The sequence below is a fragment of the Nipponia nippon genome, unplaced genomic scaffold (genome assembly GCF_047370975.1).
Source record: "Nipponia nippon isolate SJK-2023a ecotype South Korea unplaced genomic scaffold, ASM4737097v1 scaffold_5, whole genome shotgun sequence".
NCBI lineage: Eukaryota > Metazoa > Chordata > Aves > Pelecaniformes > Threskiornithidae > Nipponia > Nipponia nippon.
Window position 1 is genome coordinate 34,806,929 of NW_028262369.1, and position 72,089 is coordinate 34,879,017.

Consider the following 72,089-nt stretch of genomic DNA (forward strand, 5'->3'; position numbering starts at 1 on the left):
AAGAGCTAGCGACAGGGACTACACAATGGCAGACAGATGCCTGGGTGAACATGGACTGGAAGTGGACAGGGATGCAGACAAAACCTTTCAGATCTTACACGTGTCTGGTTTCTGCACAGACCTAGCCAAATACTGCCAGATTTTGAATTTTCATTGACAATTTTTATCTTAAACTTTATTTGTGAATAAATAAAGGAAAAGGAACCCTGCAAATTTTGGAAGAAGTTTCTTGGGATTTCTGAGTAATTCTTAAAATAACTAAAAACCTGAGAAATTAGAAACTTTCACCATTTCTCAACTGACCAGCTTCTAAGATCATCCAGATTCCACTGGGAACTTTTGTAGTATGACAGCATTCTCTTGTTGCTTTGGCACAGTTCATTAGTCCTCACAACCAACTTAAAGCAGCAATGTCAGTTTTCTATTTTCTTTTGTCTTTATAAAGACTTACTTAGAGAAGTAAGAAATGACCAGTCAAACACAAAATTCACTCACAGAGGAAATGAGAGAAAGGCATATTAACAGCATGATGGTTAATGCCTCATTTCTTTGGGAAAAGATGGCAATTCTGCTAGAACCTGATTTCTGTCACTAAAACAAAACTGGAAAAAAGCAACTTTGAGGCAAACTCTGTTTCAAAACCCCTTAAAATTCTTTATTAAGTGATCTTTAAAGTCTTTTTCTTCCTACATAAATCCTAATTTGTACACTAATATCTGCACAACCTTATGTATGTAAATGAAAGAAGTTAGTCATATATGTTTGAAATGGAAAGTTACCAGTAAAACCGTAAGACTAAACACAAATAAATAAAAAGTTGGGAGTCAAAAGCATTTTCTGCAAGGACACACCATTATAGGATAAGAATTTCAAACTGAGATAGAGGGGAAAAATCCTCTGAAATACGTTTATCAGTGAATGACCCTGATCAGCTGTGTTCCATCTGAGGAAGATCATTACTGTAGACGTCAGGGTAGTGCAGCAGACAGGTTAAAAATGGGTTTCAGATTATTGACACTTACTTTTTTATTAAAGTTTATTTACAGCTGGGGATAAGAGAACATAGGCCCAGAATTATGGAACTTTTTAAAACTCCAGAGATTATATCTTTGAAAACCTTTGCAAAATTCATAAAGTTTGTATTTCTTGCATTAGTCCTATCTGAATGGATGTCTTTCAAATGCAATGCTCTAATTCTTTCAAGTTTTTATATTTTAATGTATTTGCATTTATGATATGTTTTCTGTTGAATTTCTATCAAAGCCTGAGCCTTTCTTGAGCAACGCATGTGCTTAAAAGCTTTGCTAAATAGGGAGAGGATTAAATAAGTGTAATGATTTAAGTTCTCTGTCTAGTCAGGGTTTAAAGAACATACCTAGCATATAGCTGCCTGCCCAAAGGATAGACTGTATTGGAATTACACTTTTAAACTTACAGCTCACCTGCAACTATTTTCTGTTCTTTTATAAATCTGAGATTTTCACAGAACAGACATTGATGATTGATGCCTAAAGATGTGCATACAATTAAAATGCACCCTTGTATTCTTGAAGGGACATATTCTTCTCTAATCAATTGGAAAAGATAAAAGAAATTTGAAAAGGTCCCACTCCTTAAAAGTGAAGCTTGCTTTAGGATAGAAAGTGGAGTATATTTACGCATAGACTGAGCTCTAAGAAATGGAAAAGAACATTGGTGATGGTTGGCTACTTGCAATACCAAATTAAAAAAGAAAGTTCTAAATACTGATTTCTAGTGGATTTTCTCTGCCAGCTGCAGCTGAGATTTATGTCCCAAACTTTTCTTTTTCATTAATAAAAATTCAATGGAAGAGAAGTCCAGGTGCAGACACATTTCTGTTCTGAAGAGCTGATGTGAGAATATATATATATTTTGATGGTTTCTGAAAGCTATTTAGAGCTAATGATGGAAATAAAAGATCATTCAAAATAAGAGGTAGTAATTCAATACTGCTATCATAGTAATTCATTTACATCCCTGCCCTCATCCTGAGCTGTTCTGTTGAGCCTCCTTTTAAAATAGTTAATGCTATTTTGTAACTTGCATACACTTTTGTCTAAAGATATGAAAGTATGAAGTAAGCAAGCAAGTTGTGGTCCACTGGGGCTTGGAATGCTGAAGGGAACAACTTTTTGAAACAATCTTCAATCATTTACAAATGTGGAAAGAAGCTATCATGTCTGTCAAAAAATGTTTTAATATGGACAGGCAAGAAGATGTAGAGATGTGGATATGGACCATATTTCAGTTATGAGTTTTCAGAACCCTGTTCCTATCTAGGGTTCCTAGACAAGACAGATAACTTCTTTACACTTCTATGTCATTTTAATAAAAAGTGTAGATTCTCCATTCAAAGCACACATGTAACTGCAAGAACTTATAATGACATTTGCAAATGCTGAAAGAATAAATAACTAACTCCATAACTACTAAGACAACTCATTACTGAGTTCTAGCTTCTGTGCTCCTTCTTTTGGAAGGCAGTTCCAGAAACATATTATTCTAATAGTTTAGAACTGTCTCTTCCAGCTAAATACATTTACAGTCATCACCGTTTTTTCCTAGTGACAACATTGTCCTTTAGCTTACAATATCACTGCTCAATATTTACTCCTGCAATGTGTTTTTAGACAGCAATCATATGTGCTCACAGACTTCCGTTGTTTTGCTCAGCTAAACAATTCAGACTCTTTAAATATCTTCCTGCAAAACAGGCTCCCCAGTCTTTTGATCATCCTAGCAGCCTTGCTCTGTACTTTTTCACATTTAAGGTGACTTTTCTTGGACCTTGGTGCTGCTACAGAGTGAGGTGTTCAGATTATGTCTCCCCAGGTTCTAATGCTATGGCAACAATAGCTCAATAGCTGTGGAAACTCTGAGCTCCACCAATTAGAGTTTCCCGAAGCTCGTTGATGTAAGACCATCAGTGGAGATATTACAGAGGGCAGAGAATAGAAGGTAGAGAAAGAAAAATTCTAATATATTTATAATGTTAAAGTTTTATCACTAGCTTTACATACAAGAAGCCTCAATAGCAATAGTTCAGCATCATTGCTTGAGTCATACCTGAGTGGGGCTTATGATTTTACTTTTAGAATTTGAAGAAACAAAGTCCAAAACATTTTGTTTCAAAGTATGTGGCAGGGCCTACATGCTATTTTTCATTTTTGTCCCAGCTCAGTGGGACCTAATTATTGTTGGTCTTGAGACTGTAGTCTAACAAATATAATTTTGAAATTCAAAAATTCAGATTTAATATCAGATCAACTTTGTAGTCTTCTATTGTAGTGAAAGAAATATTCAACCTGTGAATTTAAAAAAAGAATCTATGTGGGAAGAAAAAAAAAAAGAACAAAAAATTCTGACACTCATTTCGGTGGATTTACCTTCTCAGGAAGAAATTATATTTGTTCTGTTATGGACAGAAAGATACAGTAGTAGTGTAGATCAGGCCCATACACAGTGATCCAGAATCTGATAAAACATATCTACCTGCAGCAGATAAGTACTTTTAAAGAAATACAGTATACAATATATGGCATGATAAGTAAACTTAGAAATTACCTTTTGATACTGAATCCATAATTAAATCAATGGTTAAAGAAGGACATATTGCAGCTCTTGGATCACAGCAATATTAATAATTTCTTTTTCTGAAAAAATACAATATTCTGTTCACAAATGCTGGAATACACTGGCATATTATCTAATGATCTGTCTTTTAAGATGAGCCTCTGTCAATGCAGTACATTAAATGATGCAGCTGAGACCAGGACATTTTTTTGCACAGAGCTGAAGGGAATACTCTTGATCCATTTCAAGTATTATTTGACACATTTCAGAATCATAGAAGAGGCAGTCAAGTTCTGAACTTTCTCAGCTCATGCCTCCTATCAAATGAGAACAGGGAACTATATTTGTTTTTCTTGCATATTTTTTGTAACCCACCAACTGTTCAGCTTATCTGGTAGGGCACACAAATCAATATTTTGCATGATGATAACATATTCACTGTGTTCTGTGGATATTATCTTCTTGCTCCTTTTAAAAAAAAACCCTTCAATTTCAGCATGTTTTTGACCTAAGCAGACTCCTTTTATTAATTTCATCGATTTTCATGTGGTTTTTTTTAAAGCTTTTCAATTGCAGAGTCTCTTTTGGAGAGCACTGTTTGTTTATTCACTTGGTAAACTAGGTGGTGAGCATAGATACTGTGGCAATAAGAGCCAGGAACACTTTGCTAGTGTACTGGCTCAGCAGTGCACAGAAATTACATTTGAGCTGCTGAGGGGCAGAACTTGAGCTTGCATAAATTTTCATAGCTCCATTGATATCAATGTTACAATAACATCTGAGGCTTTCCCCTTAAGCCTGAGATTAATTCAGTGATGCCATCATCTAAAATTACTATTATTATTATATTTAAAAATTGTTTTTCTCAATTGTTCTACTGCCTGAAATTTATTGATCATTTTCTATCTATATCACGTCATGCATCTAGCATTATTTCCTACACTGTAGCTCTTCCTTGTCTTCTTACTGCTCCCAGTGTTTCAGCTTACTTAGAAGTATACACAGAACCAAGAGCATTGTATACCTATATTCCACATTGTTTATCATCATTTCTGACTCTTTTTCCTTATTTTCTAGTTTTACTTGGCTGCTAATCACAAGGTTAGGTGTATTGTGGATCCTCAAGTTGCATATTACTAAATAACAGGGGCAGGTCAGGATGAGGGAAGAACAAAGGAATTCTTTTGGATCTGACAAAGCCATTAAGGGATCTTTTGTGAGGGGTCCTTCTGTTGCTGAGTGTATTCCTCTTCCACAGCTATCATTCAGTCTTGTGAATCATGCAGATGCCCATGACCAGAAGACATGGGACTCTGACATCTAACAGATTTCACTAAACAGCCTGGAAGACTTCTTTGTTATTCAAACCACGAGGTGAAAGACTAGCAGCAAACCACCTGCCCACCAGTCACAGACACCTTCAAGTGACAATGGGCTGGAGTCAAAGGCTGCAGATACTGAGTGGCCCATGTGAATTCAGGAGAGTGCTTTCACGAGTTAATAACTGCCCAAACCAAGCCCTCTAAAAGCTACATGCCATTTCAAGGATTTCTGAAAGATATTCCATTTTAGACACTTAAAATGGATTTCAGATATTAAAAACAGGTTTGCAACTCACCAGAATGGAATGCATTGAATCAAACAAGTTGAAATTAAAAATGCAAACAGCTTTCTCAGTGTTTTCTCACCAAAATTTCAAAAATAATAACATATTTGAATAGATTCGTTTGGAAGAACAATGGTAACGGAAAGGCTAATTATTTTTAACTAATAGTGTTCTTAATTGTTGTTTTACCTTCCTTTGAAGGGTAGCATATTATGCTCATATCGATGAATACAGACTGAATGAAGTGTTTAGAGTAGAATTCAATCAATCGTAATAAATTACTCAAAGACTTAGCAATTGGCTTTTTTACATATTCTTTTAAGCATCAAACCACTCCACATGAAAATACATGTCTAGAAATACTAGAAATAAGTGTCTGATCCTGAAAATAAGTAGGCATGCAAATAAGTAACTATACTTATGTGAACTGAGGTTATTAGAATTAGTCACAAGTATGATTATTCTCGTACATGTATGGAGGAGCAACTGGGTGGTGGCTGAAATAGACATCACTATTGCATGATTCAGGGAAAAATATCTATCACTTCGTCTAACTATGTGATCAGACAAGCCTATAATTTCCCATTGAAAAAAATCAGTGATGTGGATTCAAGTGTTGTTTTAGTGCAACATTTTTATCTGCACTGTGCTCACTGATACTGAACAGATGTAGTTGTAAAAGCACTCATTTCTTTTAGAAACCTCAACCCAAACACCAGTGCCTGCTATATTGGTACAATTCTTCATTAAGAACTGACAATAGATTGATTAAAGCAAACTTAAATGAGTGCAATTTGCTGTGGATACTCCCAAAATTATTGGATTATAAGAGTATCTTCAAAAACTGTGTATTTCTCACAAAGATAAAGAATTTATAATACAATCTATAAAAATGACATCTTCACTGAAATATATATAGCAATTGTAATAATTGCTTCAGATTAATGCAATACCTGGAGGTTAGCTACCAACAAAGATAATCGAGGTTGGCATATATCAGGTCAGCAGTTCTTCCACTTTTATCAGGCAAAAATGCCCACTTGCCTTGATCATTACCTTATAATTATATTTTAAATTTAGAGAATGTTGCCATGGTTAATTGTCGTATTTAATCATCAAACCCCTATGTTTTAATATTTAAAAAGCCAAAATTATAATATGTACCAGCAAAACCAGTTTAAAAATCAAAAACAAAGATGAGGTTTTGCTTTCATTAACTGAAATCAGCTAAGCTCTTTTATCCCTTTCTTCCCACCGCAATAAAAGACAACCTGACTCCCCTTTGAAACCAGCACAGTGTGATCTGAAGAATGAAAAAATGTTGATTGACTGGCACTGCATGCAATAATTGTAAATGAGCATAATCTTTTCAGGTAAAAATGGAACAGTGCACTATTGATATATGTATGAACGTGGTCCCTCCCCACTGCCTAGGGCAGGCAGCAGAGTGGAGATGGTCTGTAACGATGGCCTGGCAAATATGACAGAATCATTTTTTTCACAGAGTTTTCAGCTAATCTGTAATGTCAGACTCACACTGCTACGTCTTCTGCAGCTCTAGTAGACCTGCTGCTGCTTCTGCAGCTATGGGGCTTGTCCCCAGTGCTTTGGTCCTGGAGTCCTGGGGGATGCAGTTCTCGTGGGGCACACAGCACCACATTGGGACATGCTGGGCTCCAGCCCCAGCCGCCAGCCAGTTCTCTGATGGTGCCTATGGCAGAGTATGTCATTGCAGGCATCGCTGAGAGATGCTGCTGCAGCTGCTGTGTTTTGGTAGCAGTACAAATTCTAGATTTAACAGTCCTGGCCACTTTCATGTTTCCTCCCATATTAATATTACAGAAAAATAATCGGAAGGCAGACACAGGCAAGATCCCCCACATGGATTGCATGGCTGTGCCTGTGGCTCCAGCAGCTGCAGCAGCTAATGTCCCAGCTTTTATGTGTATCTTAAAACCTGGAGAGAGGGCTGCAGATTTAGCTTTTTCTATCTGTGTTTCAATAGCTCTGTATTTTTAGGTCTCACTCTTGCTAGCTTGAAAAAAGAGAGAAGACTTCAGGAGTCTTGTATTTTGGAAAGGTGATGATGGTTATTTTTTCTGTTTGAAATCCCTTTGCTATAGGTCATTTCCTCAAAATCCTAGATGTAAAACTCATCTTTACCCATAGGGTCAAACGAAAAAAGAGCTGAGGAACAGGAATGGCTGTTCTATTTACCCATTCAGTCACTGAAATTATTGCATGTGACATAATCCTTTAGGTCTATGGAATATCAGACATTTCTTTCACAGAGGTTCACTATTGTGCTGTAGAAACAATAGTTTTCTTTACTATAAAAAAATGTTGCCTGGCTTGAACCAAAATACATATTCTTTTTAATCTTCAGTGAAGCAAGCTTAAAAACTGCTTGAATAAATCAGTCTTTTAACACAGTATTTAATTTGAAAATAAACATAAAAATAGACACAATGAAAGTACTTTTTCAATAATGTTTTGAATTTGAAAAATGAAATGTTTCATGTAGAAAATAAAAACCACTTTGTTAATTCTTGCATTTTTAAATTCTTTTCATAGCTGAAAGGTTTTGAAATCAACTTGGATTTGCAAAACCCTTCCTTAGCTCAAAAGTTTCAGGTGGAATTTTTTGCTCAGCTCCGTCAATTTTTGCTTGTAACAGTAGAAAATTGACTGGCACAGCCCCAAGCCTTTTGTTTTCATTCTCTTTTTGCCAATTAAAATTCCTGGTTTTGATTTTATGTTTTTGCACGTTAATGTTAGGTTTCCAGAATAATTTAAGCATTTTCTAAATAACATATTACCTTACTCGTTGCTACTTATGTTCTTGCACATTGTATTTTGTCCTCTTTCCAGTTTCCCACTTCTGTTAGGCATATGTGCTCTTTCACTCCTGTTTAGCTGTTGAAAGTCCTGTGGCAGTATAGCTGATTTATAATAATGTAACTATAAAAAATTAGTATTTGAAAATATGGATACAGAGAGATATGTCTTGGAGGGAAATAACACAACAGGTTAGTTAGATAGATGTTAGAAAGAGGCATGATACATAAGTCTTATGCTGAAGTAAGGGGCTTCTAGTTTCAGCCGCATCTAACTCTGTCACTTAGGTATGAACCAGGAGCCAAAACAGAGATAACATTTCTTGCAAGAAAAACATGATTTCATGGCAGGGAAAATGTTTGTTCTGCTAAACTCTGTAAAGCTTATTATATAACAGGGAAATTGCATTTCAGCAGTCTCAATCAATGCTATTCTCTTGAAGGGCCTCCAGTCTTACCCCCGGCAAAGATTTCATTGCAATTAATCTATTTAAACAGAGCCATTGAGAGTTTTCTTTGTCATAGGACTTCAGGAACAGGCCTTAAGGCAGCTCTCTGAGAGCCAAAGGATAATAATTTCACTACACAGCAGCATATTTCAATTATAGTATAATTAAACCAAATGTTGAAGCCATATCTGAGAATTGGTGCAATGGAAACATGAATCAGAAGGTCCTCAAATATTTCAAATTGCAGATTGAAAGTTAGGGTAGAATTTTGGGCTCAAGTCTGCACTACAATATGTAAAGCTGCATTGGTTGCTGATTGAATCTGTATGTGGAGCAACTGCCTGAAGAGATCTCTGCCTTACTTTTGTGAAACACTGAGTGGTTAACAAATCTCATCAAATTTCTAATGATTTCTCGAAGCAGCAAGTGAGCAGTACACCACTAATGCATATAGAACCTATGAGCTACCATATTTCATCTTCCTGCAGCAGAGCCTGCTAATAGACATGACGAGAACAGAAATAGCCTCAAAGATCCACCAGTGCAATTTTTTCCACAGGGCTGGCAAAGTTTGTACGGTCAGAGCTCTTGCGTATTTGTCAATTACCTTAACGAGCATGCTCGTACATTTTCTAACTGAAATATAATTCAATATCAAGCTATAAAAATGGCATTAAACATATACCAACTTAGCTAAGATTACTTTCTTAATAACGCAGTCATATTCTGATTTTCTTCACTTACAATTATTAACATAATGTTGATGACCTATCTAAATGATTACATCTGACACAAAGCTACAGTTCTTATAATTATTCAGAAATCCAAAGCAAAAATGAAACCAAAAATCCCTCCAGTCAAAGACTTGGATTGATTTTTTAATTTTCAATTTTTTTTAGATTTCTGAAACAATGTCCTATACCATAAAAAAATATTCTGGGCACTACATCACCAAATCTAGTTTTAAAAGATAATTCAATTAATATATAAGCATAATTGAACATTCTATTCATTTACAGAAATATTTAATGGAGTTAGAATCAATGAACTTCTAATAGTAAGTAGAAATAAATTATTGCATCCTTACTGTCAAAGCAATTTCAGGTTTTGTATTCATCCCCTGTTAAGCCTTTTAGCTTATTTCAGTTTTTAAGTCACACACAGTAGAGCTTTAGGGGCCTGCGTCTCTGTGATTTATAATACAAAGGAACAATTATTTCTGCAGGTAAAATTGTGCTTTTTGAAAAAGGTAAGATAAACAGATGTGCCTAAAGCATCCTTAGAAAATCATGGAGAAATAGCTAAATGTATTACAAATAGCAATAATAAAAAAATACAGCCATCAACTGTCTAAAGTACTCTGTGTACATTTGTGGGTCTACCTATATGATTCAAGTGGCTATAAAAAATCTGAGAACAGAAAGCCAAAACCTTTTGGATAATCCCTTAAGCCCCCAAACAATAAACAGGAACAGGTTCTGACATGTGATTTATCAAGCTGTGAAGTTTCTATTCTTATGAACAAAAACCTAGTAAAACAAAAATAAATGAATAATGTGAGCACAGTCTTGGGAAAAGTTAAATTTCTAAAAAAAAAAAAGTTTTAGCATCCTTTCTTCAAGCCCAAAAATCAAGGCATTTGCAATAGACCAACAGATAAAAAGATGTTTTAAATGCACGCAGCTGAATATAGGAAAAAATCTTTAGTTATATTCCTTGAATTTTCAAGAACTTCTGGAAGAAGTTTTCTTGTTTGACCTGACATTTTCTTTGGCAAAAGTTTTACAAGCATTAATATCTACTTGTTTATATGCATCAGAAAAAATGCCTGTAGCATTCCAGAGTGTGAACACTATATTAACTACATTCTAAACACCCTGAAATACCAGAGGATTGGAAAGAAAGAGGTTGCTAGCACTTCTCAGAAGATTATTTTTCTACAGTCTATGTGAGTCTTCACCATGCTGAGTATCACCTTGATGGTATTTATGCTATTCCTTGCTAAAAAGCAAAACCAAAATAAACCCCACAGGAATATTTGTCCTATATTATTAACTGTTATATACTCAATTAGAATGAAACATAGTATAGCCCAACTTCCAAGTTCTTTTTTACAAAAGCTTTCAAGGATGATTCTCTCCACCTGAATAAATACACTTCATAGTTCACAGGAATTTGGGTCTCATACAGAGTTCCTAATGTCTTTCACTTAGTGTGTGTGTGGAAAGAATTGTTTGTTCATTTGTTTATTTGCTTGTTGTGTGCATCCAGACCCTGAAGGTCATGTAAAGAATGCAATATTTGCACCTGTGCTTCAGATTTAGAGTAATTTCTCCTCCCATTTCTAATTTTCACACTAAAATTATTCAAGTTAGGTTCCGTGTAAGAAAAATATGCAATTCGGTTTTCTCTCAGAAAAAAGTGCTCTAATAACGTCTGGTTTCTTCAAAAGAAAACCTAAGGTGTGCAGTTTTAATGATGGTTAATACGTCAGAAGTAATCACTTTTCTGTTGCTTTTGCACGTTCTAAGTTATATTCCACTTTTTGACTCAAAATGGAAAGGAAAAGGCCTTGTCTAATAGCTCTAAAGGAAGGTTTTCTTTTACGTTCTTAAGTGTCAGTGGCATATTATAACAGATTTTACTGATGAAGGTTCCTGTCATAGAATTTTTTTGACTGATTATCATCATGTGACATGCCACCCCTCTGAGCTAATTTTCAAAAGATGTGTTTTGGTCTTCTGCTGAGTTTGCCCCAGTGGTGCTGAAAGTCACTTTCTTAGATTTTCTCTTTATGAAAAGTGGGTTTGTTCTGGTTGTGACCTTTGTGTTAAGGCCATATTTATTTAACTCTTTTTTATCCCCCCATTTGAAGTCAGTTGTGTTGTGGTCAGACGATCTTCCAGACACAGCCAAAGGACTCCTCTCACAGTCTGCAATGACAAGTCTTCTGAGAATTGTGCATTTCTCTGCACAATTAGGGCTTCAAATAGTTTGTGTCACATCAAGCCAAGGCCTGTGACAGCTGCCATTCAGGAATATGCTTTCTGACAAAGAGAGATGTATAACCTCACAGATCATGCAGTCTTTATTATTTGTATTTAATTATCCTCCAGTGGGAAATAATAACTGCAGTTTTCCTCATGCTTTATTTTGGTGCAAGGTTGAAGCTTTTCATCACATGTACATTTCTAGCTTCCTTAAAGCAGGTTGTTTTTTTTTTTCCTGCTTGATCCCAGTCTTTGCAGCCTCAGGGTAAACTCTGCACTCTTCCATTATTAATTTAGACAGTTACAATTTCCTAGCAAAATAATTAGTCAACATGTGGCAAACTTTTGTAATAAACTAGATATAAAATGAATAATTAAGGTTCTTGTTAAATCAATAACATTGATCTAGACTTCTCTTGAAATCAAATTGTAAGAGAGCAATTTCTTCTGACTTCTGAATTCTGCGTCTGAGAATGGAAGACTGACATTTGATTTTTATTTGTCAGATATTGAACTTTAAATAGTTGTATTTTCTGTCATTTAAATTTTATGGAAACTTGAGCATTGAAACAAATCTACATATTTAATTCTCTGTATTTTCTGGTGAAGATATAAAAAGCAAAGGTGAGGCAGTGAGTTGAGAAGGAGCAGATTTTGTGGATGCACTGTCAGAAAACAGCTTCCAGTTCTCTGATGTTGGCCTCAGATCACCGACATACCCAACCTCATGTCTTTGTCACCTTTTTAGACTTGAAGTTCTCAGGGTTGTGTTTAAGACAACAAACTAAGTCACTGAAATATAACCTGCTGTTTTCCAGTTGCAGTTGCAGCTGCTGACACGTTCTTGGCACTATTGCTGCTCTCTTGTTGAAGAATTGTTCCCAAGAGGAAATGACATTTAATTGTAGGCTAGGGTTACCTGAGCCTGGTTTGATACATTTGATCTGCCTGCTAACTGAATACATTCTTTTATAACTTTTTGAAGGATTTAATGACAACAGGAGTTTGTTCATTAGCATGAAAATTGCAGTTTTGTCTTTGAAAAATCAAGGCATTCTTTGACATTCACTAATATCGGTCTGCCTTATCTTCTAGCAGAGCAAGTTCATATACCTGTAAGAGTTCCTCTTGGGGACGTTATTTTTCCATGCCAGAACAATGGTAACTGATCAATGGCGCATATGCAGTTAAAGAGCATACCTAAAATGAACTAAAAGTTACATCACCCTTGTAGCAAATAAAACTCGTCTTCTATTGCCAGTGGAATTTGTCAGGCACCCACTGCAAGGTCACAGATGCTGTCATCTCACTAGGGACCTTGGTGAAAGAAATACAATTGTAACATGAAAATCTGTCATTAAATCTTAGCTATGTTTTTAAATAAGTTGACTGAAATGGAAAATAGAATATAGTCTTTTAATAATCCAAAATAATAGAAAACCCTTCAGATGTTATATGGTATATGTAACATAACTCTTAATCATTTTGTGTATTAGGCACAGAAAGTCTCTCTTTTCCAGGCTACTTTGTCTTCTGCTGTCAGTACCAAGTGTCACTAATGCCTGCATTTACCAGTGGAAGCATCACCCAGAGCATATAGACTTACTAAAGGGCCAAACGCCAGCTTAATTCTCCAACCACCTGCTTGCCTGGGACTGGCATAGGAAATGTGGCCAAACCTGCACTCTGCCCTGAGATTACTGAATACCATAATGGCTGTTTGGCACAATTAGTAGCCAGAGTAATTTAGAAAAGTATTCAGACTTCTCTATCTGCTGCCAAGAATCTGGCACAGCATGTATCTGGAGTAGGACTGGAAGTGTGAAGGTAACACACAGCTGACTTTGAAGCCTACCGTCAAGTTGCATTGTGTGCATGTCAGCAGCTGGTAATCAGACCCTGTGTCAACCTTATAGACTCAACACAGAAACAAATATTCCTCTTCTGCAGATGGTTATGGTTAGAAAGAAATTAATCCTATTCAAAGACTTAATTACTTAAATACTATATTCTTCATTTTATCTGTAAAAGTTAGAGCTCTTCTGTACCATACATTTAGAGAAATTAACCTGAATAGAAAAACTAACCTCAGAGCATATATGCTACAATATCGCTTTGAATTTTGAGGTCTGGTTGTAGAGTAAGAGTTCGTAGTAAATGTTTTAAGAAAAAAATGGAAACCATATGTTTTTCTTTGGACAGTTTATAATTTTATGTACTAAGATGTGAGAAATATTTCTCCCTTAAAATCAATGGCAACACCATCTTTATGAGCTGAGGATCCAGCTACCATAACCTTCCCTAAATTTGTAGCTCTGGTTACACAACCTTTTTTCCACTGCTCCCTGGAGTATAGACCTCCTCCTTGATTCACAAACTGTACGTTTAATATTCATGTTCTAAGAGGAGCAGTTCCACCTCCAACATTGTAATGCCCTAGAATGAAGACTTAAGCATTTCACTTGTATTTGTATCTCCAAATGTAGTGCCTGAATGGGAACTCTTCTCAAAAGCTAAGTAAAAATAAAGTTCTTAATGCATTCCAGCCTCGGCAGATGATGGACACTATTCAACTCTGTGTTAGGAGGAGAGCTCATGTCAATAGTTTCCTGATTTGGAATCTTGGCTAGTAACAGTATTCATTTTTAATTGGAAACAAAATCAGTTGGCTGGTTTTCTGAAAGAAATTACTGAAGAAAAATACAAGACTCTTCCTCTAACAAGACCCTAACTGAAAGCACCATTTCTACCTTTTCATATACAAATTGGTAGGAGGTGATTCACTAGTCAAGAATTTAAAACCTGAATAACACCATCCTGTTCTGCCACCAGTCTGGGCTTTTATGGTATTAGTGCAAATGCTTATTTGTGAATGGGATGCTTAGTATTGTGGTATTCTTACAAAGGAAATGTTTTACGAGTTGTAGGATATATAGTACTTTCCCTAATTAGTTATATACTATTTCCCTAGTTTGCTGTTATTATTTTATACACATATATGTCTCATGCGTAAGAATGAGAATTGAGATTCACTGCTACCAGGGTGTGTGTGTATATATACACATATGTATATCTCTGTATATATATTTATGTATACATATATACATATATACACATGTTGAAAACTGCCTAAGTAATACACAGAATTCAGCTGAGATATTATAGCAATTCTCAGTGGAATATGTCTCCAGTAACAATCACTTTGACAGTTTACAGGTCAGTACAAATCAAAGATATGGAGGTTAAGAACAGGAAATAGGACTGATAGTTGTTCAAGGAGCATCTTAAGGTGATGAAACTGGTTTATATGGTAGCATACAACAATATTAATGGTGCCATTACATTGTCCTATTAAAGGCATAAAAGCAGAGTAGCCACTGTAAAGCAGAATAATATCATCTGGCTTTTTACTCAAAGGATTTGCTCAACAATTAGTATAAAAATATACTTGAAAAAGATATCTCTGTCCTATGCGTGCGACAAAAAATTTAGATACTTTACTCATCCAGCACCATCCCTATGAACATGTCAAATGCTTGGCAACATAAACTATTTTAAGTATCCCCATTTCCTAGAGAGTATGAAATTTCTTTATTTTGCAGAATAGGAAACTGAGGCATGAGTGAAGACAGATGTCTTTAAGTTTGATCAAAATGAAGCACTTATTTTGGTAATCAAACACCTGCTTCATTTTAGTAGGCTTTTTAATGCACTGACCATCAGCTTTTCTGACAAAATTTGTAATGCAGAGATGTATAAAAAATAATATTTTCCTTCTTTATGATTTTAAAGAATAGACAATCAGTGAATATATATATGTATGTAAAAGATATATATATATGTATAAAGATATACTTTTTTAAAAAGGGCCTTGTGATTGTTTGTGAATCAGGTATTATTTTGAGGCTGACAGTTCACTAAGATTTAAAAAGGGATTAAGTATTAATTCAAATAATGAAAAATTATATCGCATAATGCACTAGATATGTAACATAGCACTCACATTCTAGGACATCAGATTAACTGCATGAGACTAGGGACAGTTTCCCTGTTGTGCTGTGGTATTTCATTATGTGATTTTGTTCACTTTTCTCTAAAAGTGTAAAGATAACTGAGGAAAAGAATTGCATGGGGATATTTTGTTTAAAACATTATTTCAGTCTTATCATTCTAAACTGGACAGTTGTATTCTGTCATTATGTTATTTCACTTTGCCTGTGTCTTTAAAGTATCTGCATTCCAAGAACATGTTTCCCAAGAGTGTATATAGACATACATTCCCAATTTTTGAAGAAAAATCTTTTGACTTTTTTTCAGTTTCAAAACAATGATGTGGGTGTGCTTTTCAGACAATGTGGCCAGCAGGACGATAGGTCCATATAAGAATAATTAAATTAAAGCTGTGAAATTTGTATTGAGAGCTTCGCTTTCTCAAACAGCATTTTATCTAGATTTGGAAACATTGTAACACATATACACAAAAGGAGCTAGTCAGAGTTGGAAATGTATAGATATTATTAATGCATTATTATAATTTCAATAACATTTTTATCACTTTCAGTGGCAACATCATCATATATCAAGTACAGAAGCAAAAGCAAGGGTATCAATCTCATTCAAAATTCATGCCTTGAATACAGTACATAGATCAGGATGTAAATTTACCTCTCATAATACGTAATGAAATAGCAAATGCATCAGCAGAAGAATAGACGAACATTGAGTAGAAAGAAGTCTTTATATATTAGTAAACCATTGTTTATTATTTGCTCAATGGTTCATAACCATATTCGTGACTTGAGTGTCTCTCTTGAAAGAAGGTACGGGGGACAGGGGGGAAGAAGGTAGAAGGAGAGTGGCTTGTTTCTCTTTCCTTTTTCTGTCTTTCTGAGTCTCCTCTTTTGTTTTCTTTGATTCACTTCCCTACCACAATCCATTAGTCAACCACTTCATAATGTGAGTTCATAAGAGGTTCATAACCCAGTGGATAATGCAGTACATATTGCTAAAATGTGGTTTTTGCTATCCTTTTACAAGAAAATTCACCCAGTCTGTCACTGGTTAATGTTTCACTGCTGCAATATCTTTATTTCCAGTGTTGATGAATGCAACCATGACCATTCATCAGCAACCAGAAGACTGTTACTTTATTTACTCAACTATTTACTTATTCTCTTTGTTCCTTTTTTCCATTCTCCCACATATGAGCTAGTTCACTTTCTCAGTTGTTACTGACTGTCTGCATTGTATCTATTCTCATGTGGCAACTTACTCTGTGATCATCAGTCCACATTTTCAGATGAGATTTCTTGGTATTGAAATAATATAATCTCCCTATGATCAGACCAGATACCACCTATTTACAAACAAGCACCTTTATTGCTTTTCCCATGCAACCATTTATATTTAGATATAATACATTTGAAATATTTGCAATATTAATGCATAATTTTCCCTCTTTTTTTTTTTTTTTTTTGTATTGTTGCTTACTGAAAACTTATAACCGTGCAACTATTTGGTAAGGCCATCACCTGCCTCGCTGTTTTCTTTTCTAACCTTTTTTGTCTCTTCCATCCAATAGTGTTACCCCTGTTCGTAAGAAATATTACAATAATAATTGCAATAAACACATAGTGGTAACTATGTAGTATGTTAATGTAATTATCTGCCATAGATCAAAATTACTACCTGCCACAACATCTCTCCCAGAGAAGACCACTGCTCACCACACCAGGACTGCTGCTAATGACCTTTCCTCTCCCTTTTGCTGCAAGGAGGGTAAAAGACAATTTTGTGACATTTGGCTAAACATCTGAATAATGAAGTAGCATGAGGTGAAAAACTTCATTCATTTTAAAAGTGAAACAATGCTTGTGAAGCATGGCTAGTTTGGATACTTAGAGTCTATGGAGAATCAAATAAACACAATTGATATGCTCCTCAATTAAATTGTGGCAGGTGGAAGTTTCTCACAATACTACTTGCACTGTTAGCTTCAGATTTGAAGCTTGCAGATAAATTACTCTAAACTTTACACACCAGAGAAAATGCGAATGTTAACTAGACTTAATAGAGACCTAACTGTTTAACTAGCCATGTTTTCAAGACAAGGGAGAAACTCAGGGGATGGCAAACGTAAGAGAAGAACAGGAGATCTGTACAGATGTTTGAAATGTGTGCTGCTGTGTCTGCTTTCCAGTGAGCCTTTCAGCTCTGTCCACTACAGAGCAGCTGTTATGCACACTGTGACCCACATTGTGATCCTATTTGTCTACACCTCGGCCCTTAGTCCTTCTGGCTGGTACCAGGCTACATACCATTCCTTGGAAGGATGCTGGAGTGTGTGGTCACTGCTGGGGCAGCCAGGGTCCAGGGCACGTTGTGGAGAGCCACCTTCTTACTTTCAGGACATGACTAGTGTGTCTGCACTGGAACCAGTACTTTGGGTCACAGCACACAACACTGCTGCCCCACAATGTGCACATAGCTCTCAGTCGCTCAGACTGCTGGTGACGCAAAATCTCTATACCAAAGACATTAATTTAAATCATTTTCTGTGAGTGAATAATTTTAACTTGGAGCCAGATAGTACTGATGTTTGCAAGATGGCTTTATTAGATGCTATTTATTTCTGCATTGGAGGGAATAATGTGGATTGAAGTCACAAAAAAATTACGAAACCTAATTTATGGATTGCTCCAACTGGAATCCACATTTCTTCCAGGCAGACAGACTTTTTTGTTGTTGTTGTTATTAGCTTAATGAGGAGCATAGTCTCATTTCATTTCCTTTGGAACTCACTTCTTACAGCTCACTCTGTTTTCATAATGCTGGGTCTCATCCAGCTGGATTTGGGCCCATTCAGGCATCATATTGCTCAACTAGTTTTATGGCAGTCTCTAGTTTTATGGGTCTCATAGTTAAAAGTGCCACCTCTTCTTTAGACATTATAATTTATTATATTTAACTTGTTAAAGTGGCTTCTAAATGTGCCATCATTCATGCTCTTAAAAATACAGCAACTGAAAACACCACTAATGTATACCTACCCATATGCACACTCACATGTTCAGTATTCATATTTTGACTAGTGTGCTTTGCAGTATTCTGAAAGTTTATTCAGCTGCATGAAGCTGGGTAGAGGGTGTTCACTATAAAATTGCCTTTGCCTTTATTGATGCTTAATCCAAAATTCTTCTACCAGAATCCTTCTTGACTCTTTCTTGCTACCAGATCCTTATCACTAGGAAAAAAAATCTCCTAGCTACACTGATATAAACCTTAACTGAAGGTGTAACTTGATGCAAAATTTGGCCTTCAGTATTAATTCTTTTTCTTGGCTCTGAATACCTAGTTGCTCCCAGGTCTCTCATCTGATTCCCAATTATTTCTCTTTCATACACATTTTCTCTCTTCTTCCAGGGCTTTCTCTTTTCTAGGCTGTCTCCTCTAAACACTATTTTCTAATTCTTGACTATTGTCCCCATCATCATGACTTGTCCCCATCAGACCTGACTGAACAGCATTCTGCACAACCGTGATTTAAGAGAACAAAGCACCAAGGACTGTAATTACTGGTGTTCTCAGCATATTGAGATCTGTACTGGCAGCCTCTGAAACAGTTAACCCACTACATACATGCTGTACAATTTAAGCAAGTTAGATCACAGGCAGAGTCCGTCAAACAACTAATTTGCATAATTAATTTGAATAACCAGGATATTTGATTAAATATGAAATGTACACAGAAGTATTTTCCTTTAAAAAAATAAAGATTAAGACATTCTCTACAATGTCAAGGAGAGTTTCACATCAGGGACAGAGGTACATCAGCAAAATTTGCAGACATTTACAAAGAAGCACAGTTATTGACACTAAAGCTATAAGAATATATCTCAAGTAAAACTGTATGTGATATAAATGACACGTATCAGCACAAATGAAAGAAACTTTTTAATTGGTGCATAGGTGTGAGCATAAAACACTTAAAGATTGTGAGGAAATCTATGCTGATATGCTGCTGGTTTTGCTTGAATTGTTTAACTTCAATTGTACAGAATCTGGATCAGGGCAAATAGTAGTAATAATTTTAAAAGAATATATTTTATTAAAATTATATCTAAAGGACATAAGAAGAACATATCAGTAAAACAAAAATGTATAGAAATGATAGTCGTTACTCCGAATTTTTATTGCCTAAATGGTGTCAAGATGTGATCCATAAGTGAATGACAAGGATAGAAATAAAAGAGGATAAAAGAATAGGAGATAAGGCTGTAATTTACTGAGGCTATATATTAATTGATTGAGAAGGGTACTTTTGAGATTTCAGGTCCAGATTTTGATATTAAAATAACCCTCTGAGATATACATCACCAGCACCTCCATATTCAGATTATGCTGGGAAGGAAAACCAGCAAACCAGGCCAGAAAGCAGCTGCAGTGGGATTCCCACTTGAACATCATCCTAGGCAATGGAGGAACCTGTTGGGCACCCATTTCTCAATATAGATACAGCCCAAATGGATTCAATGTTGTCTGTATTATCCCGTTTCTGTCAATATTTTTCAATTCCTGTGACATTATCCCATCCAAATTAACTGGAATAAATGTTTTCAAGCAAAAACCTCATGGAGACATTATGAAGTATTCTAATAAAATATCCACACAAAATATATTTACTGAGCTTCTTTCAACTATTTAGCATGGATACTTTATTAAATATCAACAGTCTGCTTAGTGCTGGAAGCATATAACACTGTGAGATGATCCTCTACGTCAAGAATCTTGAGATAACAGTGCCCCAGTATTTGCTTATTTATATACTAATAATGTCTAGGGATTGTCAAAACAGCATCTCAATTACAGAGAAAAGTACATATATCACTTCGTAGAAGGGGGAAATCTACAAAAAGTAATTTATAATCTTGGAATTTAAGTAATATACACAGAACAGATAAAGTTAACCTAACCTGCAGCAAGATTGTAATTCTTTATTCTGTTTGCCTCCTTTCCATCAGATCTTGATTGTCAGTAAAAGTATAACATTTAACAGCTGCTTCATCACCAGTTCATGAGAATGCCTGATCAGCTCCCCCTGCCAAATATGAGAAAATTAACTTAATCTGCCTGAGCACTCAATGAACAATATTTCCTGTGGGCAAGAAATAAATCAAAAAAATAGGTTAATCCAAGCAGTGCTGTATTGTCACACCTATTTTCAGCTAGCTGATCTGTATAGATGTCAGTCTATTTTAGGCTGATGATGGAAAGGAGCCCTTACTGGCATCATAGGTAACCTCAATTCTTTGACCCTCCTTTGCTACTAGGTTCATCTGTATAAGCCACTACTATCAACCCCTTAATAACTTCAGTTCTGTAACAGGAAAACAATTGTATACAGGATTTGCACACAGTCATTGTTAGAGAAGAAAGATTTTCCAAACAGTCTTGTCCCCCCTGAATTTCTGCACCAGGAGATACTAAAGACCTAGCATGTCAACGAACAGCTGAGCTCTTCAGGCATGCATTTCCTTTTATAAGTGCCATACGTCCCTCCAGTTCCTAACACAACTATATTTTTAAAAGATAGGCCCAGATATTGTATGCATGCAATGTAAACTGAACATATTTAAGTCTGATATCTTCTTTCAACTCTACAAAATACAGATTGTGAGCTCTTATCTGGCTTTCAAAGAGGAATCAGCTTTTTAAGGTTATGCATGCAAAAGGCTTGTTCACCATGTATGAAAAGGTTGCTACTTTCTGTTCAGTTCAGTCAGACCTTTCCAGCTAGTGAGTACTGACAGTTAAAAAGTATAACGTAGCTAGCAAAATTATATGGCTAGAAAAGTACAATATCTAACACTCTAAAAGCTCATATATTCTAACTTCATGTATATATGACTTGCAGTATAGTTAACATTTTAATATTGATTCTCTATTAGCTCTGTAGATACTTTCTGCTGGTTCCTCTAGAAGTGTGTTCTGAACTAATTCAGGGATGCAGCTATATCGACGACTCCCTGGTTGAGAACTCTCTGACTGAAGGTGTGTGTAACCAAGACAATTCTGAAAGAGTATCTTTATTTACAGAAATGCTTTGTTTGCCTGATCAGACTTTGTAAGTGCTTATGGTAATCTTTTAGAAGTTTTAATAGGGAATAGTATACTTTTTACAAACATTTGGAATAATCCTGACATTTTGTGTAAGCTCACTGTTGGGCATGCTTCAGAATATTTCTACAGCTCACATCTAGTGGGAGGTTCTTGTTGCATTTACTGTGTAATACACCTGAAAGTCATATGGAACCATGCAGACATTACAAAAGCTTTACACATTTGTAGAGAAACATCACTTTTGTGGTAGTGGCAATAGTTTGTTTAGGACTTTGTAATAATGAATTTTTAGCTTTAAACTTGGGTGGCTATGAGCACTCTTACATTTGCTGAAAGAGAAAAATTGAAAGAATGACAAAATGTTCTGTATTCTTATCATATGCTTATTTTTTTCCTTTAAAAAAGTCATTTTTTTTTAGAACTGAGATTACTGTAAGGGACAACAGGGGCAGAGATTAGGTTATTGACTGCAATCCTATGGACTGGATATCTACAGGGCAACTTACAGAAATGTGAAATGATTAAAGGCAAAGTTGGAAATGAAATAATGCTTAATGAAACTGTTCTGGAGAACAAGTGAAATACTACTCGGGTGTTTATGCTTTCACTCCTGGCTTGGCGTTTGCCATCTTACAGTTACAAAATGGAATAGCTCCCAGGATTTCTGGGAAGGCAGGAACAGACAGGCCCTCAAGAAGGCTGGAGTAAACTTGTTACCTCTACCTGCCAAAGTGTACATGCAGGAGAATGACTAGTATTACAGAATAATGCAAATGATGAGATTGGACAAGGAAACGTACAGACAACCAGACCTGTTAGGCCAATTTTCTGTCCTGAGGTTATTGAACAAACATAAGAGACTTCTGTTTTAGTAAGTGGACCTAGAGGGACTAGTCTGCCAGCAACTGGATCTCAGATAACCAGGTGGTTCCTTTCTCCCCCCCTGCACTTGCCACATCAGTAAAAGTACTTACCTGCCTGTGCTTGGGTCAAATAAGATAACTAACTTGTTTGAAAAGGAGATCTATTAAAGTACCAGAATGAAACTGGAATATTACATACACCTGCAAAGACTCGAATTTACTGTTGTATTGAAATACTAATTTATACACAGTACTTGGATGCCACTTTCACATGCTATACTTCCAATGCATCTTGCACTACTCTGTTGATGCTTGAACAGTGGGATCCCAATAAATAATGATCAGATGGATATCAAGAAAATGGATTTTTCTTATATTTATTAGCATACTGAAACTAAATAGACTATAAATATTTTAATGAGGATATTTTATGCAAGTTTGGCTTTCAATAAATTTTAGATTTTTTATTTCTATTTTGCCTTTTATCGACACACAAAGAAATTCATTTGATTCTTGAACAATAAATTTATGAAACTTGGTATTTATATGCATATTTCAGTGTTGGCTGAGATTGTCAGAAGTAACAGCTAATCTTCTTTATGTAGCAGGGTGCTGAGTAGGCTTAAAAGTCCTTTGCTTCCAGAATGCAATGTAATTATAAGACGTGATTACAACTGATTATAATCAATCAGCATAGTCTTAAGTGTAATTTATGTTGCTGCAGCTGTGGTTAGATTAAATCATCATATAAAATACAATTTCTCCAAGATATGTAAAATTATTTGAACAAACCCAAATACAGTAAACTCATAATGCCGTAAATATAGAGTAAGTGATGCCAGTTACATAACAGTTTAGGCCTGTGTGTACCATAAAATAAGTTTTCCCTCACAGAGGCTACTTCTGATTCAAGACACAAAATTGTCCTTTGTTGTAGTGACAGGCCAATCTTTCTGCCCTTCTGAACTCTTCCTTACACCGTCTGTCACATATAATGTGACACTACCAGCACCAGAACTACCATAGGCAGTAAGAGCTCTTTTGAAACAATAATAGAAACTAGGTATGGGGGTTTACGGCACAACATGTTTTAGTAGGATAAGACCCATGCTAGCTGTCAAAAACTGCTGAGTTCTCACTGCAAATCTGCTAAATGGCTTTGTTCAGTTTCTTACCCTCCATCTGTAAGTCCACATAGTAGCCGAGAAGCATAACTGCAGGCGTGTGTCAGCCAGCTTTGCTCGAGCTAGTCTGGACAGCCCCAACAGTGACCCAGGGCTGAGCAGGAGTCAGGGCTTGCTGCAAAGGGCTGCCTGCTCCCCAGGGCCAGCCAGGACAACTTGCCATGGCTCTGATTTTCTCCATAACCAAGCAGCTTTTCACTATCTGTATTTCAGTTGTATTTCTGATCTTGGTGAAGGGTTAACCTCACTTTTGCAGTCTGCAAAGCAGCAGTAACAATACTTACTGCCTTTGTTAGGGACATGTGTTGAGGGCTAATGGAACGGTTTCTCAGTTCTTTGTTTTTTCTGCATAATTTCAGGTCAAAGAAAATCTCACCAAAGGATATCTTGTCTGGCAGTCTGAGATTAGAAAAACTACAGCAGGAAAAATACCATTTCTAAACCGATCAGAATATATACACACAAAAAAAAAGAAACTCATTTACTGTTCTTTTAAAAGATACCACTTTAGCTTTTGGCTTTAATGTCAGGGGAAGGTAATTAACTGTTTCCTCCCAAAAATGATAGAGTATGAAATTTACAATAACTTATATAACTGGTGCTCAGAATAAAGTTCTTTGGTATTAACTCCTAAGATTCTGAATTCTTGCTTAGAAGACCCTTTGTTCAGTTTACTGAGAATCAAATAAAAATGTTATTTTGTGTGTATAACACGAAATATGATTCAGATCTGCCTAAACTAAAGTATAGTTCCCCCAAAGTTTTCTCAATTAAAAGGAAAACGCATCTGTTCCCATTAGAAAAACAAAACAAAACAAAACAAAACCAAAAACCCTGTGGCTTCTAGTAGGAGAACATTTTATTGCTCTTTCCTCCAGAACTAATGTCATGACATCAGTACAAAATTTAAAAATAGCACCCCTACAGCAGTAAGTTAGTTAAGATGACAGAATCTAACCAGTTTGTAACATTCAGGATTTTTATATTTTGAGTATGAACTTCAAATTTCCCTAGCAATTAACTTTTTTAAAAAATTAATATTCTTGAAATTATTATACATCATTAGGATTCTGTACCTTAATTTTTCATGCTTAATGAAGGCATATTGAAAAGAGTGTTTACAAAAATGTGTGTTTAATAATCTGGAAACTGAGCCTATTTAATTCATATATTTGTTAACAGAACAGAGAGGCTGTGAACGATAAAAATGTATAAAATAGTATAAAATAGTATAAAAATGTATTATTTATATATAGACAATTTTTTTAAACCAGTGACATAGTTCATCAGCTGATAGTACATATCCTCTGTATTTCTATCAATGCTCTCTCTGTATCCATAAGCTGTTCATTGACATCCTTAGTTTATGGGCTTGATCCTCACAATGAATTCCTGTGCCACTTAATAATTTTGTTTTGAACCTTACTGATTGCTTTAATTCTTTGTTATTCCATTTCAGTGCATACATAATACTTTTTAGAGCAGTATCTGAGAATGACCAGTAGTGTATCAAGGAGCATAAAAAATATATTTGACATATTTATTATTAAAATCATAAATATTGTAGAAAAACAGATACAAAATTAGAAGGTAGGTCCCTAACCTACGACCACTTTCAAAAGAACAAAATTTTATCATAACATATACAGTCCATCAAAACACATCAAAAGCCAAAGAACTGAGGATGTTAGCTGCCATTGAAGGAATTAATCTTTCAATGTGTTTAAATATGAGTGGTCTGTACCCAAATAGTATTTTTCATTCAGATGAAGTATTATTCTAAATTCCACAAATTTCATGATCACCAGCCCCCGGTATGATTATATTTTAAAGTAGTTCTAATCTAAATATTTTTTAACTTGCCATTTTCAAACCCAAATGCCTAACTATGTTTATTTTTAATTTAACTACACTATACCAAATATGGCATAATTTCAACATTTAAATTTGAGTGTTCTTCAAATTTCCAGTTATAAAAGTTGTTTTTCTTATGCAGTAATGAGTCTGCATTTGAGCCAAGCAGCTGCATATGAAGGCTGCCAGAGTTGCTCTTCACACACTTTTCAGTTAGCTGACTTTAAATTACTTTAGGTATGGAAAAATCTATTTTACTGCTTTAAAAGGAGAGGTCAGTATAATGTCAGCCAATAGACAGAACCCTTACATATGAAATTGTTTTTTGATGCTTTGCATTTTTAATATTCATGGTTTAATATTTAATACATTTACTTTGATGAGAGCCTAAACATAAGAAAATTAAAAAATTTCTCTCATTCATTATGAAAGTTATTGCTAATCTCTATAGCTGCCATTTTTAAACAAATTCTGGTCAAATTAAAGAACTTTAAAGTATGTACCATTCCCACATGACTTTCCTACTCAAAATAATCTCATAGAACTCCAAATACACTGCAAGTTTTAAACCAGATGCTGTCTTTAAGCATGTTCTTCTCAGCAAGGGGACACAAGTACATGCTAAGGGCAAAATTTTTGAAGTTATGTAGGCAGTTAAGAATCCACATAGGCTGCTAAGAACACCTTCAAGAGCAGATGGCAGGCAGGGTGCATAAGCAGACATGGGTCCACTACTGATAACAATGGTGACAATAAGAGTAAAGGACATATGGACATAGCTTGCTTATTTCATTTTGGCTATTTGGATCTTCAGTTGCCTAACTACCTTTTAAATCCACTGTCAAGAGATGCATTGCTAAATTGGAGCTGTATGTACCTCTTGACTATCAGTACTCAAATATTTATCAAAATTCAGTCAAGAAGCACCATTCACTAAATCTATTTGTAAATATTCAACTGGGGATGTATTTATTAAGTCTATTCACTAAGCTGCTAGTTTTTCTAAAAAAATAGCTAAAATTAATCTTTAAATAATTTAACTAATCTCAGAGATTAGTCAAAAAGATTAGATATTGCCTGCTATAATGATAGTTATGATATAAAATATATTTTTTTCCCTTTAAGCATTAATATTCTGAGTGCAATTCAGAAATTCATTTCTATGACACTCAAAAAAGTGACTACAGTAGAAGGTCGGTGAATTTTAAACTTAATATGCCTCACTTACTAAGAAGAAATAAATGCTTAATAATAAAATTCACAGTGAATTATTTCAGAAGTTTCTGAATTCATTAATAAAAAAGATTAGAAAACATATATTTCTGTTGTTTAAAAAGGATAAATGATAAAATGGTGAAACAACAATGAGAAGGGAGAACAGTGTAATTTTAGAATTGTTGAAAACCTCTTAGCTTAAAGTATGTCTTCAGTTATCTTAAAACAATTCCTATTTATCCATAATAGGGTCAGAATCTCCTACTTATTAATTATATTAAAAATCTCTTAATTATCTTTCACTCAGTTATCTGAACAGTTTCAGTGTCCGGCATGACATTTAGATAATGAACATAGCATTTTAATGGTATCACTAATACCCACATGGATTTATTTAGCATCTGCTTCAATCTCTAATTTTCAGGGGGTCTTTGAACATTAAAATCAGCAGAACCTATGTATTATCACTATCACTTAAATCAGAAGTAGAAGAAAGTTTTCAAAGGGTAATAGTTAAATTCTCATAACCAGATAGTAAACCAGTAGACCTTATATTGAAATGTGAGGAGCCAGATCCAAAGTCCATTTGCATTGACTCAGACTTGCATTAAATATCATAAAATTTAGATCAGACCTTTACACCCAATTATCTTCAGCAAACTGATCAAGTGCAGAAATTATAAAAGCCCTAATTTCCTTAATGCATCACTTTTTTTTTTGTTCCCAAAAACTGCTGGAATTCCAGTAGGAATACTATGGGCACCTTATACTTTCCTTAACCCATATGCAGTAAACTCTGTAAAAATTAATATTCCCAATCACAATTCTACATGTAAATCTGAAGCTATGCCCCATTGATTTAATTGTAACATTGAATAGTTGCAAAGATCTACCCCAGTGAAGAAGACTGCAAATCAGTGGGCTTGTTGTCGATTTAAATAGTTAGTTAGTCATAGCATATGTCTAACAAATGTAAAATGAAAAATAATGCTGGTATTTCAATATGTGCAGAGAACTAACGAAATACATGTCAATGTTTTGGTGATTGAAAGTTTAAAAGGAAATATTAAAAAAAGAAAATATTTTAAAATAGGGGAATATTTTTATTACTACTAGACAGGGATTTATTCCTTTAGACTATGTTTGAAAACTTTTCTATTTGGGAGACCAGGACATACAGGTTATTAAGCAAATACATGGCATAAAATGTGTTGTAATTTCAGATAGGAGCCAACACTTCAAAGACTTAGTAAAATACTATTTTATTATTTTAAAATAGTTTTCTCATTTAAGTATAAATCAGTGTGAATTTTTTATCATTACTCTGTTTCATCCAGAATACCTCAATACTTAACACATGAGAACTTAACCAATAATTCTATTTTCTTCAAAGGACGTGTTCTGATATCACAGTTGGTGAGGACACAAAACAATGAAACTAGAAACATGACATTTCTCTCAGCAGCATAGTGGTGAATTATGCTCATTATCTTAGTTTTTAGCTTGATGAGAGTTATTTTATGCCAAAAATCAGCTAAAGTTAAGAAAATCTACCCATGGTAATTTTCATGGCATAACAGCAAAACTGCAAATTCCAGAAATGAGCATCTTCATCTCTTCTGCCAAATGTGGAAAATGAAGAGATTTGGTCAATTACTTTAATTTTCAATATTAGTGAAATACTTCTGTTTTTAGAAAAACTCCATGTAAATATTAAACCTTATCTTTTCTAACTTAAACATTAGTTTCTTAAGTTTGTATAGTACTTATAAGCCCTCTCTACAGTCATTTAGGATTGGTATCAGTCTTATAACTTGGATATATAGTTATTAGATATCTAAAATAGATGACATAATGGCAATGATCAGTAACAATATTTACATTATTAGATCACTAATTAACATCCAGAATAAAAAAGAGGGGAAGTTAGATAAAAAGACTCTTAACATATATGTTATTCTCCATCAGACATACCTATTGCTAAACCAAACAAATGACACAATGAAAAACATGGCAATCTGATTTTAAGAAGAATATAGTAATCAAAAGAATTATTCTGAAACTTCACATTTTAAGAAGATGTAAAAACATGATGCCTCACACAGGTGTGATGCAATACAGATTTATAGATGAGGATCTGTAGATTTATAATATACATTTAAATTAATTTCATTTTTTTCTTGAAACACATATATGAAAAGATTATATAGGCAAATACAATTCTAGATTTGTGCATCCTTTACATGTAATTTTAATTTCAAGAAAAAAAATTATTTCATATCAGGAAGTCCAATTATATTTAAAATAATGTAAAATATGGTGCTTTACAAGGAATAAAAGTAACCCACTATGTGGTATTTTACAAACAGTCAATATTTTTTCTGCATGCTCCTCTATTCCTCATTATAAAGGTCTTTTTCCAAACTGCATGAATCATGGGACATAACCTAAATCTTGACTTCCATTTCTTTGGAATTAAACCATTCTCTGCCATCACCACCATGAAGGATTGGTGATTGCTTTATTTACAGTGGAAACAGCCCTAAATCCTCGAACATAAGACTGAACGAAAACAGAATTAAAATGTGGCTGGGGGAGATATTACTTATCTTAAGTAGGCAATGCCACTTCAAAACATATTCAAAACAGAGTAACTCCATGTTTTGTTTATCTGTCTTACATAATTAAGTTTATTAAGCAGTTTTGTTTTCATGAACGTGAGTATGAAGATGATGGATGATGATAATTGAGGTCATAAAAGGCTTTCCATTTCACTGCTATCTTACAGTTCGGCCAAATGTAACAGAGACACTTAAACTTGCCGTGCAAAGGTGTTTGACCAGTGATATTAATTTGTCTTGAGGAGCATCTTCAGATTATTTGTGGTTATTTATTATTTGCTACATATCAACATTGGAATATTACAAATATAGCAACTTTTCTGTTTGTGTTTGTAGTCTTAATTACTATGATGAGTTTTCTCTACAAATCAGACTCAAAGATGCATAGCCTTCATTCCTGTCTTTTCCATGTTGTAGTGTTTGTTGCTAACAATGAAACAACTGATGCATAGCTACATTTTTCCCCAAATCCCAAACTGCAGATGTGATGAGTGTATGTAACTTCTTAGTCTATTTTTCCTTCCATGTACCAGTAGTGTTTCTCACCAAGCACTAAGGTTCCTGACCAGCCCTTTAAGTTCAAATCAAATTGTTATTTTCTAAACTGTAACAACTTATTTTTAAAAGGAGTGGTTTTGAGCTGCTTTGAAGTGACTCATGAGCATATTTCACTAAATGTGAAAATTCTTGTTTGCTTTTAAAAATCTCTTCATCAGTAAGTCATAAGTACTGCTTCACCAACCCTTGTAAGAAAAAACCTGAACTTTATAATTTCAGATCCAAAAATATCTGTGGACTTGAAAGCAGACAGCCTGATTTGTGTGAGGAGCTGTTTGTGCATGGTCTAATTCTCTATAATGTTTGTTTCCAATTATTTCCTAACAGGCATCTTTTTAATCAACCATTCATTTCCTATAAAAGTTCTTGAAGACTGGTTTCCACAAAAGTAGATCTTTAAGGACCAAAAGTAGCATAGATTCCTTTGTATGAAGGATGAGATTACTGCTTTCACTTCATAGCTGGCTTCCTTATTTCATTTACAGCAACCATCCAATACACAAACATGGTGTAATGGGGAATAAATAACACATTGATTGCATTTCACTTTCTAATTAATTTTCAGATGATGATGGGCATTACCATGAACACATTTCCCATGCTTCTCCCAGACAAACATTGAATGACATGTTATTTTGGTTGGAAGAGACACTGGAAGATTGAGGAAGGCAACATTAAACTCCCAGTTTGTCCCTAGATTTTGTATAAAAGTGGAAAGCTAAGCGAGGTGGCTTTATCTGCAAATTCAAGGGGCCTAAGTCAGATGAAAGCTTTTAAAAAGTTGTGGATTAAGATGAAAGGAATGAGTGAGAATGGAAAATAGTAGTACAGCAAGAACGGAAATAAAGTATTAGCAAACTAGTTATTCATACCTATGATTCTTAGCAACTTCTTATCTATTCTCAACTCTTGTCCCTGTTGAGGAGCTGAGTTTTTCCCTAAAGCACAAACAACTTTTGAAGTGAAGTATCGTCTTCAGTATATTGCTGCCAACTAGTATATCAATGCAAAAGTATAGGCCATTTTGTTCCCCTGAGATGGAGCCATTTTATGGCCCTGTATGCTGAATATTTATTACAGAGCTAAATTACTTTGTAGAAAGGCTTCACATTAACTCTTTATGCTAGCACTTCATTTAGGAATACAGCAGAGTGCAGACTCCAGCATGATAATTTATTTTAATCCCCATGCCAACCATTTTAGGAAATTTTGTCTCAGCAGCTTTCTTGTCTGAAATTGAACAGCACTGAGGTCAGTAATTGCTGGAGTAGCAGCAGGTTCCTGAATCTTAGAGTACCAAATGAAGGGTTTGCATGAAGGAGAAAATACATCATGAGAAAAATGAAATGAGAGGATTTTTTTGTTTGCTATTTGAGGGAAGCTCGTATAATTTAAGCGGTTTTTGTCTGTAAAGTAATTCTGGAACATCAGTTTAATGTCTCAAAGCTCTCTGTTTAAAGACTGGCACTGTGTGTTTGAAGATGTCTGAAGCTGTAGTCATTAATTTTAAGAAAGATTGCATTTGAAAAGATATAGCTGCTGAAACTGAATTAAAGCTCTATTACTAGTTATTCAGAAGACAGCCTGAATCAGATGTGTAACCAAAACTTCATTTCAGCATTGTGGATAGTGACCAGATTTATGATTTTGAAATATGTAACATTTCTACAGGATTCTCCTGTTTTTTTTTTTCTTAAAAAGAACTTCCTGACTCATGTCTTCCCCCTGCTCTGCCAGCTGGTGGCCATCTCTTCACTAGGCTCTGACTGGAAAGCAAGGCAAGAAAAGGACAGACTTTTCAGAAGGACAGCTTAAGAGCACAACACTGTGAAAGGGGGGTTGAAAAATCAAGTTAGCTAGGAAAGCAGCCTTTCTTTGCCTTCTCTCATTTGTGTTACAAATCTATTTACAGTAGGTATCAGCAAGAAATTGAAGGGATGGAGACACAGAGTTCCATTTCTGAGCTACTAATGGTGACGGGTTTTTGATTTCCGTGCTTGTACCTAGCTAAATATATGAATCACATTGATCCTCATTGTTTCCATTAGAATGAAATTTGCTATTGCATGGATTAAATTTTTGTTCCTTATTTATGCAATTTGAAATTACATCACTTGTTATTAAAAAAAAATACAAAACAGAAGAGAAATGTTTCACTTACACAGGTCTGGAACAGTGAAAATTCTGGTCAAAAATTAACTTTATACTGATTGTACCCACTTGGGCTATTATCTGTATTGCCATTTCTACTTCCATAACACCATCCAGTTCTAAAATAAGACAGTACCAAACAATATGCTGCTTTATTGTCATTATACTTTGAATTTCTAGAAGTGAAACATTGCTGTGTAGGGTATGTGATTCTTTGATAATGCCTCACATTTAAATGGCAAGTTTGACTTTCATCTCAAGTAACTGAGTCCTAAAATATTTGACCTTAAATAAATACTATACTGGGTAATTAGCAATCCAGCAGTAGGATGAATTCCTTATAAAACAAAAAACAAGAACTGAAACTCTCTCTCTTTCGGGTATCCATAGGAAGTGCACCACTGATGCTCATAAAACTATGCGCTAGATAACAGCATCATTCCATAGTAGAATTCTGTTAAAAAAACAGAGTTGTCAGGGAGAATTTGATTTAAAGGATATGGCTTAAATATTAAATATAAAAACATTTTGTATCTACTTCCCTAACAATAAATGGTTGGATTAGAGACAACAGTAAACAGTAACAGTGAATGGCAGAAAAATATCAGCTGTGGAGACTGATTCAAGTACCAAGCCAAAGATAGTCCTCATGATTTCTGAAAGGTGTTTTATATCACATTTTGACATATTCTATATCTTCTCTATATATTTTATACATCTTCTATATATATATAAAACTATGTATACAATACGTATTTTTGTGATTATATTCTTATGTTGGAATTCTAGGTTCAGGCCTCATACTGAGGCTTATTTGGGGTGGGGTGGTGTCAGTATTTTTAAGTTATCTCTATTCTTCACCTGTCATCTGAAAGAAATTAATTGTTGCCATGAAGAAAGCTGAATTTGTAAAAACACACAATTCAGAATTTCTCTTTACTGGACAGCCTAGTTGATTTCTAATTATTTTGTGGTTTCTTTTGACTCTTAAGTATTATTTTTGAAGTAAGCTGCTTATGTGCATTTAGCCGTCTAGTTCACTATACTTTTTCCCTGACCAGGTAAATTTGAAGTAATCACACATAGCTGAACACAGAAGATTCTTTGAGAACACAAGCTAGTATTACATGAATGAAGATAGTGAGTGAAACAAAAACCACAAGTATTTCTCACAGAGGCCACCCCTGCAGTCTCCCCACCCCATTACCAAAACCTTGCCATGTACACCCAATACAGTACTGTATATACAAATCTCACTTGACAGTAAGAGGAAGATCAAAACATGCATGGCAGATGTTAGTCATATCATTTCATGTTCTGATGGAAGGTTATTGAAATTGATAGTAATCAGAGCATTATGAAGAGTAAACTAGAATAGAAAAGTAGCCAGTATAGATTTATCCTGAAGTCAATAAATTTTTAGTGAATGATGTTAACAGCATTTGCAGTGATCATTTCTGATTTTTGTTATAATATGCTTCTTTTCCTGATATTTCTACTGTTATGCAAACTTTAGTGTTTACAAGCAGTTCTTACAATACAAAATGTTTGTTAATGCTTGTATGGAACTGTCAATAGTCATTATGGTTCTGACTGTGAAAGTGTTTCTTCTTGGTTAGACCCATGGACTAACATAAGATCTTATTAAATTATATGGGACTTCCCATATGTAAATCCAGGTGAGAAGAAAACCATGAAGATTTTACCATATCCATACATATCGTGAAAAAAGAGACAGACAGATAGATGAGTTGAAACAAGTTTTCATCTAAGTTGTGCTGTTTCCTTCCTATATCTTTCATCTGTTTGTTGTTTTTTTAGTCTTTCCCATACTTTGGGAAAAACATGTTGTTTGGTGATTATATATTTTCTGCTTTACCATGCACATGACTAAAATGTAAGCATAAAACTTTGCTTAAAATGTCTTAGCCAAAGGGATACCAATGTTTAAAAGATCACTTGAAAATCACTGTGTGTACAAAATAGGGCGGAGCTATAGACATTGTGTTCATGATGCAGAGTGAAATAAGGAAGCCAATAATTTTTTAATCTCTTTTTTTTTGTGTCTTCTGTGATTAGATTGCTGCAGCTCTTGGGCCTATTGTCTACCTTCCACATTCAATACATAGTCCCCAAGAACATGGGAAAAGACCAGAGGGTAACGAACAGCACCTACAAGGAGGTAGGCAGTGCAGTGAGAGTATACGTACTTTTTGTGAATACACTTCAATACAAACTCAGAGCTTTGGGGTTCTTTGAAATGCTTGTAAAGAGAAGAACTGCAGCAGGATGCTGTCATCCACAGTCACCTGAGACGGATCATGCATTTAAGAAATGTGACCCCTTACCAAACAGGTAATCCCTATTTCCCAAGTGTCAAGGGAAAAAAAAAGCAGAAAAGAAGCAAATATTATGCTCTTAGCAACTCAGGAAAAACAAATGAACAAGTAGGGTAAATTATTTTCTGTTGATCACTAAGTGTAATGTATATGTTTTTATTTCTGGCCCTCAAAAGAGAGGTACAGCAAAGACTGGCAATTTTTAAAATTTTAGCATCATATACCATTATGCACACATTTTTGTAGATATATTTACTTCTAAATAACTGTAGACTAGTAGTGGTGCTGTCTTGCTCTGAAAATGAAAAATCTTACTGGGGCTGTTAATTCAGACTCTTGTTTAAGAACAGGCTGTAGTGTATGTCTGTGGTGTTTGTAGGTCATGCATTTAGTGGCCAGATTTGACCACTGATTCCTATGCAAACAAAACAGCACCGCTTATTACCAGCAGCCCCCTTTTGCTACTCCAGCAGTTAATTTTCCAGCAGACGTACTTAAGTAAAATAAAAGTAATTGTATTGCCGCTGATACAGTTCAAATTATCAGTTGGGTGGTTTTTAGGCCTCAAACAATGTTCTACCGATAGAAGAAATTATCCACAAGGGTTAAAATATTTCAAAAGTCATTGAGGCTGTATCTTATAAAATTTTGATGTGAAATGTGCTGTCACACATTTTGTTTAGATTAACATTGCTATGAATTGCGAAATAGCATAGACAATAACATATAATTTGTATTTATGCTAATTTAATTTGTTTAAAAACACCAGAGTTTAGGGGACAGAATTAGTGTGGAAGGAAAAGCAAATTACCTGAGGTGGAAAAAAAAAACATTTGGCATTTAAAATGTTAAGGAAAAAAGACAGAACAATTGGTGCTTCTTATTATTTTTGGATAAGATACCATTTCAAAGGAAACATCAAAATACCTCTATGGGCTAGTATGCTAAGTTTAGAAGATGGCTGCTCTTCATTTCTAATGCCTGAAGTCAGGTCAGGAATACCAGCTGTGATAAATTGTAAAACAAGTATGTATAGTTTGACAAGCCAAGCAAGGATTTGCTTTCTGGAGTGTTTTAAATATTTTGTTCTTTAGTTCTGTCCCTCAAAATCTCAAAGTTAGCTAAACAGAGCCTAAGATCAGGCATGAGGATTGTAGCAACACTAGAGCTTGTGCTGCACTTTGTGTGCACGTTATTCTCATCCTAAATCTTTAGCTGCTGAAGCTAAGCAGAAACTGTTGAACACCATAATCCCGATTAGGGAGGAGGAATATGAATGCAGCTCAGCAGTAGCACTATATTACCAGTAACTAAAACATGCTTTCCTCTCAAAAATGTTTTTAATATCTACAGATAGATTACAATACTTACAGTCTATTAGGATTCTTTTATTATTTAAATCTTGCACTATGATAAAAGAATAGAGTCATTAAATGTAATTATGAAGAATTTAGATAAAGAAATTATTTGGAAGATATGTGTTTCTGAGAACAAAACCAGCAGTTTATCTGAGTATTTTCCATATAAAAAGAAAGCACTTGTGTTATTACTATATTTACTCATGTACTACCTTGTTATTGCCAGTATTATTTTTAATTCTGTTCTGTAGTGTAATGGTATCATTTCCTTTTGAAAGGATAATATATTAGGAAAGACGGCTTCTAAAAAGGTTAAATTAAAGTTTTCAAAATACATACATGGTTGCACTTAAAGAAAATTTCATCTTCTTATGGAAGATCTAGAGAACCATATATAGTGTATTGTTTGCTTTGTTAACCACATTTGTGTCCAGGCACTCAGCAACTACATCTATCCAAATATAAAAGGCCATAACTGACAGCTGTAACAGTTCTGGTACACTGGGGAGAGAGGATGTGGGACCTATGCAGGAACTGGGTGTCCCATACATCACTTCTGGGCAAAATCACAGTCCCAAAATTCAGATACTGGAAAAGAGGCTGAGAGAAAGCTCAGCCATAGAATTCATGAGTTATCTTAGGCAATCAGTATATGGAAAAACCTGAAAGAGACTTTGAAAATAATTGACATATAGATAGGATTCCTAATTTTAGCAGCAGGGTTTTGCTGCTGAACTTTGGCATCATTTTTTGAATAACCTCCGTAAGCTCCTTCCTCATATACATGCTTTTGAAAATTCACTCATAGATCTATAGGAAAAGCAAAGTCATCTGCAATTAGTCAGCTTTTATGACACATTGATATTTTTACAACATTAAGTTTTAAAAAAATCAATATCTTAAGGTGGTTTAGAACTATAATGCTTGGGCTAAACCCTGGACTTTTTAAGTCAGTGACAGGTAATGTATTCTTTTCTTAATGGTACCAGAATTTGACTCAAGTTTGAGAAGACGCTCTAGGCCTCTATATTTTTCATATAAAAATATGAGTAATAAAGAGTATCCAGATTGCTATCCCAGAAATGAAGCAACTTCTGGAAGATGGAAATAAGTAATTCCCTTCTCTCCCTATTGCTTTGTCTTTAGTGTTGAAGCTATGTTCCGTGCAAAATAATTTTAAAAATGAATGCAGCTTCTGTTTGGTGTTCACTTCATCCACTTATGTATTTATCATCCTTTCTTGTGCAGTACAAACAACAGAATATTTTAAAAGGTCATTGTTTAATGACAGTGTGCATACATAGTACTGGTAAAACTTTTATAATGTTTTATATATTATTATTACAGTTGGAAAACCTTAAAAAAATCATATTGAACAGGCTGCAAGTTCTGAGACCCAGCATACATTCATGAAATATTGTTTCTTGTAGAGTCAGGTCTTCTTGTGTCTGTGCCTTATTCAGCCTCTAAGTAAATATCTGTGAAGAAGACTGTAGTAGACTGAGGAAAGCACTGAGCAGTCCAGGCTACACATACCTCTCTTTCATATGCTGACTTTACTTTTCATTCAAAATATATTCGATTATTTGGGAACACTTAGGTATTTACCTCTGGAAGGCTTCAGTGAACTTGCTTGGACATGAAAGAGATATAAAACTTTCCCTTGTGTATTTTGGAGGAAATTCCTGGAGGCTGAGCTCAGTGTAAATCAGGAGTAAATGTGGTTTATTAGTGGAGCTGGTATAAGTGAAGCATGTGGCCACTGATTTGGATAGCTGACATAGGGTAAAATCCTTTTGCTTTCCCTAGATGAGCACCTCTGCTGCAATCAGCAGGAATTATTTATGTGCTTATGATTCATTTTAGATTTGTAGTGCTTAAATCCATGCATGTAAGCACATTTGGAAACTCCTTGTGGCAATGCAACATTTTGCCACTTTTCTTTCAATGCTGTTTTGGTTGTGTTACTTTGATTGCTTTCTTAAAGATCAGTCATTCTTAATCAACTGTATTTATATGATTATTTAAATGATACCTAGTTATGCAATTAGTAAAAGTGTTTAGTCATCATCTGTTTTGAACATTGAATTACAATTTGAAAATTGAACTTGTTTATCTTATGGATATTTAAACATCTTTCTCAGGTACACGTCCCCCATTTTTTCTGGTTCTACTAAATCATGAAACAAATGACAAAAATGAATATCTTTCTTGAGGGAGTTTAGATGAAAATGTATCTACAAACTTACAGAATAGGGCTGGGCCACAATGCTCAGATGTGTATTGTACTTCCCACCTAGACACAATGATTCAAAATCATGATGCAGGAACTCCTGCCAAATTGATTTTGTTTCGGAACTGCATAGAAGTGCCTTTATAATGACTCAAAAATTATAGTCTAAATATTTTGATGAGGATAGTTTCATTACATTAGGCACAGTTTAACTTAACCTACTCAGTGTAAATGAGACTAGGATAAGATAAGATGAAGCCACTCTATTTCCACTATTTATTACAGTCTTGAATCTGATAAAATACTTAGTATTGATCACTGGGGATGTTGAAAAGCACACAAAGGAATACAGGCAGTAGATGCTAAATGATTAAAATTTTTTCTGCAAATGTATTACATTTCAGAGGTTAAGTGGGTAAGGGAAAAAATGCACTGAATATTCACCTTTGAGAGTAGATAGTGAATTTCGTTCTCAATGTAATCACGTCCAAAAATCATTCTGTTTTCACAGCTGCATGCCACTGCACACCATTTTAATCTTTGCATTTTGGCACTGGGAAGGAACAGAAGGTTAAAACGTGTGGAACAAAGAGATTCTCTCACCTCCTTGCCAATATTGGAATTGAAAGAGGCCTCACAGAGGCTGGTCTGTGAATTTAATTAAGCATCGTTTTAAAGGGGATCATAAGAGGGAAGAATTTCCTTTCTATTCCTGTGACAACTTCTTGGACAACAGTCATTAAATATTGGTTGGGAAAGGAAGGAAGTTGAGAGTGAGTGGACAGATGTGTAGTTCCATTCTTACTGCTTGCTGACCATGGCATCCAACCCAGAGAAGGAAAAGGTGAAAAAAAGTAATTTATTAATGGTATAACCCAGCTACTAATCACTGTTTCCTAGAACTCAGAAGGTGATTGGGATGATTCGTATCCAGAGCTCTTCTTGGGACTGCTTCTACAATGGTGCAGTCCAAGTCCCTGTGCTTTATGACTGGGATGAAAGTCTCAGTCTAGCCCTAAGCCATCATTGACAAGTTATTGAAAATCTGACAGTAAAGAAGTCACCACTGTTTCTGAGTTGGCCCTTGTTCTGTAGGAAGAACTGTCAAGGTCTTACAAAGATTAGCATACAAACGTAAGATAAAAATTACTTTGTCTTTTCTGCTGTTCAAAAGTCCAGCTCACAAAAGAATTGCTTCTTTTCAACTTTATTTCCAACAATATTTTCTGAGTCAACTTGACCATTTCCCCTTTTGATATGAAAGTGATTCTGTAAAGGGAAGTCACTGAACCAGAAAACATACATTTGGTCTCTCTGATTTCTAGTATTCACGACCAATTGAATGCTTATAGAAGTCATTGAAAAATAATCCTGTTTGATTCACTCCTCATTTTAAGTTATTTACAATACAGACTATGCTGACTAGCACTTTCTTGTGTTGCGTGAAAGTATTAGGTTTTGACTCACAAATACAGCTGTGGGAAAAAAGCTGTAAATAGTACTGAAAATGTGTGCCTTTACTCCCTTTCTAAAGAGGAATAAAGAATTTAGTTCACACCAGAAATGGTACAAAGAATGTTCTTCCAATTAATTTTTTATTTGATCATAAACTAAGATCTCGAAAGGAGAATCTCCTGTGTAAACTGCTCTCCTCACAAGACATTATATTTTTTGCAAGTTCCACTGCAAAGAACACTATTTGAAGTATTTGTTTTTCTATGCTTACGCTAATTTGTTGAGAATACTGACTTTTAAACTTTTTTTCTGGGTCACATAGTATCTCTTTTCAAAGCAAATCTAACCTTCCTCCATGTGCAAAACTAATGTACATGAAGTCAAACTCTGTGGCATGGGTAAAGGCCAGACATCAGTTGGGAAAGGGAAGTTAGCCCTTGATTCTGACGTGGTTCTTCTGGCTTACATAGATTTCTCATAGAACTGAAAGACTGATTTCAAAGAGAGCAGAATATCTTTGAGAAATACAACCATGAATTGAGTCAGAGAAGAAAACTAAGATCGAAACATGACAGATACCTGAACAAATTAACTTCAGAACATTGGCACAAAGATACAAGAATGAATGGAAATGTTTTCCAGGAACTCTTAAAAGACTGAGACAGGAGGCAAAATCATCTCTGCATTAACTTTTATATTGTTGTAGCCAACCTGCCTTAAGACAAGATTTGGGATCAGAGCATATTAATATTCATTCCAGAATACATTTTTAAAATATATTTATGTTTCCCTTTCCATATTTTCTGTTACCCCTTCCATCTCTGCTAAACAAGTTTCTTCTTTCCCAGACATCCCAAGGAGAACTGGAAAGCCTAACTGATCCTGATATTGTGCAAAGAAAGCTTTTTTTTAATTTGGAATAGAAGTGTCCTGTGTTCGGTTAATACACAGAACCTGTAAGAAATTATGAACCTCGCCCATAGCATCTTTTAAAAAATTATTTAACTCTTTGTTGTAATTTTCTGATATACAGTAACAGTTGGAGAGATTGCAGTTGCAGAGAAGATCATGAAGAATATTTTTCAATTCAGTCATGTTCTGTATTTGTTAATATCTTCTCTGACATTTATCATTCTGTATCTTTCCTCAGAATTATTCTGATGTTCTGCAGGTTTTGTATAGGTTATTTATCAGTCTTGTTACTTTTTTAATATGTTTTTCTAGAAATTGCAGAATTGAAACCTTTAATATCCCCATAAGAAACCAAGATTTTGGAAAATATTTGTAAGGATTTGACAGTAATGAACATGGTAAACACAAACCAAAATATTAAAGCAAATATGAATTGGAGTCATGAGAACTTGGAAGACCTGCCCAGTAAGCCAATGTTTAACTTTCAGAACTCATAAACACAAGTAGGAGCTTAAATAGAATTCCATAGCATTTCTTACTTTGTCTTGAATTTTATTTTTTGTGTAGTTCTAAAATAGCAACAACAATGGCCCAATATGTTTCCTTTCCAATTGAAAATCATTTGCTGAATGACATCAATGTACATCAGATGAAGATTTGTCAGTTATCTTAAAGCAGTATAAACAGTTAATCCTAAGGATTCTCAATGCAAAGGCATTTAGAGTTTTTTTCTTCTTTTTTTGTGTTTTGTTTTATGTCTTTCAGATATGGATGGTCCAAACTAACCTGCTTATTAGATATTTATAAGATTTTAAGATTCTTCCTATTTGCATTGTGAAGCTGCATCCTTTTCATGTACCCTGTGTAGTAAAGATAAGGGCTGGCGACCGGCAGATCACGTGCTGTACGGAAAGAGTTAAGGGTCGACCCTCCCTTGTCTCCGCCCCTTATAACATGACACACCTACTGCTGGGGGTATAAAGCCCGTGTTGGCTGGAGATCTGGTGGGATAATCTTGATGTGTAGTGTTTGCTACACAGTGGTGACCCCGACGTGATCAGGCAATCAGCGATGGAGCTCATGGAACTCATAAAGGTACTAAAGTCGGTAACGACAAGGGTGCTCAAGAGGGGGTTTGCAGCAAGGCGGCGCCGACCTGCTGCACATGGTGTGCTGATGGGGCAGGAATCTCCTGGGAACGAAAAGCCAACAAGTTTAGTTTCGGAGGGGACACAGGCTGGCTGGGAAGGAGTGGCCTGTGGGACACAGACGGAACCGTTGTTACTGGGGGCTGAGCCAACGGAGGAAGGGGAGGTGCAAGGAGACTATGGTGCAGCGGGAACAAAGGAGTCGGGAAAGGTGTTCCCGATACAAGTGGGGAGTTTAGAGCGGCCGCCCACGGAACCTTCGGCACCTCCTGCACCGGCGGATCTGCCACTTCCTCAATACCCCTGGGGCGAGTTGCAACAATGTGTGGAAAGGGAGCTGACTGATAGGTTGCTGGATTGGGTCCCGGGGGCTGATGTGGGATCCCAGCAGTATCGTGAACTACGTGAAGGAAGATGGCGGGAAGGAGAAAAAGAAGGCAAAACACCTGAGGACGCCCCATTGTATCCCAGTGATCGACGAGTGCTGGACACACAGAGAGCGGAGCGCAGGACATCGAGGCGGGGTGGTAGGGCTCCCCCGGCACTGCCAGTGATACCTGAGCCACCAGAGGGAACCCCTATCCCTAGGGCAATGGGAAATCAAACTGGTATTCCCTCACAGTGGAGGGAGCCTGTACACGATTACCCCATGAGCTCTGATAGCAGTGAGGGCGAAGGGGGTGACGAGGGATCCTCGATTGTTGCTCATCCGCCCCCGCTTCCGAGACGGACTAACGAGGTTTCAAGGGAACTTGAGGCATTGATCAGCCGATTGAGAGGGGTGGTGGCAAATGCGGAAAGTCTTATGCCAGGGGGAATGCCGAAAGAGAGGGCAAACGGGACGGACTGGCAGATGATTGCAAAAAATTGTGTCTTGGAAGGAGTGCGATTCCAGGCCCCTCCGATTCAAGCATTTCTCATCCGAGCAGCCCCAGGTGGAGGATATGAGTGGCAACCGTTAGATGCAAAGTTGGTGAAAGAATTGGTCACAACGGTGAAAAGTCATGGATTAAATTCCCCAGAAACCCAAGTCCTACTAGACTGTGTTTTTGCAACGCCGCTTGCACCTTTTGATATCATTCAGTTGATGCGGGCCGTATTGACCCCCTCGATGATGGTATTGTTTAGGGAGGAGTGGAGGAATCGGTGCACCCAAGTTGTTATCAAGGCGCAACAGGCCAACCATCCCATGGCAGGAGTGACTTTAGAGCAGCTGATGGGTGAAGGGCAGTTCGCAACTCCTCAGGCACAGGCTCAGCGAATGCGGGGGTGTGATTTTGCTGCATCTTCGAAAGCTGCCCAGGAAGCGATACGCATCATTGCGGCTCTTGATAAAAGGGAGCCTCCATGGGTCCAAATACGGCAATCGTTAAGTGAGCCCTTCACAAAGTTTTTAGACCGGCTGCAAGCGGCGCTCCAGGTTGCTCGACTTCCTGAGCAGGCTAAGGAGGCGATATTGCTTGACTGTGCACGTACGCAAGCAAACCCACAAACTGCAGTGTTGCTAAGACAGTTACCCATAGGGACCACGCTTTCACAGATGATTCGTTACGTGCTGGAACAGGAACAGGCGCAAAGTATGCAACCGGTAGTGGCCGCAGTCCATGCGGCCTGCCGCGGCGCACAACTTATGTGCCATAAGTGTGGGGGGCAAGGACACATGGCGCGACAATGCCCTTCAAAAATAAACACCCCCGGAACAGGGGAAGGAGAGAGAGACCTACGATGCTGGCGCTGTGGGCGACTAGGCCACAGAGCTCGACAGTGCAAATCGGGGAGTCAGCAAAGGAGACTGGGCTGGGGAAACGAGAAGAGGGGATGGCTGAGGGCCGTGCCATCCCCACCTGCCCCAGTGATCAGCTCAACAGGCCCGACGACAGCAGCGCAATGTATGGCACAGGGAGTCTCTCCTTCCCCGGGACCAGCACAGTCGCCTGCGGTCCCAATGATGCAATATCCAACTCAGCTGCCTTGGGGAGATGGGAGCGTGCAATAGAGGAGGCTGGGGATAGAGCCTCGCCGTATGTGGCACTCACCCTAAACATGACCACACGACCAGAAGTAGATATTATAGTTACCCCATGGCTCCCAGAGTTGGGGGGAACACCACGCCTCGTGTTAAGAGCCCTTTTAGATACAGGAGCGGATGTTACAGTAATCCCATCACATCTATGGCCAGATGATTGGCCACTCGAACCGAGAGGTTCGCTGCAAGGCGTGGGAGGCATGCAGACCTCACATCAAGGCAGGAACCCAATGCAAATTATGTTGAAGGATCCGGAATCCGGACAAGCTAGGGTAGCATGGTGTAACCCCGTCATTGCTGAGTTACCCATTGTCATCTTGGGACGATGTTGCTTGCAGAAGATGAATATAGTGCTGCGTACAAATTTATCATAATGGCCACTGCCTGTGTCCGCCCATTAAAACTCACCTGGTTGACAGATAAACCAGTGTGGGTAGAGCAGTGGCCATTGACAGAGGAAAAGAGGGCGGCTGTTCGACAATTGGTACAACGAGAACTTGACGCAGGACACATCGAACCCTCTACAAGTCCCTGGAACACCCCCATTTTCGTGATAAAGAAAAAATCGGGAGCGTGGCGACTGCTACATGATCTACGCGCAGTTAATGCATGTATACAAGACATGGGTCCGCTACAAGCAGGCCTCCCTTCTCCGGCCATGATTCCACCTGACTATCAAATAGTGGTTATAGATATTAGAGGTTGCTTTTTTAGTGTTTCCTTGCATGAAGAAGATAGAGTACGCTTTGCCTTTACTGTTCCTGAGCCTAACAATCAACACCCGTGCGCCAGATATCAATGGAAGGTGTTACCCCAGGGCATGAAAAATTCACCAGTCTTGTGTCAAATTGCTGTAGCTGCTGCGATACGCCCTATTCGAGAAAATTTCCCTACGGTCATCATTATCCATTACATGGATGACGTGTTATTGGCGTCCAACCAAGAGGAGTTACTGGAAAAGGCACGCGTGCAGCTGATAGTCAGTTTGGAGCGACATGGGTTACACATTGAGCCTCGGAAAACACAGGTAGGGCGTGCGGTAAAGTATTTAGGTACTCAACTGAGGCCACGAAGCGTGACAGCACAATCATTTGAAATTCGGACTACAGTGACAACACTCCATGAGGCACAAAAATTAATTGGACAACTATTGTGGCTTAGAAACTTTATTCCAATATCTGAGGCAGAAATGACTACCTTATATCAACTCCTGAAAGGAGGAGATTCCCCCCTAGCTCCAAGGACTCTTTCAAGAAACCATCAGGAGATTCTTAGGACAATTATGGAGCGAGCCCAGCATTGGGGTCTCGCTCGATTTACACCTCAACAACCGGTCACTGCCCTGATTTACATGACCGATACCGCTGGCCATGGTTTACTAATTCAAAATAATGGTGAAAAAGGCTGGCCTTTTGCTTGGTTGTATCAAGGCAAACCAAAGACGGCTTTAATTTCTTGGCCAACATTATTATCCCAGCTTATTCTCCGCTGTCGGAGGCAAACTCAACACTTAACAGGGAAGGACCCGGAGGTCATCGCATTGCCCTGTTCTTTGGCACAGTGGGAGTTGGTACTTCCACAAGTGGGGCTCCTGCAAGCGGCGATAGCTGAATTTACGGGTCGTATTGAAGGTCTAAGACCACACCCCTGTGGGGAGATAATCCAGGTACTCCATTTTTTGCCAGCTAGTGCCATAGTTGAACAACCCACCGGAGGCCGCACAGTTTTTACCGACGCGTCATCGATTACTGGGAAAGCTGTCGTTACATGGCAGGAGGATGGTCAGTGGACCCACATTAGTTATCAAGATCAAGGGCAACCCGTACAGTATCTTGAGGCCAAAGCGGTATGGATGGCTCTCACTCAATGGCCCGAAGAGGCCTTGGATCTAATCACAGACTCTTGCTATGTATATAAGTTACTGAAGAAGTGCCGATGGGCACTTGGGGCAACGTCAGAGATTGCCGGAATGTTGCTCACCGCACTGCAAATGAGAACCGCTCCTGTCTGTCCTATCCATGTTAATAGTCATAGTTCCATACCGAGTTTTCTTTCTGCTGGGAATGAAATAGCGGACAGCTTAGCAAAGAGCGTACTGGCGGTTGAAGAAACTTCTAACCTAAGGCGAGCTTTCCGCCTGCATGAGCTCCTCCACTGTGGAGCTCGCGGTTTAGCTAGGCTCGCTGGCATTACGTTGCAAGATGCTCGCTCTGTGATTGCTGCTTGTCCTGTGTGTTCCAAAGGTCCCCTCTGGGAGGCAGGGGTAAACCCTCGAGGGTTGCAGCCCAACCAAATATGGCAGTCTGATGTTACGATTTATGAACCCTTTAATCCACGTAAGTATCTGCATGTCACAGTTGATACCTGCAGTGGAGTTATTTTAGCGACTATGCATGCTAAACAAAATGCTCTCGCAGTTATTTTACATTGGCAGGACTGTATGGCGCAACTTGGCATCCCACAAAAAATTAAAACAGATAATGGAGCGGCATATGTCAGCAAGAAGACAAAGGACTTTTGCGCGCGCTGGGATATTCAGTTGAGTCATGGCATTCCCTATAACAGTACGGGCCAAAGCATTGTAGAACGCGCACACCGCACATTAAAAGAGTTACTCGACCGACTTAAGGAGGGGGAAAAGATAAGCCCAGGAACAGGGGTTCCCCCTCCCCTTGACCCTCCCTTATTTCGGGCACAGCGTCTGTTGACGACGGCACTAATTACCTTAAATCATACCATTCGAGGGAACACCTATAAAACGCAGACTGCAACCCAGGCACATTTCCGGCTCGATGAGAACGAAGGGCCTTACCCTTTGGTTCAAGTACGGGACCTGCAAACCCGTGAATGGGGGGGGCCTTATTCCCTCTGTTGCTTGGGACGTGGGTATGCGTGTGTGCAAACCGAGAAAGGGACGCTAGAATGGGTACCCAGTCGAAATATTCGACCGTATAGACATTAATCAATCTATTGAGTCTTATCTTGACAGGTTACCATTTCCCTATGCATCCTGATGGTGTGGGGGAGTAATGAGGGAGCCGCGACGAACTACTGGCTGGACTGGGCAAAATCTATGAACGTAACAGATGCGTGTCTGTATAAGTCTTACCATATATCGATTATTTTACACGCAGCTTCCCCAGCAAGATCCAGAACTACTGGAGCTAAGGGAGGGGGAAATGTAGTAAAGATAAGGGCTGGCGACCGGCAGATCACGTGCTGTACGGAAAGAGTTAAGGGTCGACCCTCCCTTGTCTCCGCCCCTTATAACATGACACACCTACTGCTGGGGGTATAAAGCCCGTGTTGGCTGGAGATCTGGTGGGATAATCTTGATGTGTAGTGTTTGCTACAACCCTGTACATGCCCATTATTAAGTGTAGCATTGGTGATTTCAGTAAAGCTAAATGATTCAGTAAAGCTAAATGATTCAGTAAAGCTAAATAAATCTGATTTTCAGTAAAGTTTTTTTCCATGGGAAAAAAAGTTCTAGTAGTGGCAAATGATACCTTTTTAGTGGTGTCTACCTGTCTGCTTGCCATTTTTACACAGGATGAAGTGGAAAATGATTCTTGTGAAATCCTTAATTTACTATGATTACCATTAAATTTCCAGAACTTGTCTTCTCATTATTAAAGATACCCTATACATCAACTGAAACTTGTTTCTAAGGGAACTTGTCAGGACTATTTCTTTCATTGACCAGCACCATTAGAATTATTTTAACCAAACAGATGTAGCCATTTTGTTGCCCAAGCAACTATGTGATGACTATTTCTGAAATCCTTCCATTAGTTGTTAACAGCCTGTTTACCTGAAAGACACACAGTCTCTCATTTTTTTCTTATTGTTATCATTTTTAGTCTAAAATAAAAACAATTTTAGACTGAAAGTGTGTGGATGGTTTTTGTGCAGGCAGAAACAAAAATCCAAGTACTCTTGCACCATGTGCAGGGTGATTGCTTGGTGATACTAGCTTCTAACTGAGTTTTAGTCAAAAAACATTTATTGCTTACCAGTAACAAAAATATATATATTGAAAACAGCAAGAAAGTTTGAAGAGCTTTCAGATCAGGAATGCTTGGATTCTTTTATCTTTTGTATAAAATCATTTTTCTGTAAGCACATTTTTTTTTTTTTTACTTTAGTCAGAAGCATTAGGCAAAATATTACAGATAATGGAAAAAGGAGTAAGAATTAAAGGCCAAAACGTAAGCTTTACTTTTGATCTTTTTAACTTCTTTTTTTTGTTGTTTTGAGGATAAATAATTGGATATTTGTACACATAATGAAAAGAACCTGTGATAAGAACACTTGAAGTAAAAGAATAAAAAATGTAAAAATTTGGATTAGTCCAGTTTGTGACAGGAAAATTTTGTATGTGATTTTGTAGTAATGTTAATATCATTTGAGAAGTTGTGCAAAAACATAGCCACACAGCCGCACATACTGACATACTAAAAATTTTCTATCTCTTTTATTGACAATAGACCCAGTATCAACTATATGACACTGGGGAAAAATATCACCTTAAAACTGAAATTATTCTTTTTGGAATAACTGTGACAATTATAATGCCAAAATAAGCCACAGGTAGAGTGGCATAGCAATTCCCTTTACAGAGAGATGAAGCTTGTTCTTCAATTTTTTTTTTTTTTATTTCTTTTTTTTCTAAGATTTACTACATATAGAGATATAATTGCTAACAGCTTGGTTATGAAAGCAAAATAAATTATCTGCAGCTGTGTAAATACCAGTGACTGAACCAAAAAATTGGGGGGGAAATCAAGTTTGGGTCAAGCAGAAATGGAAATTTTAAAAATCTGGATTAATTTAAACAGAATCCAAAAATGTTTCAGTGGGCTTGATGGAAACACAGTATTTAATTAAAAAAAAAAATTAACTCTTTAAAACATTCCTGTCTACTTTCAAATTGAACCAAAATTGTATGGGCATGGTCCTATTTGCCAAAAAATAAATTCACTCTGCTGTAGAATTTGTGTTTCTTTTCATTCTTATTTCAGACCATTTTGAATCATGCTGTAGTGAAAACACATCTTTTGCACAAAATCTTATTTCCTATCCCTTCAGAAATAGGAATTTCTGTCTTCCTATGGAATAATGTAATTCCAAATATCATCTGCCTCCTGTCAGAATGTATTTCCCTTGACAGTTAGACATTGCCACAATTATCCATCATGTTGGCATTTCAAGTTCTTTTGAACTATATGATGCATCCAGTTGCTACAACTGTCTCCAAATCATCAGACAGTTTTCTTGCTTAATGTGGTCCATGGAGGGCAGGAATAAATTATCCTGGTTCAGGGATCCTGCATGTATCTGCATTGCAGGATTGTCAGGTGCCGATTCATACTGTTGCTCATCATTACATCCAAAAGGCATTCAGAAATTGGAGAGCTGAAAATGACAGGGCTAAATTGTAAATACCCTTGTAGCAATGCTGGTTATAAAAAAGAGAATTGATGTCCCATAGGAAAACATCCTTAAAGTCCCCTACTTTAAGGATCCTAGTCATCCTAGCCTGTATTAGACAGATGAACAGGGAGGGACACAATGAAGGCTGGGTTGTGTCAATGCTGTCTCTAATGGTTAAAACACTGCAGCCATGCTGGTCAGAGAGAAAAGCCTTCCTGTGCTCAGCAATATGTAGTTCTAGGAGATCTTGGAGTGCATAAATCTAGTATTAATAAACTCAGAATGATGGCCAAAGAAAACCTTTTGGGGGATAAAAAAATCTTTTGACAGTGGTTCTAAGGAGAGCCAGAGAACATGAAAGTAGCCTCAAAGCCTAGAGCTTAAAGCATAGAGTACAGACTCCACACAAGCTCAGGAGCTTAAAGCCTCATACATCCAAGCACATGGGACCTATTTGTCCTGAATGAAGGTTCTCTGCAGGGGAAGCCAGGCTGGACCTGAGACACGAGAATTTTGTATTGTCTGTGATGGAATCAGAGTCCTAGTCTTTACCCTGTTGACTGAATCCATGACTTTGATCCTCTCCAAATATAGTATCTATTTTTATAGAAAAAAGAAAGTATCCATTTCCTTTCCTAATAACTCAGCTATTAATTACTTCAACAAAAGATTTCGTCTTAAACACAATCTTCCCAATTTACTATGAAAAACCTCCATTTATGTTTCTTCTCTAAATTTATTTTTAAATAATTGCAAACTGATGCCTGATATCATAGAATTGTAAGGTATTTAAGGAAACAGAAGAGTTCTGAGTAATTGAAGTGTCACCAAATTTTGTTTAAACAACCTTTGCTAAACTTTTACTAAGATTTATGTTTGTTTATCCAAGCCCAAACACATACCAAAAGGATAATAAATCTGACCGTAATACTAAATATAGGTGCTCCTTACAGGCATTCAGAATGTCAGTTAAATTTTGCAAATTTTACTTATTCCACCATGAATTCATAGAATTTTCACAATATGCTGTTGTATCTGAAACTTTGCACCCAAGAGAGAAATGAACCTAATTTAACAAGCATGTTTGGTCCTCTGGAGTAATTATGCCATGGTAGTTAAATAACAAATGTATTTGCATTCTCTTGTGTAAGTTTATGATATTGTATCACACTTTACCTTTAAAATTAATGACCTAAGTATTTCCAAGAGATAACCGTCTAGAATTTTATCATATCATCTAATGACGTCTCTATGGCCTACATATGATCTCTTTGAATTAGTCTGTCTTTGTTCAATAAGATCAGTCTGATGAGAGTGGACAATACATTTGAGGCAAAAGAATACACTGAGGGACAGTTCCTCAAAACTGCTGACTACAAATATGCATAACTTTGAGTTTGTATTAGCCAATTATCCATGTAAGGGAAATATTTTATAACAACTGGATAAAATTGCCATTTTCAGTAGAATGAACATTTAATGATATTTAACAAAAGTGTTTGCCTTTTTAATAGTTTTGTTCTTTAAATAATTCCTTTTTTTTAATATATGAATGATTGTGAAAAGCGTGGCTGTGCACTTAAAAATCTTCTAAATACCTGCAATACTGCATCCACTTTCAGTCTTGGAAACATTTCTTTTATCATGACATTTCTTCACCATGTGTTAAAGTAAAAGACTAAAGTATACATTTGGTCTGGGGTTTTTGAGTTAGATTTTTTTTATTCTTCTACCTTAAACTGTACTGAGGTGGTCTCCAGGGTTTTATACATGGTAGTATCAACCTACCTTTGTAATCAAGAACAGAATCTTATGCTGCATACTACACATCAGAAGCTGCCTTTGAAAACAAATATGATAAAATATTACAAGCTGATGGAATTCTACATGGTATGCAGCAATGTGGGCAACTTAACATGTCACAACATCAACAATGAAAACCACATATATTGTATTCCAGATTTGATCTTTTCCCTTCTGGACCTTTTGGGTCCTGGAGGAAGATTTAGACATAAGCTACTAATGTAGGTAAAATTCAAGGTATCTGTAACTCAGCTGGAATTAGTGGTTCCTGTTGAAATTAGCTGTACAAAATTCAGATCATGCCCAATATTCTTACACAAAATTCTGGAATTAAGCTTTTATATTCACATTTTTGTTGACACCTATGTTTTTTTATTAAATGGTAGTTACCATTCAGTTCCCCAGAAATAGTAATGTAATGTCTGTCCCTCCTTCCTTCTCTCAAGCTATCAAGAATTTCTTGCATTTGGTCTAGAATTTCTGTTGTCTCATTTCCCTGACAGAATATTTTTCAGCCTTTTGGCAGTCTGCAAAAGTAGGATTTTAATATAGAAAACAGTGCTTACTTTGAATAAAATTTATTTTATAATAGAAATAACTTTTACTTTAGACCCAAAATTCCACCTCCTGATTTACACCAAATAGCTCATCTACCTGTTGGAAAATGCTTTGTGGGGATGAAGAGGTAACTGATCTCCTGCTGCAGCTTTAAAGTCATGATCATGTAGGCATCTATCTTCAGGAAAGGCAGCTCTTGCAGACGATGCTTGTATAGCTGTCTTGAGGGCTTGCTGTGAACTACAGAAAAGGGATGCATATTTCCACTTTTTCAAGTATGTGTGTGAAACAGAAAGCAGACAGGCCAGGGAGGTCCAGGAAAACATGGGACATCGGAAAACACAAGGGACTTCAGAACACTGAGAAACCTGGACAGCTAGCCAGACTTCATTTGGGGTTTTTCATTACATTTTCTATGTCTGCTTGACATTTCTTCAAAGTTTTCTTGTGCATCCCTAAGGTCCTCTTTATGTTTTGTCAGATTGCCTTCTTGCCTTTATACAGAGAATACATGCTTTTTTGTGTTGGATTTTTTTTTTTATTTTTTTTATAATGAGGTTTTAAAAATCTATCATATAGTGTACATTATTTATCTAAAATATAAAATAACCTGTTAAGCCATCCTTAACCACTCAATAGATGTTTACTAAACCTAATGAATAATTTGAAACTTGATATGATATGACAGAAATGAAAAGCGGCAGTAAACTGATGAATGAAGTTGGGGTAACCAGATTTTAGCTGCTTATGTATAGAAGTAAATTCACATATTGAAAAACTAAGTGCTGTGCAACAGAACACCAAGAAAAGGTTTTTCGCTGCAATGCAATTCTCTTTTTGTTATTGTTTTCCTCCTCTCATCTTTAGAGAGCTGTAAGGGAAGCTGCCACATATTTCTACATTATGTCTTGTTCTGTTCTGCCTTAATTCAGTGGATAACACATCAGCCAGTCTTCATTTTTACTGCGTTTGTACATCAACAACAATATATGGAAAATAAGTTTATGAATTTTCTGACTTTCACAGTATTATCGATGCCACTGGCTGCACATTTCTGTAGTTAGATGAGCCCTAAAATTGCTGAGAAACATAGAAATAGGCAGCGGTAGTGTCAACATACGGCAGTTTGTGATGGGAACACATTCTCTTCAGTGCTGTATCTAAATTCTTCAGATCAATATGTGATTTGTGGTTCTTCAAATACTCAATTATCTCAGGTTTTGAAGATCTTGCCTGAAGACAGCAGAAAGAGTATTGATTTGTCTTTAATATAATACTTTTTGAAAGTGGTGCTTGAAACAATTTCAACTTTAAATGTCATGTTTTCCTATAATTATTTTGATCAAATAAGTATAGCATTTGATCGTTATAGGCATGGGTAATTTTGCCAGTTTTTACAGAAAACATTGCAGGATCTTTGAAGAAAATACTTGTTTAATCCTTTCTATTTTCTCCCTCGCTTACAATGTAATACAAGTGATAGTTATAGTACAATGATCTAATGTAACCCTAGCACACTGATACATTTTGAACTTTTGTGTTGTATGTTTAACTCCAGCAAAGATTAGGGTGATGAAACACTGCAGAGCACAGTCAATAGAGGACACTAAAACCTGGGCATTAAATCACTGATAGTAGTTAAATATATGGCAGTGTTTATTGTTTCCTTTTTGAGAATAAGAAATGCTACAAATGTTGCAGTAAATGGAAGCATACATGCTGTGATAAATATCCATTTTTCAGTTCTGCTTATTCCATGACAAGTGCAGTCAAAAATACTCTGAAAGAGTTTCTATAAGATGATTTGGGAGATGGGGGATCAGAAAAAGAACTGGTGTTTCATTACTCCTGACTTCAAATACAGCGGGAGCAAACATGACTATAATTACGACCCCTTTAAAAAAAAACAACTTAATTTTATGCTGGTATATGTGTAGAAGTCTGCTGCTATTTTTTAAAGATCTCCCTTAGATTCTTTACTTTTATTCCTAGTTGGAAAAATCAATGAAAGATTTTAAAAAGCTAGGTCAGTGACACTTGGACTATGTTTTCTGCAGTGACCTGCTGCTCCCTAACTGATCTGAGAACTATGAGTCTCACGGCCAGAGTGCATTATGTGAATTGTATGTAATTAGGTTAAGGGATCTTGTAAATGAAGTTTTTCAGAACAGCTTGCCCATTCTAGACAACAAAAAATAAATTATCTTAAATAACCCAAATATTTTTTATAAATGGAAATAAACTTGTGTTGGACTAAAAGAGGCAATAGTTAGCAAAATGCAATCTGTAAGAAGATCCCATTCAGTGCTACCATATTTCAACTAAAAGATCTTATCTAAAGAAGATAAGATTCCTGCCTCATTTATTTTATTTGTATAATATAACATGCAAGTGAACGCTTGCCACCACCATACTGAAGTTATAGCCACTTTGGTAAGTGGGCAACACCACTAAAATTATGAAAAAGGATTAACATTATTTAACATTATAAATTAGTTTCCTTGGTTGAAACTTCCCTCGGCCACTTTTTTGGATGGAGCTCTGTCTTCCTTCAGGTCTCAGAGGAAAAGTGGAAATGACAGCATTTTTGTTCCTGCTCAGCTGGAGATAAGCCAGCACAAGGTTGGAGACATAGAAGGATACTTCACTGCCTTGGAAAGGCAGCTGCAAGTAATGATTCCGGCAGAACAGCATAGCAGGAAAAGATTTCACCTATGACCTACTCAGCTTTGGACCCTATTCAAGAAAACACTTAAGCACACATTTCCTGCTCCTTATGATGTCCCACTAGAACTTAAAGCACGTGCTTAAGTGTCATCTGGTGCAGGAATGCTTTCCTGAACAAACACATCAGAGAAATAGACTTTCCTCCCAGCGCACTGCTTCTTTCTGTCTTCCTGCCTGGTGACTCTGTCAGCACAGCTGCAAGGATGGAGTTCATCTAAACACGTGGGCAATTACCTGCACCTGAGGATCACCATATCAGAAAACACAAAAAATGTGTTTCCCACAGTTTTGCTTAATGACTGTGCAGTCTGCTCAGGGCTTAATGAGGTAAAAGAGAAAAGCTGTTGGGAGCTTCTTCTTATTTTATATCAACAATTAACTTCCATGGTTCTTGATCTATGGGAATGGGTTGAATCTTATGGATTTAAAGTTATCCTCATTTGGCAGTAATGACTGAAATTTCATCCATGCTATGTGATTATTTTCATGCTGAACAGAGGTTATTTGCAAACGTACACCTTTCCACTTTACATCTTCTGTTCTTAATATCTGAACCGAGTGCATATTGAGATAAACACTGTATATTCCGCATTACTAAGCATTCCTGTCTTGATTGTTTGTATGCAGTGATATGAAGCTAGGGAAGCTCCATTGCTACTCTTTGCTGGAGGGCTAGTTCCACTAAACTAAATGCTTAAGTGATTTAACTACTCTACAGATAATTCATTGAAATATTTTAATAGGCCAACAGAAATGGGAAAATGAGCGGTGCAGTCTAGATGTGCTAAGTGTAAGGACATCACTTTTTTTCTTTGTCCAGTTTTGTCTCCATAGTTTTTTCTATGCACACAAAAATTGTCGTAGGAAGAACCTTAATTTCCAAATCTGATTCCTTCTGTTTGTAATAAAATCTTTATTAAATAAGCACTGGAATAAAGCTAAATTAATCATGAGCAGCTAGACCCACCAACGCACTTATGTGCAACAACACTGAAAACTTCAACACATAACAGTTAGGCATCTGCTCCCTGTAGCTGCTCCATGCCCTGAGCAAGATGGCCAGGCTCCTGCTGGATTTTATGGAGGCAGTTGGACCTTTTGGAGTGAGGCTCATAATGGGTTGACTGCTGAGGGCGAACAGGCTAATGTTAGCAGTGAGAAATTGCTGGGGACAGCAAAATGAATCTTAACCTCAGTCATTCTCTGAGATCAGGGAGATGCTAGTGAAGTAATGGATAATAAACATGACATGGAGGGTGGAGCATATCTGTAACCCTTCAGACACAGAAGGGATTTGCATGGCACCTGCTTGAGAGCCTCTTAGTGCTCCTCCTTGTACAAAATGTGTGGTAGATAAATAAAAAACCACCTTTCCTCACTGTCTGCTGCAGAGCCTGTGCAGAACTGCCTCTCTCATCTAGAGAGCAGTGACGCGCAGCAAGAGCAGGAATTGTCCTGTTGCTAGGTTGTAAGATTGGGCGACATAGTGTGAGCTGCCAGCTATGTCAGAGATTTCTTCCTTAGGACTGGGCAGTGACCTAAATTCTACATTTGCTAATCTGAAAAAATGAGAATAATGATTACATTTACCTCAGATGCTAAATAAATGCAAATTACTGTTTTCCTGAGTATTGTACTCACCATACCATAAAACCAAACCAAATCTGACTTTACCTTCCTGTCAGCTCTCTCCAGTAAACACCTGAAGGTTAGTTTTGCTCAACTATTCATCACTTTTCTACTTTTATAAGTTTTGGGGGGTTTGGCTTATTTGTGAATTAAATTGAACTATTTCTATCATCAGCCCTTGAACAACACAGACAATAAAATGCATATTCAAATTTAAAATGCATATTCAAATCACTTGGAATTAACAGACCAAGTATTAGTGACAGATTTCTGTGCAGATGTAAATTTGTATATATTTACACCTATTTACCTACATACATTTATATATATATATGTGCATATATCTATAGTATGACTATCTGGTCTTAAAATGCTTAATTGCAAACAGAAATTCACAATAAATCAATATTGTCAAATTAAATTAAAAACATTAATTAAAAACATTAATACAAAAGCAGTCACTGCATCAACACAAATGCATTTTTCTTTCATTGTAATAAATATAAATTATTTTACTTCAGTAAGTTATTTTTACTTCAGTATAAACTATGTATACACTTATGACGAGAAAACAGAGCCCTGGCTTTAAGCCAGTAATCCTTTTAAGAATATGGGTGATTTTAGTTTGTGTGAGATCCTGCAAAAAAAGAGGCCCATGTGCTTAAATTTAAGCACTTGCTAAAGTAATTTACAAACTAGGAACTGAACTCATGCTTTCATCCATCTCCTTTTCAAAAATTATTAGATTTTATTTAAATTCCACAAATTTATAAAATTTAGAAATCAAGTCAGTTGTGCAAACTTCAAGACCTGACCTTGCTGAAAATCAAATATTTCAGAATTATTTTTTTTTTATTAGAAGGATATCTGAGAGTCTGAATTGTTTCTGTGTAAACAAGAAAATTTTCATGTTAGTAATCTTATTTTACTCAATGGAAGTATTTTTATTAGAGTAATATGACAAGCATTTATAGAATTACATCTAAGAATGAAGTGTTCTGTATTTTTGGCACTGTGGGCATTGATGTAAAATATTAAATACTCAGCACTGAACACACTGCTAGATGTGAAGAGTACTAAAAATAAGATCTGGATGTTTCATTAACCCTATTTATGTGAAAATTGAACCTGTTTTTTTTAAAATTGAACCTGATTTGTTTTTAAAAAATCTAGTATTTAGAAAAATGGTAACTTCTGCTACATGCAAGGTGTTAAATAATGATTGTATGATTTTAAAAAATATGGTTAAGAAGAGTACCATTCTCAAGCTAAGACACTTTGTAAAAAGAAAAAAAAAAAAAAGCAAAAAGCTGTTATGAGACTGTTTCATCACCAAGCTATAAAACCCACCCAAAATATATTTTTAATAGAAATGGAAGCAGTTTTATAGACAAAGGATCTCAAAATGTAATCACAAACCCTATTACTGCCAGGAATGTTATACTACCAGGAAAAGAAAAACAATATGCACACAAATACAGGTCTAAAATTTAGCTTCCTTAATCTAGTCACCAAGATAGGAGGTACAGGCCATACTGCAAAGAAAACTTTATCATAACAGTTGTTGGTTGGTTTGTGTTGGGGTTTTTTGTGTTGTGGGTTTTTTTTTTTTTTAATAGGAAATAGGATGAAACAATATTTTGTATTTTATTTTTACATTTATAAAAGTGACTAATGGTAATGCTGATGAAGTTGTTCCAGGCAAAGAAAACTTCATCGTGAAGGTGTTTAAAGATCACTAGTTCATATGCAAAGAAATGCAGATGCCATTATCTAAATCAAAGGAGATACCAGAGTAGGAGTTTTCCTGAACCCAAGAAACCCCTTGAGCTCTGAGCTGTTGCTTGCTTGGGCAGCTGCAGGCAGGACAGGGATAAAAGATGAACAGAAAAGGCAATTTTTTGACTGTAGGTCAAAACACAGTGTGCCCTTCTTCCCTCTGGGCTTTCTCTGGAGGTTTCATGGGGGCAAGAGTGGGACGAGGAGGCACTGCCAGGCTGGGGAGCAGGTCAAGGGTGGCTGTGACACAGCTCTGGGACAGCCTGTCATTTGTAAGGGGCCCCCACTGCGGATGCAGTACCCGTGGGTTGGGGTTAAGCTGAGGTTGGTGCTGCTATGCATGACCAGTGAGAGCAAAGGTGCAAAGACCATGACCCCTGTTACACCACTGGCACCACCTGCCCTGGGGAAATGTGCCACTCAGCTGGTCTGGTGGCCTCTGTTCTCATACTGGCAAGTGTTCATTCCCAGCAAACACCTGGTGGAGGTTTCAGTTAAAATCCTTTAAGTGGATGGAGGCAAACTGGAAACATGCTGAACATTCAGCCTGCTACCAGGCAGTGGTTTGTCCTGATTCTGCAAAGACTCACAAAGAAAAAATACGTTTTTCTGCACAAAACATCACTGGGAGTTCACAAATTGATCTTTTTGCCGCAGCAAAGGCAGTTTTCATATTTAATATTGCACTTTTATTATCATGATCAGCACCTATATTACAGGACAGGAGATATAAAAATAAAAAAGAAAAATTAATGGCAAACATAACCTGGTTTTTTTTCTATACTTAGAAAAAAATTGAAGTTTTTTATTAAACTTCATCTTCCTTATTAGTACCTGGTTTATGCCATGTTTAAACATATGTTTTAAATAGCCTATATTCTCATGAAGAGTCACAATACTTTTTTTCTGTAGCTCTTATTATTTCACTCTGTAAACCATTGTATCTGTTGAAAGGTAAAAAAAGAAAGAGAACAGAGACACTTCCTCAAACGAAGAACAGAAAGAGCTACTGTACTTTTTTTATTTTTTCCTCATTAAGATTGATCTTTGCTGTGGCTTATGCCACATACTGAATTACAAAATGAGGTAGACATATTAATCCCTAGAAATATTGGAATTTACTTTTCACTTCCTTCCTCCAGTTTTACACTAAGTGAACTACAGTGAATTTGAAAGAATAAAAAGTTAATAGACATGGTACAATACTTTGAAGAACCAGGTCCATCTTGCCCACCATATCACTTTAAAAAAACCCCAAACTTGCTATTGTCTACTGCTGACAATGCAAAAAGCAGCAGAACTAGTTTACACAGATTTTGTCTAACCTCTTCTAATTGCTTTTGAGAAGATGCAGAAATGCAAAGACTTAAGAGCAATTGTAAGAACAAGAGACTGGTTAGTCATGAAATTCTCATAGGTGATGATAAAAGCTAACAGCAAAAGAAGAGTTTGTTCCCAAACACCAAGACTATACTGAACGAATTTTTAAAAAAAGACTAGACTAATATTACTGGAATTTAAAATAAAGTTTGTCAATAAAAGGGAAAATTAAATGAGGCTCAATTAAAAGAGCATAAACAGGACTGGTGGAAGCTTCTCTTGAAAAAATCTTAACTGCAGTTTTACAGTGATCAGTTGCTAGGGTGTGATCAAAAGTAACCAAGTGTTTGGATCAAATATTTTAGAAAAATGTTAACAAAAATATTTCTGTTCTTTCAGCTCATGGTGAAAAGTTTCGGGTTAGTTTCTTTTTCAGCAGTTCCTAACTCGTATCTGTAGCTCAGGCTTGCAGATGTATTTTTAATGATGAGGAATAGTGGCGTCAAAACATTTCCAGAGAGCATAATCTCAGCAAACTATTCCTTCAAGACATTGTTTCTCTTCATGGACCGCATTAGACTGAACGAGTCTGAGTGCTGTAGACCCTCACACAGGCTGGGGGGAGAGTTGTGTGTTTCACTAGTGACATGTGGAAAAGCAATCAGACACTGGATTACATGGTTGTCACTGTCCATTTGCCTTCTTTATCTCTACTCACTCTAAACTCTTGCAAGGCCTCACTGGTAATGACGTTGCTGCAAAGAGCAAGACAAAAATGTGCAAGAAATAATGGTTTTGGCATATTTGGACTTTATGTTTGCAATTTATTTGCAAAGCAGTTGAAATTTTTTTATTCTTAATACAATACTTCAATGATACACTTGAAGAAATATTTGCTAAGTATAAAGGTTACTCTTAAACTCTTGGAAGGTTTTTGTTGCCCGTGAATCACTCTTTGTTGAAGTGACTGGCCACCTATATGTATCTTATTACTTGATTTTCCAACCAGTTGCCCCAATCTTTGTATACAGTCTTTGTATTTATAAATACAAGGGACATCTAAATAAATTTGAGGAACTGGAATGTTTAGAGAGGAGGAATGCCTGCTGACTGGGGGACACAGATTTGCCTGCACATATTTTGCTGCAGAGTCTAGGTGTGAACTTGCCAATTCACCTGCCTGCCCTCTACGCCTTCATACTATGATTCATAGGACACGCAGATTAAAGCTAGTGTCTATATGTTGGTTTATGTTGTTTCAGCAGCAAAGTAGATGTATGCCATAGTGAGAAAGCAAATAGCTGAAGAATTTTAGGTAACCTATGCTCTTTTCATACGCCCATCTGCACAAGAAGAAGTATCATTTTGGCTGTACCCTTGATGTTGAATAAATAATAATAGGATCTTGCCTTACTGAAGAACTAGGAAAACATAAGCCTCTATATATTTTATTCAGAACAGATCTTTCCTCTCAATCAAAACCTATCATATAATAATAAATTTTCTTAACTATAGATGCGAAGCCTGCAATGGACTGGCTGAATTTTAGGGTTTTGGGGACAGAATTCTGCCATTATTTATCATTCAAACCAGCAGTAGGTAGTGCCATCTTTGGAGAACATGGCAGGGGGGCTTTTTTTGTTTTGCTTTGTTTTACTGAGACCATGAACAACCATGAATAGGTTTAATTTTTGTTTAGAACAGAATAAAACTCTATGTATCACTGTAATTAATTTAGATTCCATGAGTAATTTTACATTATTTTTAATAAAGATGATATATACACTGGAGGGGCCTTCAGAGTAGCAAAAAATTCAATAAAAGAAGAGAAAACTAACATGCTTGTAAAATACAGAATCTGTTGTGCCTTGTTTTTTCTTACTGAGCTTGTAAAGTTTATAACTTTAACAACAGAATGCTCATTAGAATGACTTTAATGGTCATTAAATTGGATATCCAAACACACAGAAATAATTACATAAATATCTAGCTGTGTCTTTTAGCCTGTTATACAGAAAATATCACAAGCTACAAACACTGCTTGGCGAATGCTGCAGCTTAAGAGTCAAACAACTGACCTTTCTCAAAGCTTTTCGCATTGACAGCATAGCATTTGATGGAATAAGTCATAATGATTTTAGCTTTATATTCATAAAGTAGTAAAAGATGATTACTTTCTGTGGAAATAAGCAGATAAGCACTCGGTGTCCTCTGCAGCTGATGAACAACCCCCAAAACTGTATAGCACTCTGGGGACTGTAAAAAAAGACAGGATTATCTGTTTCAGCCTCTTTCCTTGTACTTTTTTTACTGACCCTTAACTAGTAAGGACCTTTGACTGCAATATAGGGAGCAGCTTAGTAATGTATCTTTCAGAGCCAAATCTGCTGCTTTGATCTTTTCCATTTTTGCTTTGCAAGTTCAAGGTAACTGTTTCCCTCAAAAAAAAACCACTCAACAAACCCTCTGAGAAAGTTATTCAAAACGAGTAAAGTCTGTTTAATATAATGTTTTCCCTTCTTTAATTAAAATATGATACATTGCTAACTTGACTATCAAACCAAGAAACTGAGTATTTGAAAGAAGTGCTTTTTCTCAGGGTGCATGTGAAATTATGCGGTAGAAAGTTCCTTACTGGAGAGATAATAAAGCTCCAATATGGATTTTTAGTATCTTGGCTGAGGAGGAGCAGAGAATAAAATATATCCTAAGCAACATATCTGAGGACTTTGTATCTCGTATGTATGTGTCAAGAGAATAAAAAGGACAAGTCCCAAGAGGACAGGGCCTGTAAAACAGTCAGTTTGCTCGTCAAAGTGAAGTTTTCTACAGTACTTTTTTTAATGCTTTATTTAATCTAATTTTCATTATCTTATCTGAGTGTGCTTCTTCATTTTGGGAGGATTCACACTGCAGTAAATCACACAGCTCATTTTTATTTTTCTTCCTGATATTTATTCTACATTTTTCTTCATTTTAAAGTCACTGTTTTTCTTACAATTAGCAGGTCAAATCCAGCTCCCATTTAAATTGGGAATTGAATCAAACCTAAATTCCCAATGCCATGTCAAATTATCAATCTTTCTCCTTACAATTTTCATCCTTCTAACATTTGCAAGACCACTCCCTAGTTGTTCCTTGGCAAAGCCTTTTTGTTCATACACATCTTCCTGTGAAAGCACCTGCTGTCATTCTAAATACAGTACTTAGCTCTTCACGTAAAAGACATTGTGGCAACCAATTAAGAACCAAGAAAGTAGTTTTCGAGCTACATCTCAAATTTGGTCTCATCTAAGTTATTCGTTCTGTAGTTTACATGATTAGAAAGCTTGTTAAAAAAGGAATTAAAATAATTGTCATCTGTAATTACGTAGGAGAACATGCACTCAGGAAAACTTCAAACTCACTTTGTGATACCAACATTGGCAACACAATGATGAAGAGGAAGTCTTTCACAACCAGACATTACCCCATCAATCAGTTTGCAGTCAGGAGAAAAATTGACTTTGTCATGATATGGTTCTTAAAGCAAAAGTAATAAATTCTATACAAATGGCAAGCCTACAGCGTAGCTAATTTATTCATTATCCACCCCAGAAAAATAATTAAGTCATGCTTTCTTTCCTGGCTCTTCATTACAGTTTAGCTTTTTTCTGCAGCAGTCAGTGACTGAATGCTTATTAAAATAAATTAGCTGCAAAACTTTTAACTCTGTCCTAAAGAAAAACTAATCCACTTTTCTAGTGGAAGCAACATTGATTAAATAAACCTAGTTTCATGCCGAGTAGACTAATTCCTTTAGCCACAGTTTCCAATCTTAAATCATGTTGTATCTGTATTAGTTTGAGAAATATATAATTAGCTGTGAGTTTATAATTGGTACTAACCACTTTCTGTATGCATTTTGGTTTTTTAGCCCGGGTGATTTTGGAACAAAATCACTGTGCAACCTATAGGTATTATTGTACTCATGTATTTTTTTTCAGCATGCACACGTACACTCATTCACACATACTCTGTTATTCCTCTGATCCAGCTGTTTCAGACAGGCTGCCTTGACATGAAGTAACTTCAGCTGTATCAAACTGCTTCACAGTTACTAAATAGGAATATCGCTTTAAGAAAAAAAGTGTTTACAAACTTGCTCATATCTCATATCAGAAACATGGAATGCCAGCCGTTTAAAATAACATTTGAGCCTGATCCACAGACAAGCTGAACTGAAAGAAACAATTCTCTCAAACTCTTTGGGTTTTGCATAAGAACTGCATTGTACAAGGCCAAATGCTGCAAAATGGGCAAAAAAAGCTGAAGGGATTGTCACTATGTGGCCTATGTAGAATTGCCCACATTATTACTTTTTTAAATATATAGGTTCATATTTTTAAAAATAAGTACTTTCTTGAATGCCACCAGCAGTAATCAGCCCACAGTTCGCTAAGTAAAATAATCTAGTGACGGGTCAGTCAGATCACACACTCACCAGTTCCCACAACAAAAAAGATAAGAATCTGATGTGAGATAGTGATTAAATTAGTATAGTAATTAAGCCAGGGACAAATCCATCACCCCCTTCCCAAGACCAACCTTGTCACAAGGCATCAGAGGGGCTGGCTGATGCAGAAGCACAGCTCAGCAATAACTGCAGCCTGAGGGCGCCGACATCCTCTGCTCACACAACGATCCTCTGTGCACTGGTGCACTTCCAGCAGCTCTGAATATTTATAAAACCCTCAGCCTCATCTTCAGCAACCCATTCAGCTCCTCTGCACTAGGAAGGGCATTTTGCTAAAGAAGCCATGTACTTCATGGATCTTAGTCCCTCTAGTCCCTCATTACCAGCTGCCAAAGCTTCTCAGGATGGCACAATATTGTTGCACAGAGCAGCCAAACAACCTACTGTTTGAGGTTGGCTTTTGTCCCAGTGCACAAGAACCATTTTGATGAAACAGGGAAAAAAAATACAAAAATCTCTGCCACATATGTTGATGGGGCCAACTGCACTGGATGGGAGGTGAGAAAATCTGCCAGGGGTGCCTCTTTCAGATTACAAGAAGCATTTATGAGGCAGGGTATGCTCTCAGCTACAGTTAATTCATCAGCAAGCAATGCAGTACCTGATGGGCCTTGGTGACTGCTCCATCTTCTGGGCTGCCTGACAGCTATGGGACCTCAGGCAGGGAGCACAGGGGTACAGGACCCATGGGGGTAGCAGGGTCTGGGGCTGTCCCACTGCTCAGGGTGGACCCTTTGCTTCCTAGATCGGGCAGCCATCAGTCTCCCTGCCGTAATCTGCAAGATCACAACACCCTGCCCCACGCAATAATTCCTCAAACTTCCTATTTAAAAATCCACAGGTGCTGCAAGACTGGCAGAACAGATAGAGAAAACATTTTCTTTATTGTCAGGTCCCCCCGCCCCCGGCCCTTTCATTCGCTTCCCTCCCCGTTTTCTGTTCAGCTTGTTTTATCTTAGCTAGGCTGCAAGCAGGAGGGTGGGAAGGGAATATGTCTGGTCTGACAGAAAACTTCTCTTCTGTAGACAGGAGCCCACCGAGGGACTCTGGCTAAGAAAGTGTTCTACATCTTGTATTGATAATATCTTTGGTCTTTTCTTTACACTGTGGCTATAGCTGTATCACATAAATTCTATCCATCCATAAAGTTTTACTTAACAGCAATAATCAGAGAAGAAACGAAACACTAATAATTCATTGAAATGAATTTTAAAAAAAAAAAACCTTAAAATTTTATAGCTACTAGTTGTAAGGAGATTATTTGTAAGCAATTGTCTGACTAGGCAACATGCATATTCAGGAATTTAGCCTGTTCTGGGTTATTTTTGTATATTTATTTGGCTATGCCAAAAATTATTAAGTTGCTCTATATTTACAGCAGTGAATTATTTAGTGAAGGTAGCTTACCTATTTCAGTTGAAAAGCAGGGACTATGACAGAACTGCTTCAGAATTTTTTGTTATAGTAATATGTTTAGTTCTTCTAAGAGCTTATTAGAAGAAAATATATTTTCTTCTTGTATTGATGCAGTGGTGAACAAATTTACAATTTTCTGGAATTAATTTGGTGTTAATATTTTCTAGTGAAAAATCCCTGATCTGATATGTGTATTTCCATAGGAATATTTAAAGTTTGTTTGTGTGATATACTTGTATCTAGTGACAACTGGAGGCCTTTAATAAACTAAACAAAAGAAAAAAAGTCCTCTCTGTAATAGAAACTCTACTAGAGTTTCTCACATCAATGACAACTCATTTAATCCAATATATGGCACAGGCTTTCTGTTCCTTAATTGAATAATCATAAACATTATAATTAATTAGGTTTCAAGGTAAAAATATTTTGATTATTACGTGTATAACAAAACAGTGTTTTTAAGTATAATCTTCAAAGTTTTCTTTTCAGCATAACGTAAAAATTATTAGTTTCTGGTAGACCTATGTATTACATTTTTCTCAGCACAAGTTCTTTGTAGAAGCAGACATTACAGAGTAAGCAGTACAAGATAGCAGGGATTTTTTATAATGCTTTAGTCAGAATTAGATTTTGAAAGGGAACTGGTTCTAGGAACTTGCTTATTGATACTGGGATGAAAGTCCTGAAAGAAAGGATTACTCTGCATGCTAAGTGACCATTTTGTTTTCAGCCTGGTTTACACACCTAAATAAAACAAGTTATACTTAAAATATATGTGGAGTCTGCAGCACAGATTTCTTTGTCCTAGGAAAGAGTTAAGCAAGGCCTGAGTTTTGGCAGCTGCTTTAAGTGTGAACCATGTTGGTGGACTAAGCCATCAGTAGAAGGAAAACAAATACCTTTATACACTCATTGTTAACTAAATTGTTAGTTCCTACCTAACTTTGGTAGGATTTTAATTAATACACTAATTTTCTACAACTATTCACAGAATCGAAGTGGTTTAGCCAAGTCTAAGAAAATGGGTGCATAAGTAAATGCATGTGTGTGCATAGTTATACATATGTACAGACAGATACACACATTGTACGTGAACCTTTTACACAGAACCATGGTTAAAGAGGGACAGTCTTTGGGGTGAGACTAAGGGCTCTGATAGGACTCCAGGAGCTGAGGTTGTCTTCTTACACCAAAAAGTGTCCTGTGAGTTCATAGAAACAAAAGATGACATGATTGTTTTTGACATTTTGTTGTTCATAGGGCACAAAAATTCCCGGAGTACTTTACATTTGTATTAGAATATAAGGTCCTCCATTATGAAATTTGTATGGGAACTGAGCAAACAAAACATGAAACAGTGAGGTGCTGCAATAAGAGAGAGGATTATTGTATATTATTTATTCTAAGTCTGACAATTGTCAACAAAGAACATTTCTGGACAGTCCAACTTTGCCTATAACCTTTGCCAAGAAGAATTTTTGTGCCCTCTTTCAAGCATACGTTAGATTTCATTAACTTTTTTCTCCACATATATGCTATTGTCCCCTGTCAATGAAGCATTTAAAATGTTATTATTTTTATCCAGTAATTGGAAATTCATAATTAGCTATTAAAAAAGGTGAGGTAGAATGCACAGTCTATTCAAAGTATATTATGTGATTTCTTTTATTACAATTTCTCATATTTTACCAAAATTATAGAGAATAAAAGAAGTATAAGATAAAGGATGAATACACGGTATTTTTGTGCTATGTTTATTCTTACTCTTGTGTAGCTAAAAATGTTTTTCAAACAATTCATTTATTTTTAAGATGTATTAGAAATCTGACAAATCTGATACAATTTGGTTTTGTATGTCACATACCTATTCCTCAATACTTTTAAGGAACGTTGAGAGGAATGAGATGTGATGTTCCTGAAATTACAGGCTTGAAATAGAAATTTTTCTGTAATTCTTCTACAGCAGTGGAAAGACATGGGCCACTCTGCAGACTCAGGTCTGGGGACCCCAGAGCCTCCCTCTGGAGCCTGTGCGATAACTCAGAAGGGAGCATATGGAGACTACCTTTCCAAATTAGACACTTCAGATGGAGTGACTCACTCCCATTATGGCTCAAATTTTGTGTGAACACATTTTCAGGAGTTTCAATATTATGATTTCTACATCATAATAGCAGTCATATTTCACATAGAATGAAATCTTAGCTGTGTTTCTAAAAGGCTCCAGTAATTTACTGTCTTTGGGCTCCCAATCTTTAATAGTTGAAAGGCCTGAACTCTAGCACACATGTCAGTCTAGGGTTATAAGGGAAAAAATGCAGATTCTTATTCCTTAAGTACCTTTTTTTTCATAGCCATACTCCCCTTCACTGGATCCTGCCTCCATTTGCCAAGAAACATAAAAATAGGTGCTCAAGGAGGACTGTCCCAAAAGTCACTCAGCTGGTGATGAGTCTTTACTTCTCCTAAAATTAGCACCTCTGTTCTTGTTCAGGTGGATGCAAGTCCCCCAGCTTTGTAACTAGCTAGGTGAGGTAATCCCAATACTTCTAAGAGCCTGTCCTTTGCAGTCTTATGCTAACACTCATTAATGTAATTATCTCCAAAATGGAAAGGATTTTATTTTTTTAAATGTTATTAGAAACTAGGAATTAGCTGTTTTAATACTGTAACTTAAAATTCTAAATATTTTCAAATTAAGAGACATGCTGTACATTTTCAATGAACTAATGTGCAATTTGTAACAAGTGAAATATATCACATGAAAATGATTTTGCAGTGATCTAAACCCAATTAACCTCAAAGAATGCTACATGAATATAGACTGTGAAAGATTTTAATTATAGCTGGAAATGCTATGCAATTATTGACCAAGTTTGGCAGAGACATTTTACGTTGCCTACTGTTATTACGTACTGTTAGCTTTTTAATGTGGAAGCAGAAAAAATGAATACCAAATCAGAATGGTAATTTGAAGAGTCACAGATTGAATACTTGTTGACCACTTGAAATAATAATTTAGACAGTCTTACCAAAATAAAATTTCCTTTTAAAAAAGGAAATAAACCATAGCTATTATACTACAGGTATGTGCTTGAAACAAAATTAAATGAAAATATATTAGTAAAGGACAAGATATCAAGAAGTGCCAATTGCTGTTTCTAATTATGAAAATGGTTGCTACTAATCTCATTAGTCTACTTAAAAGTCTTCAGTCACACAGAGCTCTCTTACACCCTGGAACCACAGTTTTTAGAAAAAAACTATGATCTGAAGTGTTTGTGATGTTTTTGTAATAACAGAGTAAAGTTCAAAGTTGTTCCAGCCATTCCTCAACACATAGAGACATAAGTAGAATGCAAAGACTTGCGTGCTTGTAAATACATCTGTGATATCTTCATTGCATTTAGAGGTTCAAACAGGTAATAGAAATAATCTTCATAAAGAATACAGTGGATACAATTGCAGCTGTAATAAAACAGAATTTAACATTTTGTTTCTTTTTTCAGAAGAAAAACAAATCACTTCTCTGCATTAATTTGCTGTTTAATTTAAGCACTTGCAGAAGTACAATAATATTCCCATTTTACAGACAAAAATGAGGCAAAGAGAAATTTAAGCACTTGAATAAAGGATCTGCTTAGGGATTCACTGTAAAGTGGTGCTCTTTCATTAAGAAGCTGTGAACATATTACATATTTCATGCTTTCCTATTATACAAAGCTCTTCTTGGACTGCACAAGGTAATGCTGCATTTGACACAGAAACAGAATAATTTAAATTGTAAGGGACCTCTGGAGATCATCTGGTCCAACCTCTCTCTCAAAGCAGAGGCAGCTTTGAAGTTAGAGCCAGCTTCGAAGTTAGACCAGGTTGCTCAAGGTCATATTCAGTCGAGTTTTGAATATCTCCAAGGACAGATATTCCACAAACTCTTAGGGCAACCTATTCCAGTACTTGACCACCCTTATTTTGAAAGAAATGTTTTCTTATATCATGTTCTATAGTTAGTTATATACTCTTACAGTAGAAAAGTCTCAAGTATCATGAGGAAAAAAAGAAACCTTAATCTACTTCAGTATTTTCAGGTTTTTTGTTTTGTTTTTTACTCAAAGCTAAATGACATTGTGTGTAGAATACACAATAAATTATTAGATAGACAAGAGCTGTTATTAATTTGCAGTATGCTACTTTTGGAGGTCAGCTATGCTTGAAAGCCACTTTTTCTAGCAATCATGTAGAGTCTGTGTTGCCATTATGCATGTATTCTTGTGATTTTACAAGTTAATTAAATCCAGGAAACACCATTCAGAAGAACTTATTTTGAAAATATATTCATAAAGATGGGTTTTCATCCCTTACCCAGCAAATTTTTACCCTTGGAAGTTACATAAGAATGGAGTCCTAATGATCACAGAAAGCTAGTTGTCTGCAGGGCACAAGGTTTGATCAGTGTAAAATCATCAGCAGAGAAGAAGAAACAATGGAAGAGGGTATTAAGAACTTCTGTTAAAAAGGGGTAAACATGATCAATAGGCAAATTGACTACCAGACTTGAACAGATTTATATCAGAGGGAAAGACCTGAGCCTGAGGGCTGAACAGAGAAGACCATAGGAGGAACCTCGGACCCCTGAAAGGACTGATCACAAACCAAAGCATTCTGTGGATGATGAAAAGGAAGCAAGTTGCTTGCAGGGTTGTGTTTTTCCCTCCTCTGATCTACCTCCCATGTTTTGCCTATGAGAAAAAAAAAGTAATTGGTTAAAAAAATTCATGCAAATTTTTCATTTTGTTTAGTTCACCTACCTCTAAAGAACAAATCATTCCTCAGGGCAGAATGTTCAAGGACCATACTTCTGTTACAAGGATTATACATAGATGGAGTCTAGGTTGGCTAGAGAAAGAAACTTTTGGCATGAAATACTTTTCTAAATGCCCAGCTAGTATTTAAAAGAATATTCATCACACCATAAGTGACATCCTCCTATATAAATATGAATCAGCTAATTACAGTTGTAATCAGATAGATAGATATTTAAATAATGCCATCAAGCCCCATTATGTAGTAAGTCAAAAGCTGTGGAAAAGGCACAGAAGATTTCTGGTGTACTCAAGAGTTGGAGATCCTCCTGACCTGCCTGAAGAGGGTCTCAGTACTCTGCAATACTTCTGTAAAAGGAAGACAGCCTTAATCCTGTGCTGTCTCTTCTGTCCTGAATCTCCTAATTTCAAGGTGTCCATCACTACTTTCTTTAGGATGCTATATCAGTCTTAGGAGACTGATTCTCTATGTAAAGTTTTTGCTTACTTCTGGACTCAGTCTTGCTAGCTTGAGCTCTTCCTCAAAGGGATATGAAGTTAAGTTAGCTAGCACAGTTTTTTTTTATTTCGGGTTTATTTTGCATTCTTTCTTTTCAATAGATTCTTGGGGAATTCATAACATTTTCACTTGACATACTAACTTCTTCCATCCCTGAAGCAGTTAAAGCTGCTTGCACCATTTTACTTATATACTCCTTAGAGTCCGAGGTTTAGGACCTTAATTTGAGTTTGAGCGATCAGCTTAAATTTTACTTTGAAGCAAAAAAAGCCACCACGAACTGTATGAGCATTATAATAAAATAACCTTGAAGAGACAACTTAATTAGTATTTAAGTGATCCTGAATTACAATGAAATTCCTATGGAAATGTGAACACCCACCTGCATATCAAATAAAGTCACAAGATCATTGCCTTTACAGTAAATATAGTTTCAGTTCATAACAATTGGATTTCTTAAAGAATATATTATCAAAAGATAATATATCATTTCAAAGATTTAACCGCATAGGAATGCATATGTGATGCACTGGCTTATAGGAAGGACTGGGAATAAGCAAGCCCTAAGGGTTAGTATGAGCTGAGTTCATACAGAATGACCTTGGAAAAGTCATTTTCACCTGTTTGTGCTTCAGCCAGCCCAGCTGGAATGTTGCATAAAAAGCAAAAGCTAATTGATAAGCAGATGCTTCTTTTAAGCTGGCCATTAAGTGACATACATGAATTTCTGATGGGGATAATTTCACACTGAAGGCAGAAAGGGCCTTTTGTTTTGATGTCCCTCTCCTGTTTTTGTGTGGGTTTTTTATTTTAAATACATACTTGGGCTAAAAATGGGGAAAAAAAATCTCTTTAATGGAGAGCTCTTATTGAGTGTTCTGTTTCTGCAGCTTTCTTTATCTCCATAGTAAGGTGTTTTGCTAACTACGGAGAAATAAAATTCTCTCAACATCAGGCTGAGCCTGGAAAGCATCCTGACATTAGCACAAGCATGATGATTCACGCTACAGATGAAGCCTTTCTGCCCAAGGGACTCTTGCTGTTTTCCCTTTTTTCCTGAGATACCTCAGCAACAAGAGTGCAATGAACTCTGAAGTGAAGTTTGAGATAAATGAACGCTCAAGAAACAAAAAACCCTTCCAAAACAGAAAAGCTGGTGGAGACACAAACCCAAACCCGTTCTCCTCTCAGGTATTGCTGGGAGGTTCTGCAGCTAAGCCGAGGGTCTGCCTTTCTCTCACTTAATCTGTGCACGCTGCATTCCCCTGCTCACGTACTTCAGTGACTATACAGTGAAGTGAATCCTAATCTGTGTGGCTGAAAATTGGGAGAAATATAGAGAAAATAAAATACGTACCTTTTTTTTTAACATTTTGGTGAAATTTATACTATTATAAGAAATCTTTTTGTTAACCTCCCCCCCCCAAAAAAAAAAAAAGTGACAGATAAGAGGCAGCTGCAACAGTGGAGACAAGTAAGAAACATGATGGAGATAGTGACCTGGAATTACAGAGCTGCTAAAAAGGACTGGTGGCAAGTGGTTTGGGGCAAGACATTTGGAACAAAAGCAAGGGGACTTTAGCAGGTTTATTCCAGGCCAGCATGGATTTTGGTAAGGGTGAAATACATCAGTGATCTTCTGGGGATAGCGAAAAGAAAGAGTGAGAAAAGGTAACGAGGCATATAGCCTTCCTGTCAGTCTGGGAAATTATCTTTTAATATGTGGAAAAGCAAATTTGATCCCAAAGAATGTGTGCTATAGGTTATTATGGAAAGATAATAAGACAATCAAATAGATGTGGTAGAAAGTCCTCCCCCCAAAAAAAAATCTCTCTCCAAATTTTATATTAAAACAATAATGAATGCATAATTGGATCACTCAAAAAATAAAGTAAATGAAAAAAAGAAAAATATGAAGGAGGAAAGAAGGCAATGATTGTCAGGCAGGAAAAGAAGCATACTGAGTTCAAACCTACCATGACTAATTTAGCTATGGTAAGATACATTATTAATATGAATTTTAAATAAGAACTGAAACTTCATGTGTTATTTTGATAACAAATAACAACAA